Raw genomic sequence first — 68550 nt, forward strand, 5'->3', positions numbered from 1 at the left:
ACCGGGAAAAGCTCTGTAACTAATCAGAGCTCAGAATGTTGTAAGATATAAAGGGCAAGTCTGTTCCGCAAAACAGCAAACGATGAAACAAAACACCTCTCATGGCAGAGAGCTGATCTAACATCCATTGGACAGAGCTCTGAATTTGGGCTGAGCGTAGGACACTCATCCCCCCAAAAAAAGACCCCCTCCCCATCCTTCCAGCAGAAGCTGCAGGTGTGCGCCTGGGTTATAAAGGAACGTTTGAGTGTCATCAGTGACGCCATGTCTCTGTGGGGAAACTGATCACATGCTCCCCAGCAAATGGCGACGTCCAGAAGGGTAATGGAGGAGGCAGCGGTTAATTGTGTCTGTCACCCTGACAAGCCACAGGTGCCCAGATTGGACACGATTTCTGGGTGTGTCTGTGAGGCTGGTTCCAGCCGGACCAGCATTCGATTGGTGGGCTCTCTAAGAGGTTGGCCCTCCCCAGTGTAGTGGGCCTCATCCAATCAGTTGACGGCCTGAAGAGAACCAAAAGGTGGGGGATGAAGGAATTCGCCCCTTGTCCCTGCCTCACGGCTTCAACTGGGACATCACGTCTCTTCTTCTGCCCCCACACTGGGACTGACGCCCTCGGCTGCCCTGGTTCTAAGACCCTCAGACACAGATGGAACTGACCACCGGCTTTCCTGCCCCTAGCTCACAGACGGCAGACTGTGGGGCTTCTCAGGCTGCACGTCACAGGGGCCAGCTTCCCCAGGCAACGTCCTTCAGCTGTACGTCCCCTTGGCTGTTTCTCTGGAGAACCCTGACGAATACAAGGAGCTTGAAAACCTGATGCTGAAGTTCTGCTGGAAGAAGAAGATTGGCTGTGCCTGAGAGCTGCCCTGAGTCTTCTCACGCGTGAGCCCCCTGCCCATGCTGCCGGTCATGAGATCAGCTAGTGACCATGGGTGTAAAATGAGGTGCAGCTGATGGCCAAAAGCACCAAGTGAAGCCAGCAGTGTTGTCATTGTCACTATTACCAGGCATTGGAAGAAGAAGGGGAACTAGCCTCACCAGTATTTCAGTGTCTCATGAGATGGCCATGAACAAAGCCACACAGTATCACTGCAAGGATCCAAGAAAGGAGCAGTAGTACAGAACAGGCGTGGGACGCGTGGCCTCTTCTCAAGTCGCTTGCAAGAAAGTCAAGTTTGAGTCTCCCTCACACAAAACACCAACATGAAACCCAGATGGAAGTCACAGTTAAAAAGAAAAAGCACCAAAAAAGCATAAAAAGGAAGAGCCACCACTGGGATCAAAGGGACTTTCTGAGTCAAGAGACTCTGAAGGACACCGCTGGCTGAGAGCCAGGTTGTGTCTGTGGACCTGGAGACCTGGAGATGCCAAATGTCTCTACAGCCAAAAAGCCACCACCAGCAAAGTTGCAAGGCAAACGGCAGGAAAGGGGCTGGGACATATGTGGGGGGCCAAGGGCTGATACACGGGGTACATGCCAGCCTCCAGCACGTGGACAGGAGCACTGGGTGCGCACAGGGCGGGGCACAGGCCTAGGTGGTGATGCATGGGCCGAGCCCGTGAGGGTGGGGCCCCCCACAGGGGTGCCCAAGTTGCCCATCAGATTGCTGGGGACTGAACACCAGGATCCCAGTGTTGGCACTCGGTGGGCAGTGGGTGTCAGTGCACAGACGTCCCCACAGACAGCAGGAGCAGCACATCCCAGAATCAGCTCCGATGGCTGAGCGGGTATGGGTTGGGCAGCCAGAGCACAGCCACCCAGCTGTGGGAAATAGCAAGTTGAGATCTGGCTACAAAGAGAACATACCATACGATCCTATTTGGTTAACAAAACGTGTGTAAATGCGTGTACATGTAAAGTGCATATTTACATGTAGTGGGTAAGGCATGTAAAACATTTACACTCAAGTCCAGGGAAAAAGATGGAAAGATTAGAAATGATCTCAGTGTTAAGAAGTTATCTCTGTGGTTGGAATTTGGTTGACTTAGTTTCTGTTTTTCAATTACCTCTGTGTCTTATTTTCTCAGCAATGCATGTGTATAAATTGTGTAACAAAATAAAGGAAAATGACAGGCTCTCGGAGTCACGTTGCATTGCAGCCACCAGGCTACTCACCCATCTGGCTGGGGTTTGCCTCGTCCTGGAAAGACCAAGTGAACAAAGGGTCCCCCACCCCACCTGCGCCCTGCAACAAACTGAGGTGTCTTTGTAAGGATGCTGTCTCCCTAGAGTACCATCACTACCATCAAACAAAATTATGCAAATCTGTAAGAGTGCGCCAAAGTCCCGGGGGAGATGGTGAGAGGAGTAACACACAGAAGACGTAAGTACGTGGCTGCTTGTTCATTGTCACCAGTATCGGGAACCAGAGCATTTCACAGTCTCCTTGACATAGACTGACCGTGGGCCTGGGTCAGGAGAACACCCTGCATCTCAGTTTACTCAGGCTGGTGTCCACCTGGGTATTCTTAGTGCAGGTGAAGCTCAGACATGGCACCTTGGCACTGGGACCTGGAGCAGCCCTCTGCCCAGGAGTGGGTCCTGCAGGTAAAACCAGAGATGTCAACAGGGATGCAGGAATAGGTGTGTGCGACACTTCAAATAGCAAAGTGTAGGGAAAGGTAAGTCTCACGGCAGAGAAGCTGACAAATCAGACACGTGGAACACATTTGTCAGTAAAATGTCCCCAGCATGGGAATGTGCTTCCGTGTGTTACTGAAAGTCAGGGCATACGGCCCCAGGACAGTGGCCTGGGTCAGGAAGAATGCACGAGGAGGCGCCCCCACACTGACCAGCCTGTTCTGGGTCCTGAGAACAAGGGGCACCTTTGTGTTTCATTTAATACTTCTCTGTGTTTCTTACAATGGGAATAGTGTCACAATAAGCCAGTGCATGAGTTAGATGCTGGACGAAAGAGGAAAGCAGCAAGTCGCTGACACAGAAGCCCACAAGGGACGCTCACGGATAAGTCATAACAGCGGACACCAGTGCTGGCAGTACCAGCATTCAGCCTCGGCACTGGTCAAATGACCGTAGAAAAGGTTTCCTGTTTTCCTTATTTTTCTCATGTTTTACAATTAGCAAAAATGATTTTGGTAATCTGAAAGCAACATTACATCTTAAGTCAAAGAAGTAAAGTGGGGCTGATGGAGGTGCCCCAAATGCCGGCTTCGTGTGGGATCCAATGCAGTGGGAGGTGGGGGGAGGCACAGTTTGGAGCAAATAGCATTCTTCAAAGATTTGTGTCAGGTGCTGGACACAAAACAGGGAAGCCTGGTCGCAGGTACAAAGGCCGCAGGTGTCCTGGACACGCTGGGTGCTGGCCTGGCTGGTGCTGCAGGTGGGGAGGAAAGAAGTGGGTGAGAGCCGCGGGGCCAGCAGCCCAGGTGACCTGGGGACTGACTGGGTTTGGGGGAGGAGGAGGAGAGAGGAGTAAAAACCAGCTCAGATTCAGAGACTGCCCGTCCCCCAGGAAAAAGAAAATTCTGGACCAACATGCAGAACAGAACATAAAACAGACGCACACACCAAACAGGCGAGTGTGTCTGGGATTTGGAACTATGGGGGTGGGAAGACCTAGTTCAGTTTACAGTCGAGTCACACAGACACAACACATGGCCCAGGAAACTTCCAGACACTGCAAATGAGCGAGATTCCCCCTCACACGACATCGTCCACCTTACAAAATAAGAAGGAAAAAAAAGATAAAACCCCAAGTGAGCAGAAGGAAGGATTATAATAAAAATCAGAGTGGAAATCAATGAAATGGAAAACAAACACAATAAAGAAAATCAATAAACAAAATGTGGTCAGTAAAATTGATAAACCTCTAGGCCAATCAGGACAAAAAGAGACGGAAGACAAAAACGACAAATATCAGGGACACGGATGAGAAAGGGACAGAAGGAAACATTTAGGTTATTGTCTGGATGTGGTGATGGTTTCATGGGAGTAAATACTCATCAAATTTATCAAGTAACCCTTGGGTCCAAGAAGAAATTAAAAGGGGAACTTAACAAATCATGCATTTCAGTATGTGCAGTTAGGCCTCGATAAAGCAGTTAAAACAAAATCACGAAAGCATTATTGGGAGGAATTTTAAAAGACCTAAGTGAAAGGTGAAAGGGCAAAGCTAAACAGAGGTATCAGAATGTCACAAAAGTTGGGGTTCAAGACTTACCCAGAAGGGTCCCTGAGAACACCCCAGACTTTGGCTTGACCCTGAAGGGCAATGCCCTGGAAGCAGGAAGGCAGGGCCTCCCAAAGCCTGGCGGCATCCATGAGTGGGCCCAACCCCACTGGATGGACAGAAGAAAAAGAAATTCTGAACAACAGAACACCGCCAGAGCCTCCCCGTTTTCTTGACAGTGACCACCACATAGCCAAGATCCCCAGCTGTGCCAGGACACAGGATCACAGTAAACCCAGAATAAGCAATAGACACAAATCCACGCATCACCAGACATTGCCATTGTTAGAAGGAACCTTACAATGTGAGCAATGTGTTCAAGACATAAATGAAAAATAGAGAATTTCAGCAGAGAATTGAAACTAAAGAAAAAGAATCCTATGGAAATTCTAGAACCGAAATATAAAAATGACAGAAATGAACAACTGCATAGATGGCTTGAAAAGCAGATTGCACACGACAGAGAGAGGACTAGTGAAATGCAGAGCAGTGGATAGAAACCTCCCGATGGACGCGTGGAGAGGAGAGCAGTAGAAATACAGAGTATGAGGTGTTGGGGACGGAGTAAGAACCTGACACAGATGCAAGAGAAGCCCCAGAGAGAGGAGTGGGGGACAGAGTGCAGACACAATATGTGAATGATACTGGCTGAGAATTTTAAAACACTGACGAAAGACAAAAAGCCATAGATTCAGGAAGCTGTATGAATTGAATTAGCTTAAATAAAAGAAAATCAGGTAGGAACATCCTAGCAAAACTGCTGGAAGTAGAAATTTAAAAAGCATTCCATGGAAAAATGGTACATTTTCTTCAAAATACAACAAAAAGATATGAAGCACATTTTCAACAGAAATGCTGGAAGCAAGAAGACAGTGGAGTGAGGTCTTGAAAGTGCCCAAAACATAATGACCACCAACCTCCAATCCCATACCGGGTGCCCGGGTGCCCGCAGTGCAGGCCACTCCTGTTGGCCACCCCAGCTGCCCCCACTGGTGCCCCCACCCCTGAAGGCAGCACCCCACACACACTCCGGGACACCCGACAAGCTCCCCACGCCCTGTCACACTGTCCCCACCTGCGAGGAGGCCAACGTCCAGCCCTTGGGTCAGGCCCACACTGCTCAGGGGTGCTGGCCTGCCCTGCAGAAGCCAGAAGCTCACTGCTGCCACTCGGGGGCCTCAGCTGGCCAGGGGCCCGCTGCAACCGGGGACAGCCTCACCTCCTTTCTGTGTCCGGATGACAGGGAGCGGAGGGACATCCTAGCCGCCCACTGTATTCTCCCCTGGCAGCTGCCGTCTTGGGGTGGCCTGGTCTCTGTTCGCCCAGTCTGTGCTTGGACATTTCCTCCGCTGCGTGGTGAGGGACACTCTCAGGGTCCTCCATGCCCGAGTCTCTCTCCTCACGGTGGCTCCTCTCTCAGAAGCCTGCGGCGGCCCTCTGCCGTCTGAGCGCCCAGGGCCATGGATGGCTGTCCAGCACGTGTGCATTTGTCAGGCAGGGTAAGGTGTGTGAGTGTTCCCAAGTCCTCCTCCTTCCAGGGGTGGGTTCACTGCCCCCCGAGTGTGGGCTGGACTGACGCGGGCAGTTATCAAGCCTTGCAGGGCTGTCCCACCCGCTCTGGTCACCCTGGCTGAGGGGACGCCAGCTGCCATGCTGGGAGGACATGCAAACAGTCGCATGGAGAGGGCCCCTCAGGGAGGAGCTCAGGTCCCAGGAACAGCTACGTGCAGGAGCTTAGAAGTGGACCTCCCAGAGTCTTCAGAGGACCGAGGCCTCTGGGGACACCTCAAGCCAGAGCCACGGGCTAAGCCTGTCCCAGACCCTGACCCACAGAAGCTGTGACATGATGGTTTGTTGTTTTGAGCTGCTACATTTGGAGTAACTTGTTACACAGCAATTGATAATCAATATACCAAAAACAGTTATTCAAAATATGGAGCAATGTCAGACTATGGGACTATGGTAATTTCACACAACAATTTTGGACATCTATGAAGTAAGAAAGATGAACCAGATAGCAAACATGGGAAGCTGCTAAGCATTGGTGTGGCTGAGTGATTGTTCCTCAGCCTTTTACTATTTTCTCTTCAAAGTCTTAAAATATTTTTATTAAAAAATTAAAAAGAAAAGGGACTAGATTGGGCTTTTCTTTCTTTTAAATAGATATTTTCCCCCTTTCTTCTTCCTCCCCTCCTCTGGTTCAAGCCCAGGGTAGGCAGCCCAGCTCCAGGGAGAGCTGTTGTTCACAATCTTAGCTGTAGAGGGCGCAGCTCACTGGCCCATGTGGAACTCGAACCAGTAGACCTCAGTGTTAGGAGCACAGCACTCCAACCACCTGAGCTACTGGTTCAACCCTAGTTTGGGGTTTTCAAAGCAGAGGTCTTCAGCGTTGGCCTCTTGGGTGGCTGCATGCTGTCAGCTGCCTCAGGTGTGGCCTCCGCAGGTGTGGCCTCCTGAGCGTGATTCCAGTGGTCTTGCAGTTTTGTTTCCACTCTTAGCTCTAACATCACCTGGAATTCATTGTTAGGACAGTATGAGGTTGGGATGCAGTTTACCCTTTTCCTCCTCTAAATGGAAATCCCAGTATCACTGTTGAGCCTATCTTCCTCAGTGATTTGAGGTCCCTAAATTTCCATACACGTGGTTTTCGATTGGGCTTGTTTACGGACTCCTGGTTTTATTCCATTTGCCCGTTTGTCCCCGTACAAATACTACAGAGTTTTAATGGCTGTAATTTGGTATAATATACATCAGATAATGTTTCTCTCCCTGAGTTTTCTTTTTTCTTTTAGAATTTTCTTGACTATTCTTGTGGATTATCTCTTCCAAGTGACTTTAGGATCAGTTTATCAAGTTACTGTATTTAAAAATCTCAGTGACACGTGATTGGGATTAAATCGACTTTACAACCTGACTAGTGAAGAGTATGTGTATTTTACATCTTTGCTTCCAAGTCAGAATGGGGCGTTTTCTGAGTTAGTTTGAGCTCCCGTCACGTCCGACAGTTATGGTTTAGTTTTTCAAAAATGTAGTCATGCACATTTCCTTTTAGGGTTATTCCCAGGACCACCATGGGTGTTGGGGCGACTGTGAATGGCACCTGCAGATGCTTGAGGGCTCGCGTGGGTAACCAGAGGTGGCGGGAGTCCTAGGGGGACAGATAACAGGCGGAGGGGCGCTCATGGGATGTCCCGGCAGGTCAGGCACAGATCCCCGAGACAGGCGAGCTGTTGGGCACGATCTGCCAGCCCAGAGGGAGGGGCGGGCGGTCCCCGGGCCCGGTCTCCACCCTCGATCTGCGTCGCCCAGTCCCTGAGCTCCTCTTCTCAGACCCCGCCCGGGGCCCCGCTCGGGGCCCCGCCCACAGATCCAGGTCCGGTTCCAGGCCGAGTTCACCACCCAAGGCACCGCCCACCACCGTCGGACCCGCCCCTCAGGCCCCCGCCCACCAAACAGGGCCCCGCCCCTCCTCCGGAAGTTCTCGCGCTGCCGACGAGGCCTGCTGGTTTGTAGTTCCGAGGCTCGGTGGCCCTTCCGGGGCTCGGAGTCGCGGGTTCGAGCCGTCACTTCCCCGTCGCGGCCTGGGTGCCCGTCTCCGTCTCGCAGGCGCGGCCGTTGCGGGAGACGGAGCCCCGGCGCTCGCGGCGAATCTGCCGCTGCGAATCGGCGGGCGCGGCGGTGGCGGCGGCCTCGCGAGAGTCTGGGCGCGGACGCGGCGGCGCGCCGGCCGGCCGACGCGGGCGGAGCGGGCTGAGCGGGCTGAGCGGGCTGAGCGGGCCGGAGCGGCGGGGCCGAGCCCGCGAGCCGCCGGCATGACGGGCCGCGTGTGCCGCGGCTGCGGCGGTACGGACATCGAGCTAGACGCGGCGCGCGGCGACGCCGTGTGCACCGGCTGCGGCTCAGTGCTCGAGGACAACATCATCGTGTCCGAGGTGCAGTTCGTGGAGAACAGCGGCGGCGGCTCGTCGGCCGTGGGCCAGTTCGTGTCGCTGGACGGTGGGTCCGGGGGCGGGGCGAGCCGGGGGCCGCGAGCTCTGCGGGCCGGGGTTCGGAAGTCCCTCTGCAGCCGGGGGAGCGACGTGAGGCGGCTGCGGGCTGGGTCCGGGGACGCCGGTCGCTTTTGCTTACGTCCTGTGAACTGGTCCGCATTTCCACCCGGGGACCCGCCGCCAAGAGCCGCCTCCCCACGTCCCCGGCGGCCGCGGAGCTGCGCCCCGTCCCCACTTGTGCTGTTGAGTGTCCACTACGTGGAGCCAGGCCGTTTGCCACCTCGCGGGGCGGGCGGCTGTCCCTCGATCCCTGCCTCTGAGGTGCGCCCCGGCGGCGCGCTGTCGCTACTCAGTCGGCGCGAGCAGCCTTCCCTCCTGTGCGCGGACCCGACTTGACCGATCCGGATGGTGGCAGCTTGGGTGCTTATGCTAGAGCCTCCAGAAACGACGTGTGAAGCTTTGTATGTGGACGCACTCTTTCATTTCTCTAGGGTGGTTCCCAGGAGTCGGCCTGCTGAGTTTAACTTTCCCGCGGACTGTCAAACTGCTGTTAGTGTGGCTGTGCCATACCGCGCGCTCAGCAGTGCTCTCCATCCTCACCAGCACTGGGTGTTGTCAGGGTTTTCATTCTCAAGGTTCTCACCGGTGTGTTGTGGCGCCTCACGTGGTGCGAGTTTGCATCTCCCTAGTGCCTGTCGGAGATAAACAGCATCTCAAGTGCGTATTGGTCGTCCTTTGATCCTCTTTGCTGAAGTGCCTGTTCAAGTCTTTTGTTCCTTTTTTATTTAGGTTGTTAGTTTTCTTACTGTTGAGTTTTGAGCGTTCTTTAAATGTTTTAGTTGCAAGTCCTTGGTTGGATATGCAATTGGCAGAGCAGAAGTTAACATTTTGACTAAAAGTTTTAAATTTTGATGCAGTCCAGTTTATCGATTTTTTCTTTCGTAGATTGTACTTTTTGTGCATGTCCAAGAAATCTTCTGACTCTAGGTTGCCATATTTTTCTTCTAAAAGTTTTATTTTTTTGTTTTACCTTTAGATCTCTGACCATTTTGGGTTTAACTTTTATGTAAGCGTGACGTGTAGCGGAGGCTCATTATTTGCAGGTGGATGTCCAGTTGTTCCAGCACCATTTGTCGTGAGACTGCCTGTTTTCGAATTGCCTTTCCTCCTTTGGCAGAGGTCACTAGCCGGGTTTGTGGGTCTGTTTCTGGGCCCTCTCCTCTGTTCCCTTGGTCCCAGTGACATCCTTTGTCTACACCACACTGTCTAGTCTACTGTACATTTATTGTAAGTCTTGGAACCACGTGTTGTGTCAGTCCTCCACCTTTGCTCTTCGTTTTCAAAATTGTTTTACCTGTGGTAGTTCCCTTCCCTTTCCATTCAATTTTGGAATAAGTTTGTGTATATTTACCAAAAAATGTTGCTGGGGTTTTGATTGGAGTTGCATTAAATCTCTTGATAAATTTGGGGTGATTTGGCATTTTTACTATATCATGTCTTCCAGTCCGTGAACACAGTATATCTCTCCACACGTTTAGGTTTTCTTTGCTATCTTTCATCAGTGTTGTGTAGTTTTCAGCATAAAGCTCCTGTACAATTTTGTAGATGTATGCCCAAGATCCAAACAGAACTATTGTAAATGATAGTTTTTAAACATTTAGTTTTTGGTTGTTCATTTTTAATATATAGAAATATGGTTGATTTCTGTTGTTGGCCTGTTTCCTGTGACCTTCCTAAACTTATTAGTTCTAGGAGTTTTTAAAGTAGATTCCTTGGGATTTTCTACGTAGACACTCATGCTCTCGATAAATAGGGGCTGTTTTATTTTTTCCTTTTATTTCTCTTTCTTGCCTTAGAGCAGACATGCCTTCCTTCTTCTCAGTCAGGGGAAAGCATTCAGTCTCTTCCCAATCAATGTAATGTTAGCTCTAGGGTTTTGGTACCTATTGTTTATAAAGTTGAGGATGTTCCCTTTCTACTCCTAGTTTGTTGAGTTTTTATCACGAAGGGGTGTTGAATTTTGTTGTATGCTCTTTCTGTATCAACTGATAAATCATGTTTTTCTTCTTTAATATGCCAATATGACTGATTTTTTAATATTGAACATGCCTTGCATTTGGGGTAAAACTCACTTGGTCCTGGGTGTTATTCTGTGTATGGGTTGCTGGATTAGATTCACTAATGTTGAAGAGTTTTATGTTTATATTCACGTTAAACATTGGTCTGTAGTTTTCTCGTAATGTCATTGGTGTTTTTTTTTTCCTTTTTATTTATTTATTCATTTATTTATTTTTTAATTTATTGGGGTGACAATTGTTAGTAAAATTACATAGATTTCAGGTGTACAATTCTGTATCACATCATCTATGAATTACATTGTGTGTTCACCACCCAGAGTCAGTTCTCCTTCCATCACCATATATTTGATCCCCCTTACCCTCATCTCCCAACCCCCACCCCCCTGTCATCGTCTGGTTTTGATATCAAGGTCATGGGCCTCATGGAATGAGTTGGGTAATATTCCCTTCTCGTCTATTTTCTGGAAGAGATTGTATGGAACTTGTGTTACGTTCCTTGAATGTTTGGTAGAATTCTCCAGTGTAGCCATCTGGGGCTGGAGGTTTCTTGTTCAGACGATTTTTAACTACAGATTTCGTTTCTTTAATAGTTGTAGGTTATAGTTATAGTTTAGATTATCTCCTTCACCTTGTGGTTTTGAGGATTTGGTCTGTTTGATTGAGGTTGTTAAATTTTTGTACAGAGAGTTGTTGGTACTATTCTCTTATTCTTTTGATGCCTGCAGGGTCTGTAGTGATGTCCCTTTTTCCTTTCTAATATTGGTGTTCTGTGTGTTCTTATTGTTTCTCTTGCCAGAAGTTTATAAATTTTATTGCTCTTTTCAAAGAACTGGCTTTGGGTTTCATTGATTTTTCTCTCTCGTTCTTCCTCCCTGTCCTCTCTGAGCTCTACACACGTCTTTGTGTTCTTCCTGGGTGACTTCCCACGGGCTACTTCCTGAGACTGCTGGAGTAGGGCTCCCCGGCACTGTGTTTGGGGCTTTGTCACACATCATCAAACTTTTCCTCTAGAGTCATCCAAGACTTTGATGCCTGTTGGGGAGAGTAACAACCACAGTAAGAACAGGTAACTGGAGTGGCTGATACTTACACTGTGCTGAGCGCACCCCTGGACCTGATGATAGTGCCTGTCCTCTCTGGGCAGACAGGAAGCTGGGTGCAGAGGAGATGGACTCCCAGAGAGTCCTGGACGTGAGAGATGTGCTCCCGCGCATCAGGCGCACGGCCTTGTGAGCGCCGGGTAATGAGGGAGGGGTGTCTGCTGCTCCAGTTCTCCATCTGCCCAGTGGGGTTCTCCCAGATGCCTGGCCTCCCCTCCCTTCCAGCGGCCATGGCACTGAACCAACTCCCTGGCAAGGGGTGTGTGCCCAGTGGCCCTTCTGAGCTCTTCCTTAACGCCAATCCCATCTGAAAGCTGAGCTTCCCTCTGAGTTGCCCTTTTCTGGGTCCCAAGCCCACTGCTTTCCTAACTGGTCCTGCTTGTTCTTTGAGAACTGAGCGTGGACAGTTAGCTCAGTGGTTTACTCCAGAATATGCACATTAGTCATCAGGCCGTGTGGCCAGAGGCCTTGCTACCCAGGCTCCTGATGGGGCTCCTGGAAACCACCCCAGAGCTCCGTTGTCCAGGCCTTTGCGAGTGACCACCCGACTCCCCCACCCCCGCCCATTCCCTGGAAGATGTTCCCTGACCAGCAGAGTGTGAGTCCAGGACTGGACACACAAACAACTCCTCACTGAGCGGTGGTGACAGGCGGTGCGGGGAAATCCAGGCCAGATTCCTCAGCTAGTGAGGGGTTGGCATGAGCAAGGGAGAGACCACCAGCCCAGAAGGATGGGTGCGTGAGGATACAGGCGCCCAGCGAGGCCAGATTGGCAAGGCGGGGCGGGGCGGAGCGTGGGGCCTCAGCAGGTCCTGAGGAAGCTCCTGCCGCTCCTGGGGACGGCTCACCTGTGTGTGCCCGGGCCTGCAGGGGCAGAGCAGGGCTTCCCAGCAGGGCGCGCAGGGTGGGCTCTGCGTGCCGCAGCGTCCAGTCACACACACGGAGGGCCTCAGGACAGCATCCTTCCCCTGGGTGTCTGTCCCCTGTGCGGGTGATGATGCAGCCTGGAGGCTGAGAGCTCCCTCAGCGAGCGACGGGGCTCCTCCTGGGCAGCGCCTCCCGGGGTTTCCACAGTGACAGCACCTCCTAGTGCGAGCGGTCCCAGTGGGAAGTGCTGTAGGCACGTTGGTGATGGATGCCCACCCCCCGTAATTCAGTGACAAAGGTTTGCTGCCTGCAGCCTGCTCCTGCTTGCTGGGGAGGTCCCCCTGCCCTGAAGAAGGCATGCAGCCCACCCATGGGTGCTGTCCGGCCACAGCCCGCCTAGCAGCTGGGCATCTGAGCAGGGGCCTGGTGTCCCGGAGTTGGAAGGTTGTGCATCTCTCTTTCTACCTGGTGGCCTCTCAGAGCCCCTGGCTGGTCTGTCCTGGAGGCTCTTGGGTGAGAGAGGACTGTTTGTAAGATGTCATTTGCTGCTTTTTTCACCCACCAGGCGCCTTGCTGCGTGGTTTTCATCAAGGGAATGTTAACCCTGCAAAGCAGGCTCTGGTGGCTGCCTCTGCTTAGCTGTTCATTCATCAGTGACAAGGGGGGCATGTCTGGCCCGTCCTTAGTGCCTGCGACTCACCTGGCCTCTCGAGTTTCTTTGGATGCGTTGGTCCACGTGTGAGCTCAGGCTGCTGGACACTGAATTCCTCTTCCATGCTGGGACCTTGTGTGGGTGTCTCCCCTTAAAAGGAGTTTCACTGCAACAGAAACGCTGCGCTTTATTGAAATAGTACAAAATGACTGAAGGTTTTGCTTACCCATGTTGGAGGAACCCGTGAATGAAATGGAGTGTGGCATCGTGCGAGGCTCTTCTTTCTGGGGTGCTGGGGCCCCTCAGCCCTGCCTGGTCCCTGCCTTCTCTTTTGGTCTGGGGTCCTGGTGCTGCTGGCGTTGTCCAAGACGCTCAGAGTGGCTGAGGGCACGACAGGCCCCTCCAGTCGTGAGCGTCAGGCCTTTGCACCTTCTTGCTCTGGGAGCCACAGCCGGTGGGGCCTGGCTGGGATCCCAGGGGAGTTGCGGGACCTTCCCCTGCTGCCCACCAGGGGGCGGCCTTGGCCTGGCCGTATGGAACGCTGCCTTCTGCCTGTGAGTTCCAGCTGATGTTTTTTGTTACAGGATCTTGTTATAGAAAATAGCAAATGTTTTCGGAAGTAGAGAGACTGGTCTGAAGGGCATCTGAAGGGCAAGAACACCATATGCTGGCGGTGTTGGTCAGACGTAATGCTCAAGCCCATTTGCTGAATAAGCACTTTCGTACCATCCGGCCTGCCTTCCAGGTTTTATCTGTTGTGACCAAACCCCAGTGGGTGGCGCTTGTCAAGTAAACACAGATCAGTTCTGCAAGCAGGTTTTGACTCCTCATCCCCACGCACCCCACCCCCAGCTGGCAGGACGCAGTGAGGCACTGTCCTTGCCACAGAGAACTTAGTCTGCGGAAGGGACAGGCAAGGAGATCCTGGTTTCTCCTGGAAGCACGTGATGCACTGAGGCTACGCACAGGGAGCTCGCGGGCCGTGGGACAGGTGTGTGCATGCGAGTGTGCCTGTGCATACATGTGAGTGTGCACGTATGTGCACAGGTGAAACTGTGCATGTACACGTGTGCATGTGTGTGAGTGTGCAGGGGGGAGCGGGCCTCAGCAGAAGGCTCCCAGAGCGGATGGAGCTGGAGCAGCTCCACGAAGGGCGACCTGGCGGTGGGGAGAGACTGGGAAGGACGCACAGAAAAAGGAAGTAGAGGTCCTGGGAGTCGGGGGAGCGGGGGAGCAGGAGGGCAGAGGGGCGCCACCTCTCTGGGTTTTGCGGCTTGTGGGGGTGGAGGAGCGAGGAGATCGCAGTGAACCCTCAGTCTCCACTTGAGTCAGTGGAGCCTCTTCGCGCACCCGCCCGCCCGTCAGCGTCTGCGCAGGGAGACGAGGCTGCAGGAGGCCACCCGTGTCTTAGTTCCTGGAAGCTTTATGCCACTTCATTGTCTTCTAACACGGTATCGTTCTACTGTGTTCAAAACATCTCTATTTAATTAGAACAATGGGGCTATTTCTTTTCTAAAATTAGACTTGGGGTGCTGGAAACAAACAGGCCTGGTGGCTGACCTGCTCAGGTGACTGAGTGACTGTGGCTTTTGTCTAAAAGATTTCGAATCCAAAAATCCTGAAGTTTAAAAAAGCCAGCACCACCAGACGTGTGGGAGATGCCTCCCAGGGTCAGCCCGGCAGAGCGCACAGCTGGGCGTGTCGCCTGGCCCGCCCCAGCCTGGCAGGCGAGGGCACACTGCCGGGCTCTGCTCCTTCTCACCCTCCATGGCTAGCTTCTTGAAGACACTGAGTCTGTGGTGACCTGTTAGGGCAGCAACACCTCGTGTGACAACAGAGCCATCTCCAGGCACTGTCCCCTGTCCCCGCACCGTGCTCTGCTGGAGAGGGCCGCAGGCTCTGTGCCAGTCCCCACCAGGAGACGGCGCTCATTCCCAAGAGTCAGGCTGGCCCTGTGGCCGCCTGCATGGGAGGCGGCCCAGGAGAGTCCCAGCTCCGGGCCTCGGCTGTTTCTTGCCCCAGTCGCACCTGATGTACCAGAGTGCTCCGCCATGTGTGGCTAATCGGTCTGATTTGTGTTTCTAGGTGCTGGCAAAACCCCATCCCTGGGCGGCGGCTTCCACGTGAACCTGGGAAAAGAGTCGAGAGCACAGACCCTGCAGAACGGTACTTCCCATCTCGGTGCTGCTGGGCGAGGGCGGGTGCCAGGCTCCCGTCCTTGCCATCCTCCAAGCCCAGTGCAGGCCACACTTCTGGGAGGAATTGTACCTGGACTCACTCCCCTCTCCCCGGTCTCAGGACCCCTCTGGGCCTCCTGCAGAGACTATGCCAGGGTCGCTCAGGGAGGTCGGGTCCTGTTTGTCTCTGGGCTCAGTTAAGATGGCACAGAAACTACAAGTTGGTACAGTGTGACGTGGCATGACGTCACCGTTGTATTTTATAACAGATCGCAGAAATGTCTATTCAGATCCCAGGCCTGTGTTTAATCGGGTTTCTCCTCAGTGTTGAATTGTAAAAGTGCATTTTAGATACAAGTCTCGCATGCATCACGTGAGTAAGGACACGTTCGCCCATCTGTGGGGTGTCTTCACGTTTTGATGCTGTACTTTGAGGCACAAACGTGTTCTTTTTGGTGCTGTCCAGTGTACCTATTCCTTTGTGCTTTTCATGTCATAACTAAGGAATATGGCCAGTCCAATCCAAATCACAAAGATTATGCTTACGTTTTCTTCCGACTTTTATGGTTTTAGACCTTGGATTTAGGTTGTGACCCCCTTTGAGTGAGCTTTTGCCCATGGTGTGAGGAAGGACCCACCTTCTCTCTGGCATGGGAGTGCCCAGTGTTCCCAGCACCATTTGTCGGGAGCCTGCATTGATGGCCCAGCCGGCCACGGGTGTGGGGTTTGTTTCCATTCACCTCTGCTCCAGACTCTGTGTTGTCCTCTGCTGCTACCACTGGAGCTTCGCAGCAGGTTTGGAATCAGAAATGTGAATCCTCCAGCTTTGTTCGTTTTTAAACATTATTTTGTTGATTATTCTGAGTCCCTTGAATTTCCACATGAATTTTAGGATCAGCTTAGTTTCTGCCAAGAGCCAGCGGGGGTTGGATAGGGGTTGCGTTGAGTCTATAAATCAATTTGGGGTGTCACCATCTTCACATCCCTGAACAAGGAGTGTCTTTCCGTTGATTTGGGTCTTATTAATTTGTTTCAACAATTTTTGTGGTTTTTAGAGTATAAGTTTTACATTTCTCTTATTACATTTATTCCTAAGTGTTTTATTCATTTTGATGCTGTTGTAAGTGGAATTGCTTTCTTAGTTTCATTTTTCAGTTGTTTGTTGCCAATGAATAGATGGTAGTTGTCTGTGTGTTGATCTTGTATCCTGTAACCCTTGCAGAACTCATTGATTATGATAGTTCCTAGTGGATTCCTGAGGATTTTTTCTGTATACAAGGTCATGACCTCTGCAGATAGAGCTTCACTTGACTTCCCAATTGAGATGCGTTTTGTTTAATTTTCTTGCCTGACGGCCCTGGCTAGACCCTCCAGCACCATGTTCAGTAGGAGTGTCTTGTTCCTGATTTCAGGGAAAACATCCAGTTTGTCACCACTAGCGTGATTTCAGCTGTGGTCAGCTCAGGCAGGGCCCTTTCTGCCGAGACCGCAGACATTTCCGTGAGGATGCTCTCAGGAACGTTACGGCATGTCAGAGCGCCTCCCAAATCGGTGTGTCCCCACGCTCCACATCTGTACCTGCCTGCTGGTCACCTTGGCTCTCAAGGACCTGCGTCCCCTCCCCGCTGCTGCTGTGGACGGGGCAGCCGGCAGGGGACACCCACATGGGTCGACTGACATGAGAGCAAACGCATCAAAACGTGTTTCTAAGTTTGCACTGTGCTCTTTTCTTTGATCCCATGGGTTTGATTGGTGTAGTTTGCGCTGTTCTTCTTCCCTGCCTGATTCCTCTGGTCTGTAGGAGCGCAGTCTTTTGAGATGACTCGACACTTGCTCTGCCTATCACAGACGGCGTGTTAAACCTCCGTGGGGACGGTGGATTTGTCCGTGGCCACCGTAGTTTGGTCGGTGTTTGTTCTGCCTGTTCCAGGCTGTTGTTGGCGCCTGCAGACGAGTCCGTCCTGGTGGGAGCCCGCCCCGCCACCCTTGCTCGTCAGATGGGGCTGTCACACACGGTCCTGTTCTGGCCGGCTGACTTGAAGGTCTTCTGCAGATGAGGGACTTTATTCCCAGGAGAGGGTGTGTGTGTTCCCAAACCTTGTGGTGCATTGTGTGTCAGACCCCAATAAATTGTAAAGAGCATGGCAGCAAAACTGGAAACTAGCAATAAAGAGAGAAAACCCATCTGAATAAAACAAATTTTAAATAACCCTGGATTTAAGCAGAAAATCGCAGCAGACCTCATAGACTCTTAGAACAGGGTATCTATCAGGTCTGAGGCCGAGGTGGGGCCCAACAGCGGTTTGGGGAAGCCCACACTTTGTGGGGTCTTCCTCTGCAGCCCTTTCATGGGTCTCCCTCCTGGGGGTCAGCGGCTCGGCACCTGCGAGGGGCTGGCTCTCCCTCCTCTGCCCTGAGGTGCCCTCCTGCCTTTGGCCGCCTTCCTGGGTGTCAGCATCCAGTGTCTGCCAGGTGGGGGCTGTGGGGCCCAGTCCCAGACTGTAGAGCCGTCGGTTTCCCGCCCAGGGCCACACTCTGTTGACCTTCTGTCTGCAGTGGTTCCCTTTTCTTCTTTGCCCTGGTGAGTTTTTGCCACTTGATATCCTGTCATTATCTGTAGCTTTCAGGGGCGGGGGTGGGGGGATAACGGAGGGCAGGTCCTGGCACAGTTTCCAGACGTTCTCTAAGAGACGGAATCTGCATTTCCGATGTGTTGGGGGCTCTTCCTGCCTCGTGTTTTATGTTTTATATTTATCTGTAAGTAACCTCACTGCTCCTTGCTGATTTAACCGCAGCTTGTGTTTGTTTCCTTCGTGCGCCGTGTTCTTCACCTCGCCTGCCTGCCCAGGGGTTTGGGTTTTCCGAGTATCACAGTAAAGACGTGACGGTCAGCAGTCACCTCCAGCTTTGCCTCCAGAGCCTGGACTTGGTCTGTCATCCTCCCGTGCCTGTGCCCGTCCCACCCCCACCCCCAGCCTGTAGTGTTTGCTTGAGATCCGTGAATTTAGCTTCAGCTGTTATTGTTTTGTTAAATGTTGGTTGTCTATCTTAGAAAACAAGGGGCTGGAAAATGAGCAGATGGACAGCTCGCCCGGCCCCCCGCCGTGCCCGTGTCATGAGAGGGTTTGCCGCCGCTGGCCTCGCTTGCTCGCTCCCTCGGTTCTTGTGCCCACACCTGTCCCTTTCATGTTTTCGCCCCTGGTTTTGTTGGGAACATACTCCTGCTGTGGTTAAAGGGCGGGTCCATGAGGGAGGAACTCCGGACGCCTTGCGTGTTAGAACTTGACTTTGTCCTCCTTCGGGAATGCTGGATGGGGCTTTGGGGCAGGTGTCCACCGTGCCCTGAGCAGGAGCGGTCACGCCCAGTCTGAGTTCTGGTCTTTTTTTATTACTTGCAGGTGTACAGAACAACATACTGATTAGACTACACCCCTCACAGCCTGATCACCCCCCCGTCTACTACCCCTGACACCCTACATAGCTATTCTAATACCATTGACTGTATTCCCTATGCTGTACTTCACATCCCGTGACTGTGTATCTATATTTAACTATAGTTGACATGCAGTATTATTTTATGTCCGTTTCAGGTGTACAGCGCAGTGGTCAGGCGTTTATCTAATCTATGAAGCGATTCCCCCCGTAAGTGCAGTACCCGTCTGACACCCTACGTAGTCTTTACAACATTATTGATTATATTCCCCATACTGTACTTCACGCCCCGTGACTATTTTGTGACCACCAAGGTGTACTTCCTAGTCCCTTCACCTTTCTCACCCCCCCCCCCAACCCCACTCCCCTCTGGCAACCATCAGTTTGTTCTCTGTGTCTATGAGTCTGTTTCTGTTCTGTTTGTTCATTTATTCTGTTCTTTAGATTCCACATATAAGTGAGATCATACGGTATTTGTCTTTGTCTGTCTGACTTCCTTCGCTTAGCATAATATCCTCTAGATCCATCCATGCTGTTGCAGATGGTATGACTTAATTCTTTTCTATGGCAGAGTAATACTCCGTTGTATAAATGTACCACTTATTCTTTATCCAGTCATCTATTGATGGGCATTTTGATTGTTTCCATGTCTTGGCTATTGTGAATAGTGCTACAGTGAACATAGGAGTATGTCTGTCTTTTCGAATTAGTGTTTTCGATTTCTTTGGATAAATACCCAGAAGTGGAATTGCCGGGTCATAAGGTAGTTCTAGTTTTAAGTTTCTGAGGACCCTCCATACTGTTTTCCATGGTGGCTGCACCAGTCTGCAATCCCACCAGCAGAGCACAAGGGTTCCCCCTTTTCTCCACGTCCTCGCCAGCACTTGTTGTTTGTTGACTTATTGATGATGCCATTCTGACAGGTGTGAGGTGACATCTCATCGTGGTTTTGATCTGCATTTCTCTGAATGGTCTCTTTTTCTTTCTTCACTGGGCCCTGGTGGGGTTTTCCCTTTCTCCCTAGAGCTCTGAAACGCCATGAGCCCTTTCATTTGGGAGGCATCGCTCGGGGAGCTTTGTTTCGGTTCCCCTTGTGTGTGTGTCTGTCGTGGTCCCATGGTCTGCAGCCTGGGCATGCAGTGCACTGGCCGTGTGTGCCCCGTGGGCTCGGCGTCGTGAGTTGTGGTGTCCGGTCGTGGCGGAGCGCCCCCTGTCGTCGACCGCCGGGCTCGTTTTGGTTTTCCCTGCAGACAACCAGAATGGCCCACAAAGAACTGCCTTCTTTGCTGGGTGTTGCTGTGTGGGGCGTCATGGTGTGAATACAGCCCCTCTGATTTAGCTCTTTGTCCTGTAGATGGCGTGTGGCTCCTGCGTGTTGTCCTGGGGACACTTCTCCCGGGAATGTGCCTGAGTGGGATTTCTGGGCACCACGTGTGCACGCTCACCTTCAGTAGCCCTGGCACGTTCCCCTCCCACCAGCAAATGACCTGAGAAGCCAGGAGCTGCTGCCCGGGCACCTAGCTCACCAGCATGTGGGCACTCAGGCCCGTGATTGGCTTTCCCTGGTGAGCGTGACCATCTTCACCTAAGCTTTGGGGCCGATCCGAGGTCCTGTTTCTTACAGTCTCTTGCACAAGTCCTTCAATGGCCTTGACCTTTCACCACTGATGCGTCTATGCCCCTGCCACACGTACGCTGGGTCCGACTCCTTTGTCGCATGTACGTATTTGATGCCTCCCCTAGACAATGGCTTCTCTTTTCACTTTTTCTTCCTTTTTTTTTTTTTATATATATATAAGATTTTATTTGAGCCAATCTTATGATAGATGCCGGGGAACAGGATCTCAATGTTCCCTCTTTTTATTTTCTTAAGGTTGTCTTTTGATTTCTTAACTTGAATGAAGTCCCAGCATACTAGTCTTTTACGTTGAGGGTTTTTTATGACTTGATTAAGAGATTCTTGTCTATGCCATGGTCAGAAGGTCATCTCCTGCGTTCTCATCGAGAAGCATTATTATTTTATGTTTTGTATCTAGATTTGTGATCCACCTGAAACAAGTTTATACAGACGTGTGAGGTATGGTTGAGGTTTACATTTTTAATATAGACACACAGTTCCAGCACCAATTCTCAACAGACCACATTGCCCCAAAGAATTGTTTTGTCCACTGTCCCCCCCCCCGAGCGTTGCATCTGTCCACTGTCCCCCCCCAGAGCATTGCGTCTGTCCACTGTCCCCCCCCAGAGCATTGCGTCTGTCCACTGTCCCCCCCCAGAGCATTGCGTCTGTCCACTGTCCCCCCCCCAGAGCATTGCGTCTGTCCGATGTCCCCCCAGAGCATTGCGTCTGTCCGATGTCCCCCCGAGCGTTGCATCTGTCCAGTGTCCCCCCCCCGAGTGTTGCATCTGTCCACTGTCCCCCCCCAGAGCATTGCGTCTGTCCGATGTCCCCCCCGAGCGTTGCATCTGTCCACTGTCCCCCCGAGCGTTGTGTCTGTCCACTGTCATTCCCCCTCTGATCGCTCTGGCGCACCATCTTTGGCACTGCCCACAGGTGCCCACCTTTGGCCAGTAGTCATTGTCAGGTCATTGTGAGCAGCATGAGCAGGGTGGGTGGACCCTGCCATTAAACAGACGTGACCAGGGACACCGTGCAGACCTTGCATCCCCAGCCACAGCCCTTGTCAGAGGTGAACGCGCGCTCAGCTCTTTGTGGATGGAGCGGAGGTCCTGCTTTTTTTCCTGGCCCCTGCGGTCTGCAGTGTGGAGGACGCTGGGGGCCTGGGGTCTGTGATGGGATCTGCCCGTGCAGTGTGGCAACTCGGCAATTAGTGGCAGCGATGGAGACGACTCTCTACAGTCTCACTGGTGTTCCCACTGTGGCCTCTCGGCCTCGGTTCTGCTCTCTGGGCCCTCTGGCCGTGGTTACTCTCATGTGCGGGCAGCACTCTGCTGTCACCGCTGTCTTTGGCCCGTAGCTCTGGGACGCATGTGGCCGGGAAGAGGTGTGTGCAGCCTTCAGTTCCTTGGAGCTGCCTGGTGCTGTGTGCCTGGCCGGGTGGCACAGAGGAGGCTGGGCAGAGCCTGGGAGGGGTGTCTGTGTAGTCCCATGGCAGGGTGTTGTGTCGTGTGGGGCTCGTGGGGAGTAGCACCAGGCTGGCGGCCTAAACGCAGCCCCCCAGACACCCGAGCTCAGGGACTCGAGAAAGGCACACGCAGCATGCTGCCGCATCTGCCCAGGCCCAGAGCGAATGCCGTTTAAAGGTGGAGAGGAGAGGTCGTGGTACGTGAGTTGTAGGAAATTTGCGTCATGGCCACACCTGAAGTTTTACTGGGACACACAAAACGCGACCTAAAGATGTAGAAGGGAAGGGACAGACCTGTGTTCTGACTGTTAAGTTGCCAGGCGGCCACGTGAGTGGGCAGTGGGCTCGGCGGTGACCTCTCGCTTTGTGTCCTAGGCCGGCGGCACATCCATCACCTGGGGAACCAGCTGCAGCTGAACCAGCACTGCCTGGACACGGCCTTCAACTTCTTCAAGATGGCCGTGAGCAAGCACCTGACCCGCGGCCGCAAGATGGCCCATGTGATCGCAGCCTGCCTCTACCTTGTGTGCCGGACAGAGGGCACGCCGCGTATCCTTTGTTTCGGGGGCTCTCACTGGGCTGGGCCCCGGCGTGGCTTTTGGTTGGCGTCCTGTTCGGTATTGGGGCTCCGTGGTGACAATGGCGTGGTGCTGGCATGTGACGCCTTACCTGTCCTGTTGTGTTACCTGTGTGGATGAGTGCCGGCCATCCTGGGCGCCCGTCCTCCCTTGGCCCTGGGGGAGAGCAGAGCGCATGCTGTGCCGCCACTCTGCAGTGTCTTCCCTCAGTTGGCTGGTTGTAGGCAGGTCTCGTCCCAGGCCTGGTCACTGTGCCCCTCCTGTGTGTGCCCAGCGCTGTTCCTTGCCTGGGTGACTCACGGGCTCTCGGTTCCGCTGCTGCACCCTCTGCCTCCTGCTTCCACGTGCTGTTTCCCACCGCTCTGGGGCTCCCCTGCCTGTGCACCCACCTGTGCACATCTGAGACGGCCTTTCTTCTGTCCACGCCCTGGGGCAGTGTGGCAGCAGTCCAGGGTGCGGATGGGTTGCCCCAGCATTTGGGTGGCAGTGCCGGGGCCTTTCTGCCTCCACGTTCCTGCTGAGCGGTGTGGTGCCCCAGTCTTGAGCCCCGTTTGTGTCGGGCATGTGGCATCTGAAGGCCTAAAGCGTCCGTGTTCTCAGGCTCAGGGTTCCTGGCGCAGCCGAGTGACTCAGGGGTTCCTCTGTGCCAGTGTGCCTGCCTTCCTGTCGTGTCCTCCTTTCCTCCCATTTACCTTCGGCTCTGGGGGATGTTGATCTTTCCCAGGAACATGCTGCGGGGGGAGGAAGCCGGGTGCAGAGGCCACATGTGGGTGATTTGCTGTCTGCTAGACGTCCAACACGGGAACCCACAGGCAGAACACAGAGCAGGGGCTGCGGGGCAGGGGAGGCGGTGCGAGCCGAGGGCAGGGTTTCTTAGGAGGTGATAAAAATGTGCCAGAATTAGATGATGGTGTCGGTCGCACAGCTCTGTACATTGGCTGTGAACTACTGAACTGTGCACCTTGAACAGGTGAATGTGTGCCGGTAACTTTGGCCTTGTAAACCTGTTAAAGACAAGATAGCAGGGAGAGGGGAGCCCGCCAAACAGCCTCACCCCCACTGGCCTGGTGTGGGGGGGAAGTGCAGGTGTGACAGGGTCTCATCTGTCGCTTCTGGTTGCCGGCACCACCACCCTTGTGCCCCAGGCAGGGTCCCCAGACTTGTCCCGAACGCCCCTCTCCTTCTGCCCCTTCTCCCGTTCCGCCACGCTGCCCAGCTGTGCAGTCCCCGTTCTGGCACTGCCTCGCCTCCTGGCACGTGAGTTCCAAAGCCTTTGAGTGTGTGTGGAGGCCCCCGTAGCCCTGCTGCCTCCGGTGGTGCCGGCCTCCTCGACTCATAGGGCTCTGGGGGGCCACTGGGGGCCGGCTGGGAAGAGACCAGCTCTCTAGACCCGTTCTGGGCCAGGGCTGGTGTGATTGGCAGAAGCTCTAGGGCTGTAACTGGACACACACACACCACCAACCTCACGTGTGTGCCAGACAGGTGAGCAGGCCAGGGTGTTTCCCACAGAACTGGAGGTGCAGGTTGGTTACTGCAGCTCTCTGTGAAATGCACTCAGTGCTACATGTGCTTTGGACACAGCTGCCTTTTAAGTCTGATATTTACTGGTGTCCAGCCGAGCTGCTAGAAGGCCTATGGGTCTAAGTTAAGCCAGGGAGCCGTGTCTGGAGGTTTCTGTCAGCTGTGACCTGTCATGCCTGTGCAAGTCCTGGGCAGGAGGGCTAGGTCTGCGCAGAGCACTCGCACAGCCGCTGGCTGCTCCAGGCTGCAGCTGCCTTCAGACGCTGTCTCCCAGGCGTCAGACCACTCACGCAGCATCACGCCTGGGGCTTAACAGCGGTTCTGGTTTGCAGGGCACGGCGGCTTTCTAGAGTCTGAGCTTCTTTCGCCCACAACCATGTGCCCCTGTCCCCGGCTTCAGCCGAGGATGTTGTTCTTACTTACTCGCCTTCCCACAGCAGCGAGGTGCCCTGTGTGGTGTGGGGGTGAACAGGACTGCTGCTTGAAATGTTTGGGGCAATTCAGAGCGAAGCCATGTGGGCTACTAGCTTCTTTGTAGAAAGGTCGTATGTATGGGTTCAGTTTCTACCGCAGATGCAGAACTATCCAGACTTTCTGTTTCTTGTTTCAGTTTCGGTAAGTTGTATTTTCAAAACACTTGTTCCTATCACTTCTGACACCGAACGTAGTGGGTTCTATTAATGTTTCCCATGATCCTTTTGGTGTCTGTGACAGGTGTGGTAACTTTCCCTCTTCCATGTCTTATGTCAGTAATTTTGGCTGTTTGTTTTGATCCATCTTGCAAGGAGGTTGCCAGTTTTATTAGTCTTTTTCTCAGTAAGCTTTATTGAGATGTAATTCACATGCCGTTCTGTTCACCCACTGAAGTGTGCGATTCACTGGTTTGTAGGTATATTCACAGAGCTGTGCTGCCGTCACCACAGTCAATGTGACGACATTTTCATCACCTGAGAAAGAGCCCCATCCCCCTAAGCCCCCAGCCCTAAGCCACCAGCAGTCCGCTTTCTGTCTGCCTGTTGTGGACACGTCATATAAATGGCATCGTGTCATGTGCCACTGTAACTGTGCTTCTTAGCTTGTGGGGCCAGCACCGGACTTCAGCCACCAGCCGCATGTGTGCCTCACCAGCAGGATGGGAGGCCGCAGCATCCCCACCTGCGCCAGCACTTTTAGTTCGTTGGTATCTTTCTACTATTTCTTTCCTTCTGTTTTCTTTTGGTTTAATTTACTATTTTTCCATCTTCTGGAGACACGTGTTAAGGTTTGCTTTTACTCCTTCTGTTTCCCTAAAGTATGCATTTAAGGCTATATTTTCTAAGTGGGTTTTAGTTACATCATACAGTTTTGATGTGTTGTATTTTAATTCTCATTCAGTTCAAAATATTTCCTGATTTCTGTTGTTACTTCTTCGTAAACCCTGAGACATGTAGAAGCGTATGGCTTATTTGGAAAGGTTTCCTTGTCCGAGCAGCTTCCGTGTAATTCCGTGAGGCCCGAGGACAATTAGTGACCCTGCTTGCCCGTGTTGGTGACCGTGCTGTGTGCACTCCACGCGTGCGCCTGCAGGTGTGGGCGCAGCTGCTCTGTAAGTGGTCAGTCACCTTCAGATCGCCCTCGTGGTCTTCTGTCACATCTTCTGAGCGGTGAGGACCCCATCCCACCAGAGCCCGTGTGGCCGCTGCCTGCTTTCCTGCATCTCCTCGGTCTTCCATGATGTTCTGACGCTGTGTGATCAGGACGTAAATTCCCGATTGCTCATCGTCCTGGTGGAAAGGACTCTTCCAACATCATGAAATACCTGTCACTAAACGTTTCCCTCTTGAAATTGTGCTGTGTTTGATGTTGGGTGTTTGCGTGGTCTGTCTTTTTCCAACGTTCCAAATCCAGTCCTCCCTGATAACAGTCGAGGTGTCTCTTGTAAGCAGTTTGTCTGATTTGTGTCTTTTTGTCTGATTTGTAAATCCAGTCTGAAAATGTTTTCATTGGAGAATTTTGTGCCTTGCAGTTTAATGTGCGTGTTGACGTGAGTTTACTTCTGCCATTTTACGTTCGGTTTGTTCCGTCTGTTCTTGGTTCTCTCCCTTTCCTACCACCTCGTAGAGAAATCAAGTATTTGGCTGTTCTGTCTTCCTTTAAGTACATTTCCCTGTTACTACTGTGGCACGTCCGAGAGGTTACATCTCTGTGCTCCTGAGAACACTCCCCAGCCTGTTGTCGCGGGTGCTCCTGCTCTGCTGACTTTCATTCACGCCGTGCCGTCACGTTGGCCCTCTCCATTCCTACTGAGGAGGGGGATTGGCCAGTTGCACTGTCTGCAGGCCGCCCCCCACCACCTCCACCATGTGCTGAGGAGAGGGTACCCAGACTGGCCCCTCAGGGCAGGTAGGGGCCGGGCTACGTGGGTCCTCAGGTGTGGTCTCTGTCTGACCTGTCATGGTGCTGAGGCCCAAGCCGGGGGTGAGAGAACCACCCCAGGTTGTAGCCAAGCTCCTGTACCCTGTGCGGCAGGGGCTCAGTGCCCACGGGAGCAGGCGCTGGGGCCCTGTGGGGTACTTCTCACTCTGCCGGGCACAGCAGCTGGCTGGGTGGGCTGGGGTGGGGCTGTGGACGGTGCACAGGTGGTGCTGGGCAGGTTGACCTGCTGGGCCAGGTGGTGTCCACTCCTCAGGGGACTCGCCCTCTCTGGTCCCACCAGAAGCTGGGAATGGAGGTGTCTGCTCCCGTCTTGCGCCCTGCGGTCCCACCGTGTATCGGCTGAAGGTCCAGTGTGGTGCAGCCTCTCAGCCCTCCTGTTGGCCTGGGCGTGGTTCTCTCCCCTCACCCACCTGCAAAAACTCCATGCGAGGCTGCGTGGGGAGCTTGTGTTTTCTGACTTTTAGTTCTGCCTTGTTTAAATCTCCGTTCACTTTTCCACTTACCAAAGTGAGTTTGAGTTTAAATCACGTTCCATCTGTGATTGTTCTCCCAGAAGCAAGGTGGTGCAGGTGGCCCTGTCCCGTGTTGCTTCACAGTGGCGCCAGTCCCGGACGCCTGGGCAGTGGTGGCAGGGCCTGGTCATCTGCACACTTCCCTGGAAACCGGCTGAGCTCTGCCGGGGACCCCGTGCTGTGGTCTGTTGGACTCTCAGGAGTTTTTCAGAATCCGAACGTGTTTCGTTGCCGTCATTCTCTGTGTATGTGCATCTCTTCTAGGTGGGCACTCGGTGCCACCGACTAGAACGTGGCAGGGACCGGGCTGTGGGAACCGAGGTGCTCATGCCTGAGCGCTCTGCTCAGCTCGTCGGGGCTTCAGAAGACCCAGTCCCTGCTGGCTTTTACGTGTCCCACCAAGGTTGGCGGTGTGGTGTCCCTGAGCCAAGAAGGTTGAGAGAGGCTGCTGGAAGGACACTGGCCTACCAGCCAGGCTGACAGAAGACTTTCTGAAGCCACCAGAAACCCCCCAAGTCCTCATTAGGTGGGGAACCCACGTGGGTCAGGCCCCAAGGGCATTAACGGGCCCTGGCCCGGGATGGGCCAGTGAGGAGGTACACGGCTCCGATTGTGCTGCTCAGAGAAGAGCTCCGGTTGTCTGGACCCTCCCGCGAATGGTTCCTACCAGGCAGTGGACATCAGGGGCAGGTCCCTGCGCCATCATGGCAAGGAGACAGTCATTTTAACTTGGTGACGTTGAATTCCAACCTCCTTTTAAAATATGCATGCTTTCTGCTGCCAGTTTATCATAAAAGCCTCAAACACCTGGCTCGGGCGAGAACTGCGCAGGGGCTTCCCAGTCTGCCGGTCGCTCCTGGGCCCTCGCTCCCCACTGCGCGTACCTCTCTCACATTTCCAAGTGAGTTGCCGGCATGTGCCCATTCCCATGCCTTCTGCAGGCAGGTCACCACCTGACTTCATCGCAGTATTTGTTTGTGGTCTTTTTTCCTTTTGAGGTAAAACTGGCATAAAAGGCAGTTCATAGGTCTTAGCTGTGTCCTTGGGTGAGCTGTGACAAACGTGTGCATCTGTGCAGCCAGGTGCCCCCAGGGACTCATGGTCCAGTCAGGCCGCCCACTGAGTGTAGGTACCGGCTGCTCTGCGATAGTCCACTGTGCATGTGTGACAGGTCCTGGCTGTCCTGTGGACGCACATGGAGCTGGTCCCCTCTGGCGACTGTCCGGGAGGCTGCGGTGAATGTTCTTTGTCTTCCTGTGGATTTGTGCTTCCTGCTGGCCAGAGGGGAGGTGCACGCTCAGTGGTGTAGGCACCTCGCGGCCTTTACCAGAGCAGCTGTGCCACTGCGCACTGTCCCAGAACCCCCAGCACTGGGTGCTCTGGGGGTGGGTGTCTCTCTAACTCGCATTTCTGTGATAACCAAGGGGAGGGGTCTTTCTCATGTGCTTATTGGCTCTTTACTTCTCTTCCTGAAGCACCTGTTCAAAACCGTTGTCCATTTTTGGGCCTTTGTTTTAATATCTCTCAGAGGTCACGTTTTGGAAACTTCCATAGGCGCCTCCCCACACCGTTTCCTGTTGACACCTGTATTAGCATGTGTGTGACAGCTGATGGACATGCGTCACACGTCATTATCGCCCAGAATCCAGTTTACATATGCCCCCTCTTGGTGTTGTGCCATCCACGGGCTTGACAAATGCAGGTGCCACTGTGGTACCAGACACGCGGTTTCACCGCCCTGAAAATCCTGTGCTCCGCCCACTCCTTTCCCCCAACCCTGGTGACCACTGATCCTGGTACTGTCCCCACAGCTTTGCGTTTTCCAGGGCGTCGCACAGTTGGGGTCTTGCAGTGTGTGGTCTTTCGGCCTCGTTACCTTGTGTTTCACTTCAGTGTCACTGCATGCACGGGGGCAGCCTTCCATGGCCCTTCTCCTTCCTCAGCCTTCTCACTAGATGGTGGTGTGCACCGTGGCATTACCTGCTTCGTGTGGGGGTCCCCCGATGAAGAATGCGCCAGCAGGCAGAACTTAGCAGACGGGACCTCAGAGTTGGTGTTCAGCGCCCACCCCTGCCAGGCTGTGGTGTCAGGGACACCCTCCCTCCGATGGGCTCGGGCCCACGCTTTCCCTCCGGATACCTGGTCTGGGTTCTGATTCAGCCTCCTGATCATGTCTTTCTAGTTACTTCTGAAAGCCACAGCAGGCCCTGAATGACATTCATTTTCACTTCATTTGACGAGTTCCTTCCTCAGAGGCTTGTGCTTTGTATTCGTGTGTGTCCAGCTGAGTTTTGAATTGCTTAGGACATATTCTGGTTACTATTTAATCAGCGACTGAGAGCAAGGACAGGGCCCATGCCAGAGTCCCACAGTTGTCCCGTTGAGCACCAGCACTGTGGCTGTGCCTGCCGGCCACCAAGGGTGGCCCAGTGTCCATGTGTCTGTCCCCAGGAGCGTGCAGCAGGCGCTCAGCGAATGCTTGTGGAAGGGAGTAAATATAGTTGTGCATGGGTGGGCTGTGCCAGCCGGGGGACGCCTGACTGGGCAGGGACCTTGTGGGTGCTGTGATGCAGCATGCAGCCCGAGGACCACCCTGAAGCCCCCCCCCATCCTGGTCATGGTTCACTGGAGTCGCTAGAAGGTTCTGGTCAGCACTGCTGCCGCCTCTGTCTCCCTGCCCGGGGGCTGCTGAGCAGATTTCTAAGGGCCCTTGGGCCTGGGTGACACGCTCCTTGACGACCCCGCAGACATGCTCCTGGACCTCAGCGACCTGCTCCAGGTAAGCCATCTCCTTCTGGAGGCCCTTTCCTGCAGGGGCTGTGCTCGGGGCGTGCGCTGGCTGGGCGGGAGAGTCTGCAGGTGAAGGGCACAGGGTGGCATGGCCTCTTGTGGGAGGGAGTGGACATGGGGTCACAGTGGTGTCCTAAGCTGGCGGACTAAAGTCAGTGGAGAGACCCAGAGGCCTCTGTCCTAGGCTTGGTAGATTCTTTAAAAAAACAAAAATGGACTCGCTTGCATATGTTTTAAATGATACAAAAACCTGTATTTATGGTCTATTTAGAGAAATTTGCTTTCTGGGTTCCAGGAATTCATTTTCTGTACAATCTCTCATTTCCAAGGGACAGAACGTGATGGAAAGGCCCAGTGAGAGGGACACCCATGTGGATGGGACACTTGGGGGCGGGGGCAGTGCCACGCAGGGTCATCAAGGCCCTGCAGGTGTCCCTGATGATGCCCTGGGGCTGGGCCCTCAGTGATCTCTCCCCTGAGGACTTGGAGAGAGAAATGATGTCATTGAAACAGGCGTGTCTACAGTGTGAGGGTTCATGCAGGAGCCACATGAATTCCACCCCGTGGGGAAGCTTTGTCCAGATCTGGGCGCCACCCTACCCCCAGGGGCAGCCAACAGGTAGACTTTTACTTAAATCTGATGTTGCCTGTTTTTGTCCTCTCAGCTGTCTTTATAAATGGCATCTCGCTTAAGTCCTGCTGGAATATTCCATGGTCAGGCTAAAAATAGCCCATTGGAATTGTGGGAATTCAACACTGCATGTGCCCAGCTCGGTTCAGGGCAAGGCTACGTGGCCTCGTTTCTATCCGGTGACTTCCCAGGAAGGACAGGAGTGAGGCCCGGCAGGACAGCCACTGAGGAAGTGCTCGGGCCCTGCCTGGAGGGAGGGGGGTCTGGTAGTTTTTCACTTCACAGCTTTGGAAGTGGGAAACCATTCAGGTGTCCAGACGGAAGAGGGTGACGGAAGAGGGGTGGCTGTCCCCCGCTCACCGGGGCTGAGCCAGCGAGAGCCCACAAGCTCAGGCTGGGCACACACACCAGTTGCTTCGCCTTTGGAAAGCCCGAGGTGGAGGGGCGTGGCAACTGGGACCGGTGCGCGTGCGTCCCTTCCCTCCAGCGTAGTGTCCTGGAGTGGGCTGGCCCGGCTTTCCAGGGCAGTGGTCTGTGGATGTGGAGCCGTGTAGGTGAGGGCCTCACCCAGGGGGCTTGCACTGCCAAGGGCTGACCGTTTAGCAGAAATGAACAAAGGACTTAAAATTGGAAAAGAGCACCCAGGTTCAGGGTCAAGTTTCGTACTTAATTCACACACCCGAGGTTCAGCACTCCTGGCTGAGTGCACGGGGAACGCCCTCCAGCAGGGTGACCAGGCTGTGGGCAGGAAGCCCCTTCCTCCATATGCCAAGGCCGACAGGGGTGCTCACTTGCCAGGGACACAGGCCCTCAGAGGTGGAGACAGGAGCCCCCATACGCGCACTTGACCTGCCACTGGGAGAGGAGTGGGAAGGGCTGGCCATCCATACCCAGCCATGACCAGACGAGCCAGGACAGAGTGACCCTTAAACGAAGTGTCATGATTTCTGATAAGTACTAACGAAGGACAGCATCTCTGGCCATATCTGTGTTTCACGTACTTCGCCCTTTTAACATGAAACTTCCCATTGAAAAGCCATCAGCCCTTCTCCACAGCATCCAGGTCTTCGTCTGCCTGGGACACGGGTCAGGGACGTGGAGGTGCTGTGGGCAGCGAGGGCCAGGGACGCACCGCGTGACGGAGGGGAGACCATGTGGGGGGCAGGTCAGGTCTGAACAGACGGGGCCTGCTGGGAGGCCCCCAGGGCTGCGGTGCTCCTAGGGACGCGTGTGCACACGCACACGCACGCACTGCATGCACAGGCTGGGCGGGCCGTGAGCTCCGTGAGCCATCCGCCCTCGTCATGGGCTTCTCCTCGAGACTTCAGGAGTGCCCAGCGGGGGTGCAGCGTGCCCCGCAGGGACCCTCGTCACATCATTCCTGAGCTCCCTGGGCTAGACGCAGCACACACCAAGGTCTCAACTTCCTCAGTGTCTTTTCTGGTGGCCTCTTGGGCACTGGGCAGAGGGGCCCTGGTTCAGGGGCCCACAGACCAGGCTGGATCAGGCCAGCTGTCTGAGAAGCCAGAGCCAGAGGGCGCATCTGCCCTCTGGGAGGCCTGAGTCCTGGGGCAGGCAGGGCCTGGCAGGACAGGACGCCAGCTCTGCGCTTTGTCCAGACTGCTGTACGGCCGGCCCGCAGGGGGCAGCTTGGCCAAGGTGTGGCCTGTGCCTGGGGGGGGCGGGGCTCTGACGTGGAGCGGTTCAACTGTGAACATGCGATGTTAAGGAGAAGAGGTGACGTTTCCTAAGTACAAGTGCACCATCGTGTGCTTCTTCCTGACAGGTGAACGTGTATGTGCTGGGCAAGACGTTCCTCCTCCTGGCGCGAGAGCTGTGCATCAACGCACCGGCAATAGGTACGGCCGGGACGCTGGGCGCAGCAGCAGTGCCAGCGCTTGGGATGGGGCGGGGGGCTGTGTGCAAGTGTGAGGACGCACGGGGGTAAGAAACGTGTCCTGCGAAGCTGCCAGGAGCCCAGTGCGTGGCGGTTATTTCTGATTTAAAACCAGAATGCTGAGGTCAGTCCCCAGCTGGTGTGGACAAGGGTGTGGACCAAGGGAACTGCGTGATGCTCTGCGTGGGGACCCGTGTGTCCACCGCTTGAGGAATACACCTGGCAGCCAGCTGCCTCGGGGAAGGCAGGAGCTGGGCGCAGATGGAACGGCCGGGCCTGTGTTAGAGCTTTCCTGGGAGGATGGTTTTCAGTCTGCCTGGGGAGGCTGCCCCTTCCTGTGCCTGTCAGCGTCCAGAAATGCATTTCCTCGTAGTGAGGAGGCAGCAGGCAGGGGCTGTGCTCCTGGGCCACCCCCATGATGGTGCCCTGGGGCTGGGAAGCCCAGTCCAGCAGGGAGGATCACAGACAAGCTCCCAGCCACGCCCTCTCCTCCCAAGAGGCCACATCCCTGTGCTGACTGAAGCTGTCCCTTCCTCTGGGGGTCAGGCCAAAGTTTTCCAGAAACAAAGCAACTGCCCAGGGAGTGTGCAGTAGGGAGGAGAGCCTGCTTTACCCTGCAGCGCCCCCACCCCCACCCGCTCCCCTCGAATCCGCATCCCAGACATACAGTAGGGCTTTTTCTCAGCAGCTAGCACTCTTTACCAAGCATTCTAGCCGCAGCCCTGGGAAGCGAGCCTGCCCCGATGGTGGAGGTCTGGCCTGCCGGTACAGGGCAGACGGGGACACGGGTTTCCTGGGCCATGGCTTGCTTCTGACCTGGGCAGCCTTGTTCAGGATGGAGGTTTTCTGCGCTGCTGGGGAGACACTAGGCCCAGTGGGTGAGAACTCGGGTGTCCTGCAGGCACTTATCTACACTTAGTTCTCCCTTTATTACAACTTTATTATGAAAATCCACTTAAAGAGGTAAACTAATTTTAAGTGACTTTCCCGATTTTGGATCTGAAGGGAAGGTCTTAGGTTAAGCTCAGAACCCCTTAGAATGGAATCCAGGAGTCTGGGAGGAACGGTCCAGCCCCTAAAGCAGGCGGTGTGGGCACCCCTGGCAGGGTCTCGGCCTGCTGTGTGCCCCCAGATCAGCCCTTCACCTGAAACGTGCACTCCAGCGTGCAGGAGACACCTGTGAGGCCCAGCCACCAGGGTTCAGAAACCGAGGCTCTGGCCGTATAGAAACGGTCGATTTCCCAGCTCTGCTAGCTGACTGTGTACACAGTGTGCGAAGCCCATCAGCTGCGGCCCCCCCCACACCCCTCAGGCGTAGAAGATGAGCTCGGGGATCTGCCCACCCTGGACGCCGGTCCCGTTGGTGCTATCTGAGGAGCACTGGAACTGGAAGGTCACCTTCCCACACTGCACCTCTGTCATGCCCTCCTGCCCGAAGTAGCTGAGCTCACTGCCATCCAGGACGGCGCTGGCCGTGTAGAAGGTGTCCTGCTCCACCTGCACGGGCTGTTCAAACCACACCGAGAAGGTGCTGCTGGAGCCGTCCGAGACGAACCTGGTCAGGTTTTGGGCCAGGACCACCCCCAGCCGCTTGAGTTCAATCTTCACGCTGTACTCGGCTTTTCCAGAGCTGGACCCGTACAGGCCCAGCCCCGCCACAAACACCCGTCTGTCCACAGCAAACTGGATGCTGTCGCAGCGCCCACGGTAGCGCCACTGGTTGCTGCGATAGGCGGAAGACTGGAAGCGGTGGCACCTCTGCGGGGCGAGGCCCTTCCTCTTGGTCAGCGGGAAGGCCAGCAGGGGCTTGTTGGCCGCCGTGTACCACAGGAAGATGTTGTGCGTCTCCTCCAGCGTCAGGATGTCCGACTGGGCGGCGCCATTGGCAAACTCCTCCAGGGTCATGGTTGGGATGCGGACCAGATAGAGCGCTGGCCCCAAAACATGCCTCTTGTTGCGCGGGGTGAGCGGCAGGCCTTGCCTCCTGCACTCCGCCTCGGCCCAGTTCAGGACGGCCTCAAACACCACTGCCTCCTTGGTGTTCAGGGCCTCCCGCGTCACGATGATTTCCAGTGTCTGCCAGTCAATCTCACAGAAGCCCTCGGACCTGAGGGCCATCTCAGCCTGCGCGTCGATGACCTCCCAGCAGCGCTGGGTCAGCTCGGGCTCCTCAAACAGCCGGCTCTGGGACAGCAGGACACAGGCGTTTTTGGCTTCCAGACTTGTCTCCAGAAAGTTGACACAGGCTTTTGCTAACGCGGGGACAATGTACTTCTTGGCAGCGTAGAGCGTGGCCAGCACTGTGTCGGCTTCCAGGTCAATCTCATCACTGTACATGTACCTAGGCAGGGCGGGGACATGTCACAGGCCGTGTGGGGCACGCCGGGCACCCAGGGCCTGGGGCTGGAGCCCTGCAGTCCCTGTGGACTTCCGCTCCAGGATGCTGGCGGGGGGCAACCAGGCAGAGAGGACCCACCCCATCCTTGCAGCTAGTGGAGCCGACTTACTTTAGCAAGATGAGGAAAGCCGCAGGCTCCACGTCGGGGATGTGGATTTCCGACTTAACTTCTGCCAGATCTCCATAAAACATGGCATAAAAGACTGAGCTGCCGACAGCCAGGACGTACTGTGGGTGAAAGAGCTGCCCTGAGCCTTGGGCCCTCCCTACCCCCAGCAGCTGCCACACCCAGGGAAGAGACAGTGCGCACTCAGGAGGTGGCCTGCCGCCTTTGAGAGCTGCAAGGGCCAAGCCTCTACCAACCTTGTGGGCAGGCACTCTCCGGGCCCCGCCTGGGGGGCCCACAATGAAGTGCACGTCGGCCATGAGCTCGTTGTTGAACATCAGCGCGTTCCTGTAAAGGGGAAAGGCACACAGCTGGGGCTGGGCTGGCGCGGGCAGGGCCACGGCGGGGGGCGCGGTCACGGTCGGGCGCGGCCCGGGCTCACCTCTCGCGCAGGGTCGGGTGGAAGGACTGCCAGTTGGGGCTCTCCAAGTTGTTGTTGTCGGGCGCAGGCGGCGGGGGCGGGGGCGGCAGCGGGGGGGGCGGCGGGACGCTGGGCGGGCCCTTCCTGCCCGCCGCGGAGGCGGAGGCGGCGGCGGCGTTGCTGTTGGCGATGTCCGTGGCGGTGGCGGCCGCGGCCCCGGCAGGCGCGTACAGCTCCGCGGCCATCTTCGCGGGCAGGGCGGCCTCCGCGCGCGGGGGCGGCGCGCCGTGCGCCCTCGCGCAGCGCCGGGGCCTCGGGGGCGGCTCCGCGAGCACGAGGAGCGCGGTCAGGCACTGCGCCACCCGGCCGTGCAGGCAGGCCAGGGGCAGCAGCATGGGGCCGCGGCGGGCGGGCGCTGCTCCCTCGCCCGGCCGCCTGCTGCCGGGCCGCAGGGGGCGCCGTCCCGCCTGCGCGTCAGGCCGCGTCACGGCGCCCGGGCCCGCCCCCGCATGACGTGTGTGCCCGTGGGCCCGCCCCTGCGGGCGGTGCGGGCGATGAGGGCGTGCGGGGCGCTGGGCGGAGCCGGGCTGCGGTGTGGCGGGCGGGGCGGGCTTGGGCCGGTGGCTGTGTTTGCCCAGTTACTCGGCCCCGCCACGTCCCACGCGGTGTCCCGCAGGGGCTGAGAGCTGTGGGCTGAGAGCAGGGCCCAGGGTGTCGTGCGCGGCCCGTTTCCTGGGGCCGCCCTGACCTCACCCACCAGCGGGCGAGCTGTGTCATGGTGGGGTGATCTGCATTTCCACCGTGGTCAGGGACTTCCAGCACCTCGTCACGTGCCGGTTGGCTTTCTCTGTGTCTTTGGAGAAACGACTATTCAAGTCCTTTGCCCACTTTCTAATTGGGTTTTTGTCGTTAGCGAGTTATAGAAAACGTTAAGCCCTTATTAGACACGTGATTTGAAAATACCCAGGGTGCCAAAAAAAGGTATACACACGACTTGTATTCATCATTTGTTGCTGGTATACATTGAGTTCTACAATTTTAATACAGTTTTTTCCTTTCTTAAAATGTGTCTACATTTTTTTGGCACCTTCTGTATATTCTCCCATTAATAAATGTGCCTTTTCACTCTTGTTTCCTTTGCTACAGCTAAGTTTTTACGGTTGGTGTATCCCATTTGTCTATTTTTGCTTTTGTTGCCTGTGATTTGGTGTCACATCCAGAAACCATTGCCCACACCAATGCTAGGCAGCTTTCCCCTAAGATTTCTTCTGGGAGTTTTATAGTTTCATGTCTTACAGTTACCTCTTTACTCCATTTTGAGTTAGTTTCTGTATATGATACAAGGTAAGAGTCCGTCTTCAGTCTCTTGCTTGTGACTGTCCAGTTTTCCAGTCCCATTTGTTGAAGATGTGCCCTTCCCCCTTCTGCCGTCTGGCGGGAGGCACTGACGGTGTGTGACAGTTTGTTCCCGGACCCTCTCCTGTCCCCCGGGTCTCTATCTGTCCTTATACCAGTACCCCACTGTCTTGCTTTTTGTCTTTCAGAACTTTTTTCCTGGTGGTGGTAATTTATTTTTCATTACTCTCTTTTGTCTACTTTAAATACTTTAACTTTTAATTTTCTGCTTAATGTTTAGTTTACTATTTTCTCTTTAACAAACCATTTAAGTCTACAAAGTTTCCTAAAAGCAGGTCTTTAGTTTCCTAATAGTTTGCTCGGAGGTGAGGGGATTGTGTTTATCTTTTTTTTGGCTACGTTTTTAGTGTTCTTGTACTTGAGGTCAAAGGGCATGCACGTCCTGTGAGAGTTCTGTTCTCTGGGCCGGTCTGCTCCTGGTGAGGGCTTCTTTGTGCTCTAACATGGTCAGCGTCTGTAACTGTCCCTCAGACTCCGGAGAGACACGATCGCTGTTTACCGGGTATTGAGCTTAAAACTACATTTGTTAGGTCCAGCCTGTGGGGACGAGGCCCAGCTCCTGCACGCAGTCTTTCTTCCTCTAATCACTTTGTTAATTTGAGAGAACTGTGTCCACGGCTCACATTAGAGTGCTTAGAAATCTGTTTCCAGCACTTTTGCTGTGCTTAGTTCTTGCTGTATTTCCTTGTGTCTGTGTTACCTTCTTTAAGGTGGTTGTTCCCTTAAAATGTTCCCCTTGGCCCCTTTCACTGTTCTCTTGCCTTGAATCTCAAGGCTGCTATGGCTTCGCTGCTGTCTTCTGCCCTGGGTGACCCTGTTTGTCCCCGCAGAGCTTTTTCTCCTTTGCATTTTTGCCTCTGTGTGTGTGTGTGTGTGTGTGTGTGTCTTGTAAATAGTGGCATATCCTGGATTTAGCCTTTTTATCCAAGCTGATGAAAGACTCTCACTTAGGTCACGTGATCTGAATTTGTGGGTTGTTGCTTTCTCCCTTAGCTTTCTTCTTCCCTTCCCCCATTGAAATGCCCCAGTCCCTCCAACCATCACCCTAGTCTCCTGGTGTATTTCTCTTGAAACTTTTACCTGTATTTTTATTATTTATTTATTTTAAAAAATTTTTATTGGGGAGCAGTGTGTTTTTCCAGGACCCATCAGTCGTTGTCCTTCAATCTAGTTGTGGAGGGCGCAGCTCAGCTCCAAGTCCAGTCGTGGTTTTCAGTCTTAGCTGCAGGGGGCGCAGCCACCATCCCTTGCAGGAATTGGACTGGCAACTTGTTGAGAGCTCGCGCTCTAACCACCTGAGCCATCCGGCCGCCCCCAGTATTTTTAAACTTACATTTTTCTGTTTTAAGAACTAATCAGTGTCAAAGTTCCAGCTCAACCAGGGTGAGCTCTTTTAATGTGCTTTTAATCCCTAGTTCTGATGGTTTATGATTAATAAGAAATAGAAATCTTAAGAAATATATAATTTTTAAAACATATCTGTTTTCTCCCAATAACATCTTTTTTAGCAACCAAATCACCAAAAAGGACTCCAAACCAGTGCAAAAACAAAACTCTCAGGGTGGTAGTGGGCTGTAGCTCCAGATTGCCCAGGCTCAAACCTGAGCCTGCCCCGTGGTGGCCACGTGGCCGTGGGCACCGTGTGGTCTCTGTGCTGTCTGCTCATCTGGAAAGGGGATAAGAGGTAGCAGCTGCCCGTGTTGGGGGCTGGGCTGGACGGATGTTCGGCTCTTGATGGTGTATCAGCCGAGAGGCACTGCTTGCTGGTCAGTGCAGGGGAGTGCCACCTGGGTGCATGCGGTCCCTTGAGGACCCATGCTGCTTCAGTGGCTGGTGCCAATCTCTGTGGCCTCAGAAACCTTCCCTGGTCCCTTTATGTGAGCCACGGCTGTCGGATCTCCCAGGGCGTCCGGGGCCAGAGCTCAGTCCCATAAGCCCTATAGATGCTGGGAGGCAGGGAGAAGCGGTCAGGTCGTGGCGCAGAGGCAGGGTGCCTGGCGCTGGCACATAGCGGGCGTCCCGTCACCTGCTCCTGTTGGGGGTTTAATGAGCTCACTGGTCCCCTGCTGTGCCTGCCAGGGTCTCCCAGTCTGCCTCCGCCACTCCGCCATCTGCCAGTGCATGTGGCTCCCCCCAGTGCCCCCCCACAGGGCTCAGCCCCAGCGGCCCCTCTTGAGCGAGGCTTTGCTAGAGGATCCTATCCAAAGGTCTCGCCCCGATGTTCTCCGTCATAGAGCCTGCCACAGAGCCTGCATGGCTCCTGCGTGGCGCTTGTGGCAGTGCCAGGAATCAGCTGAGTTCCATGAGTGACTCAGTAGCGCTGGCGGCCCCAGAGGCTGGGAGCTCCATAAAGCCTCCTAGGCCAGAGCCTGGGGGGCACGCAGGGGTCCTTCCTGGGCAGGCTGGCTTTCCCTTAGGAAGCAGTAGGCACTTACTCGTATGTAAAGAGATGAGGCATGTGCCCATAGACAAAAGGGCAGAAGACGGAAGCTGATATTTCAAACAAGAGTAAATGCAGCAAATAAATCTGTGAAAAGTACGCTCGACCTCACTTCTCACCCACGAAATGCCAAATGAAGCAGCAAAGTATTGTGTGTGGGTCTGCATGCCCAACCCGCGCGCGGAACTCGCACTGCCCAGAGCCCCACGTTGCCTGCAGCAGCCGCCCCGCCGGGGTGTGCACTGAGGGCTGCCAGCTGAGGGTCAGGGAGGCTGCGAGTCTCGGGCAGGAGGACCCCCGGGAGCCTGTGCAGTGGAATGACGCCCTGTGGGCGGCTGTGCTGGCCGACGGTGAGGCTGCTCCTGCCCAGGGCCCGCACTGAGGCGCGTGTCACCACAGACCCCTGCCTGTACATCCCACGCTTCGCCCACCTGCTGGAGTTCGGCGACAGGAACCACGAGGTGTCCATGACGGCCCTGAGGCTCCTGCAGAGGATGAAGAGGGACTGGATGCATACGGGCCGGCGTCCCTCAGGCCTCTGTGGGGCAGGTAGGGGTCTTGGCGTCGGGTGGCCTTGCTGCTGGGGTGGGGGTGGGTGGGGGTTCCAGAGCCACCTCCCTCCTCCACCTGCTCCCCCACAGCACTAGCGGAGGGGCAGGACCCTTAGATACTGAGGGGACCCTGGGCTTGACTGCTGGGGCATGGTCATGTGGCCAGCCCTCCCCCACACTGAGTCATTACTGCAGAGGGCGCCCTGGCCCCCACGGACAGCTGTGTGGTGTCCCCTCTGGTGGCAGCTGTCCGAACACAGGCTGCTGTGTTCCCAGCACTATCGCTCTGATGGATCCCCTAGACCTGGAACCCTCTCCCAGGAGGCCCTCAGGCTGGCACAGCCCTTGCTCTTCCTCTCGTCCCCTCACCCAGGGCCCTTCTCTCCCGGAACGTGAAGGGCCCGTGTCCCCACTCAGCCACCAGCAGGGTCATCACTGCCCTGGGTCCATCTTCCATCTCAAGGCTTACATCGAGATCTGGTCGCCATGTGCAGTCCACAGGGCCCGCTCCCTTTTCTCCCCGTCCCTGGGATATGTCCTCAGTCATCAGCCAGCCAGCGTTTCCCACACAAGTCACCGCAGAGTGAACTCATCTATTTTGAGGGCTTATGTGAAGTTCTCAGAAAACAACTTTTATTTAACCGCAGAGCATGTGACCAACACTTTTAACATTTTGTAAGGCTGGGCACCGTCACACGCAGAGCAGTGCGTGGGTCTCAGTGTTCTGACGACCACACATACTGGTGCAGCCTCGCCCACAGGGCGGAGAACCCAGCTTCGTCCAGGCAGGGGTCTGGCTGCCCACGGTCCTCAGCCCTCTGAGTGCAGGGTCGGCCTTTGCGTCTCGTGTCCTGCTTCATAACCCCCTGTTGGGTTCCTTTCTAGCACTTCTGGTTGCAGCCAGGATGCACGACTTCCGGAGAACAGTCAAAGAGGTCATCAGCGTGGTCAAGGTGTGCGAGTCCACGTTGCGGAAGAGGTCGGTGGCTGTTGCCTGCGGCCTGAGGGCGGGGCTCCTCCTCCATTGGGCTGGGCCAGGCCTGCGGGTCGGGGCCACCTCCTCGGGTCCTGGCAGGGGCCCTCCCAGGGTCCTTCTGTCTGGGCAGGGCCCTGCACAGCCCCCTGCAGAGGGTCCCAGTCATCCCTCTTGGGGCTGCACTGCCATGTCTGTGATGGTGGCCCCTTTCTTCTACACCTTGTTCCTCTAAGTTGAGGTGGACAGTGGTTTGTAAGGTTGCCCAGGCTCAATGGTCAGGAAGTGGGCACTGAGGGCGGCCTCACCAGCCTTCTGCTCGCTGTGGCCTAAGTGACCTGGGGGAAGCTGAGCTCAGGGAGCCACATGTCCGTGTAACCACGTGACCTGTCAAGGTCCTGCTTTGGGGCACGGAGTGGACGGGTTGCTACAGCTCAGCTCCAGCTGCACCTGCATTGGGAGGGTGACCGGAGGGGCACGGCGCCGCTGGCCGACCCATCGTCCTCCCGAGTTCACCATCAGTCTGCAGCGCTTGGCTGGTTTTCAGCCGACGTCTGTCCTATGGCAGTTTCCAAAGGCAGTTGGAAAATTATGTTTATTCGACTTCTAACGCTCTTGTGAAATTCTTTCATTACACATTTTGAAGATCATACGAAGTCCAGGAAGTTGAGTGAGTTGAGGAAGGTTAGCCTCCAGTCAGGCAGAGCAGGGCACGGCCGCCTGGGCTGCGGGCTCCGCCCCTCCTTCCTGGGCCTGTTCTGAGTCTGTCTGGGGGAGCCATGGGGCTGTGCCCCCAGCTGCGTGTGATTAGGGCACTGGGCCCCTGAGGCTGCTTCGTGCACAGGGTGCTGGTTTAAGGGGCTCTTTCCAGGGGCATAGGCTCTTCCATGTCTGTCTTAGGCTCACGGAATTTGAAGACACGCCCACCAGTCAGCTGACCGTGGACGAGTTTATGAAGATTGACCTGGAGGAGGAGTGTGACCCCCCCTCGTACACAGCCGGGCAGAGGAAGCTGCGTGTGAAGCAGGCGAGCCGCCCCCCCTCCCCTCCCTTTGCCACCAGCAGCTCCTGGGCTCCTGGCAGCCGTTGGCCTGACACTCCACGTTCTTGTTCCAGAACTGGCAGCTTAGTCACAGGGGCTCAAGGGGGTGTGGCGATGGGGCACTGCACAACAGCCTTCTCCCCGGGCTCCCCCTCCGCGGCCTCTACGGTGCCGTGCGCAGGGGGAGTACGCTTCTCTCCAGGGCCCAGCTGCTAATGTTCACCTGGAGAGCCGCGCACGTGTCCCTCTCTGCCAGGGCAGGGGCCCGGCCCACAGCTCAGTCTCCCCCTCCCGGCACCCCAAGGCTGCTGCCTTCACCCCTCATCAGCAGTGAAACAAGTTCGCAGCGAGGCCAACGTCAGCCCCCACTGCGTCAGGGACAGGCCTGCAGGGGCCCTGCATCTGGTCCTGTCACTCAGTGTCCCCATCCTCTTCGTTTTCAGCTTGAACAAGTCCTGTCAAAAAAACTGGAGGAAGTTGAAGGTAACCAGCCATCCTGCCACGCAGATGCCCGGGGTCCTTAGGAAAAGGGATTTTGTGCTTACTTTCTGTTCCTAATTTATTACTGCAGGTGAAATATCCAGCTACCAAGACGCAATTGAGATTGAACTAGAGAACAGCCGGCCCAAGGCCAAGGGAGCCCTGGCCAGCCTGGCGAGAGATGGTGCGCCCGCCACATCCCCAGCCCCGAGCTTGGCTCACCTGTGTGCCCCTCCCACACCCCTTCCACGGCCAAGTGCCCTGCTCACCCCAGCCACCAGTCAGTCGCCTGCTGGCCCCCGTGCCCTGTGCTGTGTCCAGGGGCTCCTAGGACCCGTGTCCCCAAGGCTCCAGCCCTGTCCTGAGCAGCTCCTAGGCGCGCGACCCTTCCTGACTGGTCCTCTGTCCCTTTGCCCTGGGCGGAAGTCACAACCCCTCTGGTTCTTGTTCTCCGATGCAGGCCGGCCCGCCTGCTGCCCGTGGGTGGGGGCTTGGCCCTGGAGACGCGCCCAGGTGTCCCACTGCGGGTCAGGGCGCTGAGGGCTTGAGCGATCCGGGACAGAGCCTTTTGTGCACGTGTGGTCTCCATGTCTCTCTGGGGCTGGCCATGGTTGGGGTGTGCCTCCGCCGTGCACTCTGGCTTGTCAGGACCAGGAGTGCGTGACGCGCGTGTGCCCCTCGAGCTCCTCTGGCAGCTCCTTGTTTCCACGTGATCTCGAGGGTCGTCCTGTGCACCCACCCGGCCCTTGGTCCCTCCGTGGCTTGAGGAAGGGGGCGCCATCCCCCATCCACCCAGGTTGCACTGGCTGTCCTTCCTGTCCCCGTCAGCCGCTGCTGTTGGGGTGACACTGACCTCCACATACGTCAGGAAGCCCATTGCCGCTCTCAGGTGCCTTCAGTTTATCCTGGGGTTTTCCGAGAATGGCAGCCCCACTCAGGCTGCTCGAACCACGTCGCTCAACTTCACAGGGTGCAAAAACGCCACGTGTTCAGTAGAAACCATACTTGGAAGTTTATGTGTGGATGGATTGTGGGGCTAGCCACACACGTGCAGTGCTGTCAGGACACAGGCACAGGTGATGACCCACCCCCTGCAGTGCATGGTGTGCCATGCTCGTGGACGTCACTTCCCACCACGGCCACAAAACCCCTGTCTACATCTTCTGAGTCTGGTGAGAACAGGGCACTTGCCCTTGAGATGGAGTCCAGTCGCCCGCAGTGAGCCGCTGTGTGTTCCCAGCACAGTTAAGGCGGCTCGGCCGCCACCTTCTTAGGTTAGGTGTGTTTGGTGTGTTTCTAACTACAGCATTTTGTTGGGATGCGACCCCATTGTCCATTGAGCTTCTGTGATTGTGTCTTCAATGGGACCATTGCTGCTCCTTACGATTTTTTGGCCCCTAATTTCCGTCCCCAAGTAGTCCATCGCTCGGCCCTTTGGCACCAGGCTATATGGCCTGGCTGCCCCACAAGGTCTCCGGGCTATCCCAGGACACGTGTGGGCTTAGGGCTGAGAGGACACTTTTTCTTGTAAAGTGTTTACTGAGTCATCCTGTCTTGGCACTCGGTGACATCCTGTCTGTAGGGTCTGGAGAGGATGTGGGGCTGTGTTGGGTGGGTGGGTGCGATCCCTCGTCTCCAGGGCACCCTGCCTTGAGCCCGCCTTGGTTCCGGGAGGCCTGTCAGATCTCACACTCCTGTGTCTGTCCTATCCAGCCAGCCACACTTCTTGCACAGAATTGAACCAACTTGTATCTTATGATACTTTCGATTTTATTGTTTCCGTGGGTTTTTTTGTTTCTTATCCTTTCATTTCATGATAGTCCTGTTTCCTGGGCTTTTTTCCTTGGGAGGTTATTGATTTGCGGTTCGTCCAGCTTTGCACTGATTTATAAGTTCTGTTGACTTCCTGTGTGTGGTCCTCCTTCCAGCTTGTCTGCCTGCAGCCCTGCTGGGCGGGCGCTGCTTGCCCGCTGTCAGTCTGGCTCTCTGGGCAGCACACTGGGGCAGGGCAGGGCGCCCCCTGATTGTCGTTTATCTGCAACCCCCTGTTGTGGTGGCAGGTGCTTCCTGTCACTCATTCATCTCAGGTTATGTTCGTGCTTGGGGCTCAGCTGAGTGAGGGATTCAGGCTTCGGGGTGAGGGCCGTTTGTTGTTCGATTGTGCGTTTGTCATCTCGTGACTAGGAGTGTTGCTGGCACAATCCCTCTTTGTCGTCTACCGCACGTCTGGCCTGGTTGTGGGTATAGATACCTGTGGGGCTTGGGGAGGGGCCCCCCGATCTAGTACAGCCCGGGCTCCCTCATCCATGGGGTCATCCTGCTGCCTAACATGTCAGGTTTTCTGACCCTCACTCTGCCCAGTGATGTCTTGTGGACACGGATGGCTGATGTCCGCTGCCCCCCTGTGGCTCCCACGGCTGGCATGTTTTGGGTGCCTGGCGCCCTGGCGGGTCTGAGTGCTGTTCTGATCTGCCTGCCGTCCCCACACGGCAGAGGGTTGGGCTCTGCATTCTGGTCCAGCCTGCAAGCCTTCTCTTCCTGCAATTGAATCCCATTTGTGCGAGGCCTTCTCTGGACCCATCTGGTGTTGTGTTTCGTCTGCCGGTTTTCTGGTGTCATTGCTTTAGTTTTCTGTTTCCGGGCAGCACCTGTGTGCAGCTGCTCGGCATGACAAAAGGTCATGTTTCTCCCACCCCTGCTCACCGGTGCTGTCCCACACTTGTCTCCTCCCATGAGGCCGAGGGGACGTGGCCCCCTTGCACACAGCCTCCAGTTTGGTTGTGCAGACCACATCTACATTGTCAGGGTGACAGGCACTTCGTCCCACCTACCTGGGATGAAGCAGGACTCCCCGTGGGTCGTGGAGTCTCTCCTCAGATGGCCTCCCGAGCCATGGCTCCCACGTTCCCTGTCCTCTGTTCTGCCTCATGAAGCTCTGCGAGGAGGGTAGCTGGGCTGGTGCAGGAAGCAGATGCCCCCAGAGGTGCTGGGGTGTAGGGGACGTGGCCATGGCAGTGGGGAGGAGCCCTCCCGCAGGAGAGGATGTTGCGTGTGTCCAGGATACTGGGCCCTGGCACCCCACAGGCACAGCAGACGGAGACCGCAGCCCTCCTGCTGCTGTGCCCTCCTGTGGGGCTGTCTGGCGACACCCATGATAACGAAGCGGGCTCCACAGTGTGCTTGATGGCACAGAGGGGAAGGGTCATGCACCGATGGGCAGTGTCCCGGCCGGCCTGGGTGAGCACAGCGGGACCTCTGTGGGCTGAGGCGTCCTGGGGCGTGCTGTGCGGCCGGGCAGGACTATGGTTTCATGTGGGGTCCAGCGGGTCGCGGAAGGGCCCAAGCCAAGGAGAGATGTCCAGCTGCGGGTCGGATTACGGGGAGTGGAGGGTCGGGCGAGAGCCGGCTGGGCTTCGGGTGCTGCCGCGCTCGGCCAGCAGGACGGGACTGTGGCTGCGTGTCCAGTGCCTGGGCCCTGGCAGAGAGCCCCTGATGTGTCCAGGGGATTGCCAGCCACACGCGTGTTCTGCTCTCAGAAATCTAATGGGCTTTCCCAGGGAAACATTTGTCAGAGGTGAGCCCGTCACGTGGCATGCAGTGCTAACCGTGACTATTTAAATAATTTTTAAAATGCAGTATAGCATTGGATGGCATTTTATTGACTTTATTGAGGTATCATCGACATGCGACAGTGGTCAAGTTTGAAAGGCAGCACTGGGTGAGCTGTGACACACGTTCACTGTGAAACCCTCACACGATGAGGACGGGGGACACACGTATTGCCCCCAAGTGTCCTCAGGCCTCTGTCATCCGACCCCCCCAGCCCCAGCAACTACTGCGCTGCCTTCTGTCACTAGGAGCTGTTGTGTTTTCTGGAATTCTGCACAGAGGGTCATGTACGTGCACTCTGCTCCCTCCGTCTCCCTGTCACTGCGCCGTCAGCGCCCCGTCCCTTTCTGCACCCACCCCGGTCGGCTGCCCTGCCCTGGGTATAGACGTTTGGGTTGTTCGCAGTTGGGACCGTTGCACACGAACGCTGTGAGCGTTGTCGTCTGAGACTCCACGTGGGCGTTGCCTCCCGTTTCTCTTGGGTGACTGCTGATGTGGCTGCGGGGCTGAGGGAAGGCGTGCGTTTCCGTCTTTAAGAACCATCTGGCCGCTTCCCACGTGGCCGCACCACGTCCACTCCTGCCAGGGTCGGAGAGTCCGTCCTCCCGTGGTGGGGGTGGAGGGGGCTGTCACGGTGGCTTTCCCGGCATCTCCATAGGGGTCTGCTGATGTACGTACTTACCACCCAGACCTCTCTGCTGCAGTCCGTTCACGTCCCTGGCCCCTTTTCTCCTGGCTTCTGTTTCCTCGTTACGGAGTTCTGAGGGTTCTTTGTAGCTTCTGAATACAAGTTCCTCATCAGACTGTGATTTGCAGTAAGTCTGTGCGTTGTCTCAATTTTGATGACATCTGACTTATCAGTGAATTACGGATTCTGCTTTTAATGTTACATCTGAGAAGTTTTGGCCTAACCCAGTCAGAAGCCTTTCCTCCATTGTTTTCTGAAGTTTGTCCTCTGAGCTGTTCGGTTTAGGGCTGTGCCGCATGCTGAGGTGGGCGGAGGCACCCTTTGGCACACGCACACCTCCCGGTGATGTTGGTGGTGCTCTCCGTCCCACTTGTTCGCATAAGTGGGGTGACTGCCTTTTGCAGCTGGGTGGCAGTGTTTCTCTACACAGAAGTGGGCTCTCCCTGGCTAACTGCCTGGCTGATGGGCAGTGTGTGGAATTGTGTCCCCAGGCTCCGTCGAGGACACCACAGCCAGCTTGTTTGGTGAAGAGGACGCCGAGGACGAGGAGCTGGAGGCCGCTGCTAGCCACCTAAACAAGGACTTCTACCGGGAGCTGCTTGGTGGCAGCAGCCTGGAGGCGGCAGGCAGCCCCGACGGGGGCAGCAGGCCCCCTGCCCTAGAGTCCCTGCTCGGCCCCCTACCCACGGCAGCCAGCCTGGGCATCTCAGACTCCATCCGAGAGTGCATCTCCTCCCAGAGCCGGGACCCCAGTGAGTGCCCAGGGCGGGTCAGGCTGGGGCCAGGGGACGGTCCAGCTGTGGGTCGTCCTTCCCTGTCTGGAGGTGGAGGCACTGTTGTCGGGGTGCAGCTTCTAGAAGGTGGGCGACGGCCCTGCCAGCTCCGCTGCAGGGCTGTGTGAGCAGTCAGTGACTAGTGCGTGCTGGCTGACCCCCACGTGCCAGCTGGGCGTCACCATCTCTGGGGCCCTCGTCCACTGGCCCTCTGACTCTGGTCCTGGCCAGAACCCTCCATTTGGTTGGGTTGTTGCCACGTGCCACTTTCTGACCCCCATGTGGCCCAGGACGCATCTGCACAACGGTGTCCTGCAAATCTTAGCTGAGAAGTCATGGCCACTTGTCACCTGTCCCGTGGGGACAGAGACTAGCATCCCCGCCCATCCTTCTGCGTTTGTCTAACCTGGTGCAGAAACCTTGGCTGAGGGCATGGTCCCTGTGGTCAGACATACATCGCTTGCTGAGCTCCAGCGATGACAGCCTCTGAGCAGGGGAACAGCTGCTCCTACCCCACTGGGCAGGGCCTGGGATGCTGGCCGCTCCAGCACCAAGGCGGGTTGTGTTCCATCACATCACTCTGGACAGTAGGCCCTGGACCTCTGCCAGGACCGTCCCCGCCAAGGCCCCTCAGGCTCCACCCCCACTGCAGAACATGGGCCCCATTGCCTCTCCAGGCGCTGAGGGTTTGACCTCTATGTGGAGGGGGTCCCTGTGAGGGGACACCGCTCCAAGAAGCTGTTTAGCTGCCTAGATGTTTGCCACGTGTCCTGTGGGCCAGACACGGCAGTGGGCAGCCGTGTGTCTGTCCTGAGAGTGGTGGTGGTCTAGTGGAGTGAGGGATGGTGACACAGACATAGTCATCAGTTAAGTACGTCAGGTTGTACCAAGAAGGAACCCCGGGTGGGTCCTGCAAAGCGCAGGACAGAGGGCATGTGCAAAGGCTCTGAGGCAGCGGGGACACTGTGACCCTGGAGTAGAAAGAAGCCATTCTGGCTGCAGCTGAGAGATAGAGGCGGGCCCCAGAGAGGCGTGAGGGGTGCGTTGGAGCGCCAGGGGGGCCCTCACGAGGCCTCAGCTGCAGGGTGAGGACGCGGCCAGAGAGCATCCCAGACAGCTGTCTGTGTGTGGGCTGCTACCTCTGGGACTCGGCCGGGGACATCAGGTAATGAAGGGCAGACAGGAGGGGCCACCCTGATTTCCGGGCCGTGCAGATGGTGCTGTTGAGCCAGCTGTGGCAGGAGGAGGGGAGCGGTAGGTTTTGGGCACGCCCTGAGCACAGTCACTGAGGGCTCCCTGAGGCCCCTTCTCCTGGGTTGCTGAGCAGAGAACTGGCTGATCCCCTCCCAATCCAGAAAGCTGCTCTGTGCAGGACACACAGGACTGCCATGGTTTGCTGTGCAGCCCCGTTTAGTGTCCTGCTTCCCCGATGGAGGCCAGGACATCAGCTCATCCCCCGTGCACATGTGGAGAGCAGTGCCAGCCCACCAGGGGCAAGGGGGACACAGGGCTCTGGAAGGCTTTGGCCAGAACCCCGACTCGTGAGCCCAGGTGGTGTCTGCGCATTAACGGAGCTGTGCTTCCCTCTAGAAGACGCTTCCGGGGACGGCGAGCTAGACCTCAGCGGCATCGATGACCTGGAGATCGACAGGGTGAGCACCAAGGCTCTGCGACCTCCTGGGGCTGGCGGGGCGTCGGCTGCCTGGCCTGCACCCGATGGGGTGCCCTGCCATGCACACACCAGTGCCACCTGCCTCGGTCTGGGGTGCGTCTCCAGTCACGGGCCCACTGACCCAGGTGCCCACACACCTCCCGGTCCCTGATCCCAGGGCCATTTGGAGGGGCTCTGAGTGGTTTCTGCAGCGCGCTTGTCTAGCAGTGGGAGGTCTTCCCCTGACTTTCTCGCTCACGGCACCTAAGCCCAACCGTTCGGCCTGCGCTAGCCTCTCACCCTCACCTCACTCTGTTCTCGGGCCTCTGTCCTCTGTCCTCGGGCTGGCCCAGCCCCTGAGCACCGTGGAAATGCAGAGGAGGCAGGCATCCCTTTGGGTCGGAGGTGCACCCCTGACCAGCTCCAGGGGTGGAAAGTGTGTTTGGCCGAGACCCAAGTGTGTCCTCTGGACGTGACTCTGTGCTCTGCCCTAGTACATCCTGAACGAGGCAGAAGCCCGTGTGAAGGCGGAGCTGTGGATGCGAGAGAACGCCGAATACCTGCGGGAGCAGAAGGGTAAGTGCCCAGCCACCGGCCAGGCTCCCTGGCGCACGGGGCCCTCGCTGATCCTGCGCTTGTTGGCCTTGCAGAGAAGGAAGCCAGAATCGCAAAGGAGAAGGAGCTGGGCATCTACAAGGAGCACAAGGTGGGTGCGTTCCGGTGCAGGGGGACCAGCTTTTCCCTCCCCGCGGCGTGAGGGCTCCCGGCGGGGCCACAGCAGGCAGTGGGGCGGTGCCCTGCAGCCTCAGACCCGCGTCCCTGGCCGCCCCTCGGATGGGCGCAGCCTTCAGCTTTGGGGGAGCCCCAGGGTCTGTGCTGAGGGCCCACCCCACCTCTGTGCCCCAGCAAAGCCTGCTTGTCACGCGGCCTCGGTTTTGTTGGCGGCTTAGCTGCTTGGTGTGGCTGGGTGGGGGAACAGCCAGGCCTCTAACTGAGTGAGGGATGGCAACCTGGCATGCAGCAGTTCAAAGCCTGTGCTCCAGAACCTTCCTGGGATTGAGAGGGAAGGAGGCCGGGAGGAGGGGCCGTGGGGCTTGGGCTCAGGGCTTGGCACCCCCCAAACCACGGTGGGGGCTGCTCCTGCAGGTGGTCTGCAGCACCCAACGCCCAGCACAGCACCCCTACCTTCCTGCTGGGTGACATCTCCAGAACACAGGGAGCACCCTGCTCTGTCCCTCCACGTGGCCACAGGCCCAGGATGGTTGGCATTGGCCTGGCGTGCTGCGGGCAGTGTGCAGCCATTGCTGCTCGGTGCCCCCTCTGGCACTGGGCTGGGCTCCCGGCTGGCGGGGGAGGGTGTATGTGGGCGGGGGGCAGGGGAGGGGTCCTTGGCTTCCGTGGCCCGGCTCCCACAGCCTGCTCAGCACCTCGCAGGCCCACAGCGCCGCCTGCAGACACACAGGACGCGTGACTCTTACCTCCTTGCAGCCCAGGAAGTCGTGTAAGCGCCGGGAGCCGATCCAAGCCCGCACGGCCGGGGAGGCCATCGAGAAGATGCTAGAGCACAAACGCATCTCCAGCAAGATAAACTACAGCGTGCTCCGGGGCCTGGACAGCACGGGCACCAGCCGCCCGCAGAGGGAGGGCGCGCCACCCAAGGACAGTGCCGGCCCCAGGAGGCTGCCACGCAGGAAGGTGCTGGCTGGCAGGAGCAGGGGGGACCCCGTGGCCAGCCTGGGGAAAAGGTACCGTGCCGTTGGGTGGGCTGCCGTGGAGGGCCTGGGCCCCGCAGGATCCCCCGTCGGAGTCTGCTCTGCCTCAGAGCCGGTGGGTGGCCATTCTGCAGCCCAGGTCCCCTCTCCGGGGATAGGCAGCCGAGAGCAAACCGCCAACAGGAGCCCCTGGGAGTGGGTGGGGAAGGTGAGAGCAGCGGCCACGTGTGCCACTCCCTACTGAGCTGGTGACAGCCACCACCCTGCGCAGACCGGCCCAGGCAGCTCTCCGAGGGCCCCTACCGTGCCTGAGGCTGGTCGCAGTGCCCCTGGCCATAGGGACGGGGCTGGGCGGCTCAGCTCTGTCATCCACCCAGCCCTGGGCGCTGGGAGCCGCGGGAACTTGCAGTCACCTGGACGGCCACCCACCCCATCCCGTCGTCTGTTGCTACGTATCATTTTTCAGTCGTGATTCACCTGACTAGTGAAGTTCTGATTTGCATTTCTTTCCTCTTAAGTGGGAGTAAACATTTTTCATGGTTTTGTGACACCTTTTCTATAACTTGGCTGCTCTGCTCTGTCATTCCTCGAGTCCCCAAGTCCCTGAGTACCCAGCACAACCTGTCACCATCCAGTTCCAGGGGCCCAGCTGGCCTACCCATTTCTGTTCCCGTGTTCCCCTGATGACAGGCACAGAAACGGGCACTGCGGGTGGTGTGCTCCCCTGGCTCCTGGGACCTGGGAAGTTGTCCTTGTGGAACCCTGGCCTACGGGAGGCCTGCACCCATAACGGGGTATCCGTCCTGCTCAGGCCAGTCAGCCTGCCCTCTGGTGAGGCTGCATGTGGCCCCCACACCGGGGCCTGTGGTATCATGTCTGCAGCGTCCCCACTCTGCTCACCCAGCACACGGGCTGCCCTCCCAGGGCCCCGGGTTCTCTGCCTGTGTAGTGGGGTGGAAAGCGCTGTGGGCGAGCTCCCACCTCGGGAGCCTCTCGGCCATGCAGTTAGCCACCGAGGCTGAGCACTTTGGCAGCGCCCCCTGGTTGGCCACACATCGTCCAGGCCACTGGCTGGCTGGGACCCCACCGGTGGGCTGGGGCTGTGGGTTGAGGGGAGGAGCGTGTCTGCTGAGTGCTCTCAGAGCCCCCCCCCCGAGGCCCAGCTAGCGTGCCCAGTGAGAGATCAGAGATCCTTGTAAGATACGAGGAGACCCTGAGCCCCAGCCCCCGCCATGCCTACTGCCCTCGTCCCACAGCCCCTGACCGGCTGGGCTGGTCCTCACTGGGGAGCTCTGGCTGCATGGGCAGGGCGGGCCGGCATCCCGCCTCTTGGGTTCTGGTGGGTGCACTACCTCCTGGGGCCCTGTAGGAATGGCTCCCTCAGAGTTTGGCCTGCAAACTACAGGCACCAACCGTGGGCTTGCCTGTCTCCCCATCCCTGGGCCACTGGCCGAGACGGTGTGGAAGGTGAGGCCCCGTGACAGCTCTGCCGCCTGCCGCTCAGATCTGTCAGCCAGCATCCGCTGTGACGCCACTGTGTTGGAGGCTGTTACAGCGTCTACTCCCGGTGTCCCCAGGGCTCACTGGCATGCCGCAGCGGGGCCAGGCCTCGGAAGGCCCAGGGCAGCAGGCTGTGCGGGCTGGGTGCACGTGAGTGCAGCTCCCATGGGCAGAGTGTGGCCCCAGCACCTGCCCCCAGCCTGGGGTGGAGGGGTTTCTGGGCCTGGACAGCTCCCACGGGCAGGGTATGGGATCAGAACCTGCCTCCTCTGAGGTGGGGTCCCACCGTCCCCCTGGGGCTGGCCAGCCTTGTCGAGGACATTTGGTGTGGTCTTCTCTTCGTCCCTTGCAAGTGACAGTGTGAAAGTGTACCCTGGCTTTGTGTTTGGAGGGTCTGGGGAGGGAAAGCAGGCCCAGTGGAAGGGGTGCTGTCCACAGAAGTCAGGGTACCCCGTGCTGTGGGACTAGGGGATGGGTGGGTGGACAGACGACCATGGCGCTCAGGCTGGAAGGAGAAGGGTCGACTTGGTCCCTAGGGCGCTAACCCCCCTCTACCCTCCTGTGTTTCCTTGCAGGTTGAGGCCAATGGTGTCCATGCAGCCAGCTAAGAAGGCAGCTGTGGGAGAGGTGCGTTGTGTGGACACAGCCAGAGGCAGGGGCCTCGGGAAGCAGCAGGCTCCAGATAGGGTGTCTGAGGGAAGAGAGGCCGTGACAGGGTGGGGCACCAGCTGCACTGGACCCCCCCGCGTGGAGCGGTGCTTCCTCCAGCCCTGCCCCCAGCCCACCTCCCTGGGCCATCTGGAGAGCCTCTGGGAAGTGAGGCCCCATCCCCTGTCCAGCCCGGTCCCTCCTTGGAAGGTGGCCTTGTCTTGGGGCCGGGCCATCCCTGGCTAAGGCCTGGGGTTTCCCCTCCTTGTCAGGGTCCTCGTGGGTCCCAGGAGACAGGATAGAGAAGCAGGGCCACCTCAGGGTGGCTGCAGGTACAGGCTCGGGGTCACTTCCCGCAGCCTGTCCCAGAGCCTGTCCCCCTCGCTCACTCTCAGTCCCTGCTCCCGAGCCCTCCCACCTTGGGAGCTGAGCCTGCGAGGCCTGTGGCTGTTGTGGTGGAGAGCGGGCCTGTGTTGTACCATGCCGCCGAGGAGGACGGCGAGGACGAGGAGCCCGACGAGGAGGATGGCGAGCCCTGCGTCAGCGCCCTGCAGATGATGGGTGGCGATGGTGAGGGGCTCCCACACGCTCGGGGCTGGCAGAGGCGCCAGGCCCGGCCCAGAGAGCCTGAAGGAGGCCTGTGGCTGCAGCCGGCCTGCTGCACCCTGGAGAGGAGTCTGGCGGACATTCAGCGTCCTGCATGGAGCTGACCCGGCCCTGCCCACTAGGGAGGCCATGGGCGTTGGGCTGGTCAGGAGGGTGGCCGGGCGAGTAGGGCTCCCGCCCACTGTGCAGCGCAGCTCCCACGTCCTGGGTGGGAGCCAGGCCCCCGCTGCCCACATGCCAGCCCCTACAGTCCCCATTGACAATGGTGGGGCCCACGGAGCTGGGGGCACGGGAGGGCCCCTTGGACTCCTTGACCACAGAACGCTCCTCAGCGTCCATGACTGTCCTTGTGCTTTGCAGATTACGGCTGTGATGGTGACGATGACGATGGTTACTGAGGTGTGGCCTCGTAGAGTCATGTCCTGCTGGTGTCCCGCTGGTGTCTTATTGGGGAGCAGACGGGGCCTCTGGGCCCGGAGCCCCAGGCGTGAGCACCGAGACTCTTGGTGACGAGAGGGTGCTGCCCTGCGCTCTCCACAGCCCTCGTCCCACGGCCATGTGTGGCGTCTGTGGCATTTGCTGTGGGGACCACGTTTTGAGCAATGTAAGGCGTGTTTCTCCCCAGCACAGGAGACTGGACCGACGTCTGCATGTGACTGGTCAGACAGGGTCTCGTGGCCCGCGCACCTTCACAGGTGGGACTGCCGTGTCCCTTGTGAGCACAGAGGCGCAGCGCAGTGGGGGGGCAGTCGGGCCCCGCTCTCGGCCCCTCCCCTACTCGCTGTCACAGAAGCACTTATGTCCAGCCCCTCCCTCTGCTGGTCCAGCAGTCCTGTGCCTCCAGCGGCAGTCCCCAGCCAGACCCAGGCCTCCTTGCTGTGGCCTGGGATCACGCGGACCAGAGCCCAGGAGCCCTGGGGCTACCTGAGCCAGGACAGCTGTCATGCTTTGCGTCTGAGCGAACATCCATCCGGTCAGCACCCCAGGGGAAGGCAGGCAGGGTCTCCGAGCCCACCACTTGCTCTGGATGGTCCCTACCCCCTGGACCACCCTGTGGGCCAGGCCTGGTCATCGGAGGCCCAGAGACCACTGTCAGGGCATCGTGGCTCTGGACATGGCCAGGGAGGGCGGGCAGGGGCTTCTGCCCCTCAAGGCCCTGGTCTTGGCTCCACCCCATGCCCCTGAAATGGATGACCATGGTGGCAGAGCCCCCGCACACACTTTTGCAGGGCCCTGCACTCTGTCTCTTGGGACAGGCCGGGCCCCCTCACAGAGTGCAACCGTCTGCAGGTCAGGACTTGGAGGGCATGTGCCTGCACCTGTTGGCCTGCCTCGGCCTTCTGGGAGGCATGTGGGGATGGGTTTTGTGGACCAGAAGGTCCATTACTTGAGCAGAAAGCTTCAGGCTGTGGCCCATGATCCCACATATGGCTCTGTAGTCCAAGGGGGGCTGGGAGACCCCATGTTGGAGGAGGGCCACAGTGGGTGGCTGTGGTCAGGCCCGTCTGGCTGAAGCAGGAGTGAAACCCCAGGACGGGGGGCAGGGAGGAGGGGCCGGTGGGGAGTGGCTGTCCCGTTGAGAGGGTGAGGTGGGGAGCATTCAGCACAGGGTCCTGGGGCAGTGGGGACCTGCACCATGGATGTGGGTGACAGCTGGTGCTGGTGCCACACACACATTAATGAGGGAGCAGGGCCAAAGGTGAGCAGCCAGCAGCTGGCACGGTGGCTCGGCTGTGGTCACCTCTGCAGGCCCCGCATGCACCTCCATCCATGTCTGCTCACTGCCTCCCATCTCGGAGGATGGCCTGTTCCTTAGGCCCAGGGAATTGGGGGTGGCCCCCAGCGCTCATGTGCTGTCTGGACGTCTGCCCTAAAACCGGTCTCTCAGCTGCTGGCCCAGGAGTGGCCCTGGCGGCCAGTCCGGGACACCTCCCCATCTGCAGCTCTGCTGGGTGGGCGGCAGGAGGAGGCAGGGCCCTGGGGTCCCCCGCCCCTTGGTGAGCCGAGCCCTCTGCCTCCACACTGACGTCTCAGGGTCAGGGTCACTGAGGTGCTCTGCTGCGGGGTGGGGGTCAGGCCAGGTGTGGGGGAGTCAGCACCACCAGGGTACACCTGGCAGTGGGCTGTTCGGTACTCTGTCGGGGCAGCTCCATGCTCTGCCGTCCAGTACCCCCGAGCCTGAGGCCTTCCCCAGTCTGAGCAAGCGCCAGTCATCAGGGTTAAGTCACGGGCTCCCCCATGGCTCCTGGCAGGTCTCAGGTGACGCCAGAGGCACAGGAGCTTGAGTGAGCGCTGAAGGCCACCCAGCTGGGAGGTGGCCTCCTTGGTACCTATCCTGACAGCTGCCCTCCTCCTGAGGGTCCAGCTGTACCTGTGCTTGGCAGGAACAGGGCCCTCCTGGACCCAGCAGGGACAGCAGGCTTCCTGGTGAGAGCACACAGCTGTCCCGCCCACTTGTATGTGTCCTCCCATCTGAACACAGTGTGTCCTGACCCACTCCTGGATGCACATGTCCTGTGGGGTGCAGGCACAGGGGCTCCGACAGGACTGGGGCCACACCCCCGGGACAGCCGAGCCCATGCCCGGGGCCTTTGGTTGCTCTAGATGGTCTAGTAGGGCACTGACAGGGCCGGCCCCTTACCCACTCCCCCCAGAAGACGGGGAGGGGACTGGCCCAGGCCCCCTGCTCCAAGCCAGAACTAGGACTACAGGTCACCTTCCTGGCTGGAATGAGCAAAAGGGGGCAGTGCCCACTCACTGCCCCAGGCCCCTCCAGGGCCAAGGGCAGGTCTGAGGCCCCCACCCACTCAGGTGCCCACGCGAGGCTGGACCACATCCTGAGCCTGCCGTGGCAGCCCAGCCCTGGCGTCCTGAGCTAGCAGTGGGAATGGGGGCAGGGGACAGTGGCAGGAGCACCCTTCTGTGTCCACCTCCCAAGAGCTGTGCTCTCTGGATCATGTCTGTATAGTCACTCAGAAAGGTCAGCCTCAGCCCTGCTCGCCCATCCGCTGCCACCAGTCACCAGTGACTGGTGGGTCACACCTGCCTGCTGGGCTTCAGGCATTGCATGTCCTGGGGCCTGGGCCACACCTGGTCAGGCCTCCAGGCAGGCAGTAGGACTGATGGCCACCACTATTCCAAGACCACCGAGGCCTCTGAGAAAGGAATACGTGCCTGTGCCTGGGAGCTCCACCTGAGGCCCTGCCCTGCCCTGCCAGGGTAGGCACTACCCCCACCGGCAAAACCACCACCTGCTGTCACTCCCAGACCACCCCGCCCCTCCGTCTCGCCCTTCTCAGGACCAGGCCAGGGCAACAGTGACACGTGTGCTCCCCTCCCTCCTGCGTCCGCCTTTTGCCCCGTCCTCTCCCAGGTGCCCCAGCCGGCCACCTCTGCTGGAAGAAGCACTGACTGCAGGCTGCATTGTCCTCCAGGCCCTCAGCTGCTCCCTAGTGATGTCCGCTGTGGTAGGCTGGGCTGCTGGCCGTTCTGACCCAGGGCCTTGGCCTGGAGTGAGGGCTGCCCACTCTGCTTTGTTGAGGAACTTGGGCCCTGGCAAGGGTGTGGAGCTCCCCCCTGCCCTGCACCCCCGAGGCTGGAGGCTGCCTTGCAGTGGCTCTGGGGTCACAGCAGGACAAACTCGGATTCACACTTTGGGTTGTGCGTGTACCTGTGGGGGTTGGGTGAGGTACCCAGTGCTGGTCACCTGTGGTGACTGACCATAGCCATGTCAGGAGACACCCAATGGGTCTCCTGCTCTGTCCTGCCCCATGGCCAATTGCCTGCCCACTGGGGCCCAGCCTGGAGGTAGAGGAGCAGACGCTGACCTTCCAGAGGCCCAGACTGGTCCCCACCAGTCTTCCTGTCCAGGCCCCAACCGGGGTCCCTCGCATCCCAGGGACACCCCATTCCATGAATAATAAAAGCCAGGACCCGCAAAGCCGCAGGCATGTGGAGGTCTTCGGCTGGGTCTGGCAATTTTGTTCTTACCACATCAGTCTCTAATGTGTCTTCCTGTCACTAGGGTGTGCACGGCGCTGCCCAGGGCTGCTCCGCCAGCAGGACCTCACCCCCAATGGGATCACCAGCTCGTACTCTGCACGCCCACCTGGTGCCCTTCCCAGGTCTCAGGATCCCCTTGCCTGGCAACACAGTGAAGGCCAGTTTGGGGGGACCTCTGGGGTCCACGTCCTGGGTGCATGGATGGGCCCCTCGGACCTATCCAGTCGCCACTCCAGGGCTGGCCCCAGTTACTGCAGCTGTACCCTTGGGCAGTAGGGCACACCCGAGATGAGCTGGGTTTGGGCAGGGTGCTCAGCCCCTCTCCCATCTGTCCCCCAGTCCTGCACAAGCACTGACGGCGCTTGCAGCCTTGGGTCTTGGGCCCCTCCCTGCAGCCTAGGTATATGTGACGGGGGGGGGGGGGCTGACACGGGCCCAGCCACTTCAGCAGGGCACTTGACCACTTTGTATCTGCACCCTGGCCGATTAGGGGACACCAAGAGGATCCAGTTGGTTTTCTTGGGGAGGGGCCCCTGAGCCAAGGCCCCCAGCCGTGTTGCCCAGCTCTGGTGCTGTGTGTGGGGCCATGCCTATGTGTGGCCCATAGTTGCCCTGCCTGGTCAGCGCCTACGTGCCTGCAGGGTTGGCCAGTCCTTGGGAAGGCCTGGGTCCCAGCCAGGCTGGCAAGGGTGGGGCTGAGGGATAGGCTCCAGGGCTGCAGGCCTCAGGCACTGACTGCCCAGGGCCTTCAAAGTGCAGAGTGGAGGCTCTGTGGCTTTCCTGCTGGAGAGGAACCTGGCTCAGGAAGCCATTGTCCCCACACAATAGGCCCGTGGGGACCTGCGAGGGCAGTGGCCCCAGACTGGTGGGACTAGCCCTGACCCTGACCTCGCCCCGGACCCTGGCGCTCATCACAACCTTGACTTTGATCACTGACACTCCACTCCGTTTTCTGCCACCCCGGCTGACTGGCCAAGCCAGTGGACGGCTGCTCCTGAGAGCTGGGTACCAGGGAGGGGCCCCACAGGTCATGATGGGTGGGGCGCTCTGTGGCCCAGGCAGGTCCGTGGGCTGGGAGGGTCGTCATCTGTGACTGGGAGTAAGCTGCTGAGGTCCTAGCTGGACTGAGCCGGAAGCTGTGCCCCACTTTGCCAGACAGCATTGGACTCATTTCCTTGGCGGTGAAAGGCCTTTGCATGGGCCTGAGTCATCACTTCCCGCATTCGAGGTGTCAGGGAGTAAGGACATTGTCTACCAGGTGCCCACCTTGGTGGGGCCTGTGAAAATGACCGTCTAGCATATTGTAGGGACACTGTGGCCCGTACCTCAGCAGTAAGGTGGGGCTAAGCTAGCAGCTGAGGAGACATATCTTGGGCGGGAGGTCATGGGTCAGCAAGGATCAGACTTGGGCTGGGCCTACAATGTCAGGGCAGGGCCTGGCAGAGGGAGGTGGGCACCGGGGCCCAGAGGTCGACTGGGACTAGCATGTGGGCATATGGCTTCACCAGCCCACATGCATGCATACACACGGGGTCACAGAAGCCCCCACTGAGGCACAGAGACACTGCATGTCCTGTCAGCGACGGAAAAACCAGAAGCTGTTACAGCTTATGTCTGCCCATCCCCAAGGACTCCACCCCCTTGGGGTCCCTACCCCACCAAAGCCCTTTACTGAACGTTCCTCCAACCCCACAGAAGACTGGAAAGTGCACTGGCTCCTGGGGTTAAGACGCAAGTGTTGGCAAAGCGCTTACTCTGAGGTTGTGTGGGGCCCCTGGCAGGAGGAAAACGCAGCAGGCCACGTGGGGAGCAGTGAGCAGCAGAGGGCAGGTGGGTGGGAAGCCGGGCAGGGTCCGAGCAGGTGGGCCTGTGGCTGTTAGCGGATGGGGAGCGGTGGGTGCTCAGGGCAGCAGGTGGAAGAGTCTGGGCTGAGGACAGACCATGGGCTGGAAATCGGGAGCTCACCAGCCTGTGGATGGCATTCCAGACCTCCTCACACACCGGCCTGGCAGGCCCTGGGCAGATTCTCCAAACCACCGTCACTGGCCAGGCCTGGGACTCTGAATGTTGGGGAGGGGCGTGGTGGTCAGATGGCCCAGGAGCGCCCATGCACACTGGTGCACAGACACACCAAGCACCCGCTCCACAGCCCTGGGGCTCCGCATGCGGGGGAGGGACCTCTCGTCCCGGCCAGCAGGTGGCGCGGTAGGACGGCCAGGAGGCCGGCAGCCTCAGGTGGCAAGTGTACGATGAGGGAGGACCCTTCTGCAGGTTGCGTGTGCGCTTGCGGGGAACAGTGCTGAGAGCAGCGCCAGAGAGCAGCGCCAGAGAGCAGCGCCGCAACGGGGAGGGGGTGGCACTACCTTAGAAGTTCCCAGACGGATGGTTCCTCTGCCCTTTATATCTGCCCCCAGGGTGGTCCCCTGATGGAGACAGGGGCCCTGTATGATAAGACGGAGGTAAATCAGCGGGGCCTCCCTGCCACCTCCCCAAATTCAGTTCCATCCTTACCTAGGGCGACCCCAGGTGCAGTGGGGCGAGGGTGGAGGTGGGTTCTGCCAGTGGCCAGTTCTGTGGACTGGTGGCATCCCTTGGGGTGGGGGCGGGGGCAGCGGGGCAGCATGGGAAGGATGAGGGATAGACCCGGAAGGCTTCCCAGAGGAGGAGGGGGTCAGGCTGCATTGGGGTGCAGAAGAGGCAGATGAGCCGCCTACCTGGGGGCGGAGTCCCCAGGGGCTGGGGTGTTGTGTTGGTTGTAGTGTGGGGGACAGCCAAGCCCACCGGTGTGGAGCAAATGTGTGGCAGAAGTGGAGGTGAGTGGCCTGGCTCCATCCTGCTGGCTGCGGTCACTTGGGATTGGGGCAGGGGGACAAACAGGTGGGGATAGGGAGAGGGCAGGCCAGGGTTCCTGGGAAAAGGGGCTCAGAGCAGCCCACAGGTGAGGGCAGGAGGGCCCAGGCAGGCGGTGTGGGCCAGGGCAGCCCCAGGCAAGGCTGTCTTGGTGGTGAGTCACCACTGACCTGGAGTCCCTGGCACCACAGGGGCTGAGACCACACTGGCCACAGGAAACAGTGAGGGCTGATGAAGGCCAAAGTCAGAAGTTGCCAGCCTCCCACTTCCTTCGTCCTGAGCAGTTGGGCTCAGCACTGGGCAGGGGCCTGGTTGGCCACATCTGCTGATGCGAGACCCCAAGTCCCAGGCCCATCCTGGATCCACAAAACAATGCAAATGTGACCCATGACCATCTGGCTGCACTGAGGACGACACAGTGGGAGACATCACAGTGGGCGCAGCAGTCCCAGGAGACCACTGGCAGGAAGGACAGCTGCAGTGTTGAGGCAGAGTGGAGAAGGCAGTCAGGGCCGGGACAGTGGAGTGGAGTGGGGCAGGCAGGCCAAGGTGGGCATGTTGCTATCTGAGGGTCCAGGCTGAGGACTGGTCACGGCTGCCCAGGAAATGGGGTGCTCACGGCTCGTGGCAGGGGAAGGAGGGCAGTTAGCAGGGGTATCTGGCTCCATGGAGGGCATGACCCCAGGCCCCTGAGCAGCCCTGAGTCTGGGCAGCCCGGAGCCTCATTCTCAGTAACTGCGGCCCTTCCACACCCCAGCACTCTGCCATGTCCACGGCCACAACCGCCAGTCCACCCGAGAGCCACCACTGCCACCCAGGCTGGTCTTGCACCATGAGGGCCACACCTCAGCACCCTCTACACAGCCCAATGCCTGGGACACTGGCAAAGAGTCACCAGGTATGCCCTCTCCCTGCCAGGGCTGGCCTCCAACGGCTACCTTCTCAATGGCCACTGCCACCGTCACGACAGAGTAGAGTGGTCAAGACAGGCGTGAGGGGCAGCTGGTGTCGGGGCAATGCCACCTGTCCTGGCAGTGCCTGCCTATGGCCCAGGCACACCTTCCAGGCCCCCAGCTGTTGCAAGCGTGCCTCTGTCCTGACTTTGCCCACCCTGAATCTCTACCCTGGGGAGTTGCTCCCACCAGGCCAGGGGCTTGTTCAGGGCAGGACCTGCTAGCTGGTGGAGGCTGTGCCAAGAAATGCTGGTAGAGGTCTGGCCTGGACAGATGGAAACAGGAGGCTGCTACGAGCCTGGGTTCCAGTGCTTTCCTCTCCTGCCTGGGCCTGCTAGGACCAAAAGTGGGCCTGGGCCACCTCACCCTGCCCTGGAAGAGAGATCCTGCCTCAGTTTCCCTGAACTGCTAGGTCTTCCCCCTCTCAGTCCCTCCTCTCCTGTGGCTTTCTACTCTGGAGGGTGGGGGGACAGGTGCTGGGCTGCTAGAAGATGCTGGGTCCCACCCCCACACAAACATCCTGCTGCTTGCCCTGGTTACAGCTCTGCGCCTGCCTCACAAAGCCTTCAGGTTAGGGGTGGGGACCAGGGTGCACCTGGACCCTGAGCCAGCACAGAACTGACTGCTGACCTCAGCTCCATGGCTCAAGTCTGGGCAGGGACCCCCACTGCTCCCTTGCAACTGGCTCTCTGGCCTGTCCTCTGCACACTGCGCTGCCCAAGTTCACTGCTGTGCCCAGACACCTCAGGAATTCCCAAGGTGGAAAGGCCCCGGGCAAATACAGCCCTAGGTAGTAGCATCCCGGGCACCGTTCCAAGGCTATGGGGACAGGCCTACAGAAATTCCAGAGGGAGCTGGGATGGCACCTCTCCCTTCCTGATGGCCCTAACAGCCCATACCCTCCCCCACCACAGGTGTGAAGACCAGGCTTCTCCCCCACCCCCCGGCACAGCGAACAGCCCTCCAACCCTCACAGAAAACCAGGGGGTGCGGGGCCGATAGGGCAGTCCTCCAGGGACTCCCAAATGAGGTGAAGGAGGTGCTGCGAGGCGCCGTCATGTCCCAGCAGCAGGACTTCTGATGCTTTTAGGGGGAAATATCAAACATTGCGCTCTCTCCGAAGCGTGGCTTCATTCGTCGCGCAGGGGCCAGACGGGCAGCCAGGGATCGGACTCCAACACCGCGAAGACCGCGTGCGCGCGAGGCCGGCCCAGGGACCAGGGGAGTGGCCGGGGCGGAGGTGGGGCCGCCCGGTGAGCTCTCGGATTGGCCCCCGAGCGGCCGGCGCGCCGGCTCCCCATTGGCCATCAGCCTGCGGGGTGGGGCCACCTCCAGCTCAGCGCTCCAGCAGCGGGTCCCGAGCCAGCGGAGCCCGCGGAGTCCCAGCCTCGAGAAGGGCCAGGCCGAGTCGGGTGTCCGCCCCCGCGCCGGGTGCCGCGGAGCTGGGTCTTATCAGCGCGGGCAGCTGGTGGCCTGTCCGTGCGCGAGCGCCCCGGCCCAATTCAATGGCCATTGTCCGCCGGCCCCTTTGTTCAGGAGGCGGCCACTTCCTGCGGGGCCCGGCTGGGGCAGGCGGGCGGAAACTCTCCGAGCCGAGGCCCAGACGACGAGGCCGCCCCAGCCTGGGGTCAGAGGCGATGGCCACCCCCCTGGGGCGCTCTGGGGTTGGGGCTCAGAGCCAGAGGAGGGAGTGAAGCTGGGCTCAGCTCAGCCCTCTCCTCTGGGCGTCAGCCGTCTGCAGAGGGGGCGGGTGAGCAGTGTGTTCCCTCCTGGGGAAGCCATGGTGGAGATCCTGTAGAGCTGGGGAGGGCAGCAGGAGGAGGAGGAAGGTCCTCAAGCCGAGGGGTGCCTCTCCCAGTCTGCCCTCTGCCCCTGAACCCTAACGGGGTGACAGGCTCCAAGAGGTTAGTCACAGCATCAGTCAGGACTCAAGTTCCAGGGGCTGGAAATCCACCTCCCACTGCCCCCTACAGCAGGAGGAGCCCACTCTGGACTCCAGGCTGAGGCAGGAGGGAGGGGAACAGAGCCCCAGGTGCTTCCCCACCTGAGCCAGAACTCCTGTCCCTCCTTCCCTGGGCTGGACACTGCTGTGCAGTCCTGCCCTGTATGGATAGGCCATCTTCTTGGGGCCCTCACCAGGCCTCCCTGTCCGTCATCCCCTCTGCTCCAAGATTGCGGGCTCGCCAGGCCCCATGGGTCAGCTCAGTGCAGCACTGATTGGCGGGGCCTGCGCCACGTGCTCACCCATAGCTGGGAGGGGTGGGAGGTGGGAGCCTGCCTGCAGCATGGCTCAGCAGTCCTTACCTAGGCGGTTGAGGCACAGACCGCTCTCCCGCCCATGCGAGGGGTGGTCCTCCCTTGGCCAGACCTCAGCCCGCCCTCTGCCCAGTGCCTTAGAATCTCTAGCCGTTTCTTCCTCTGAAGCCCCCACATACCTGGCCTGCAAAGCCCTCCCCTAAACCAATACAACTCAATCAAAAAAACCACCACGGGTATTTCAAATGGGATTTAATATGAGGAGTTGGTAAGAAGGGCTGGGGAGGGCTGGGGGAGCACCAAGAGGACAGTTGAGCACCCTGGAAATTCAGTGCTGCAGGAGGCCGCCACCGAGGCCAGAGGAGCAAGGGGAGTGTTGTTACCCAGGCCCCACAGTGGCTGTGTCCCCACAGGCTGGGCTGCTAGCCATGGGCAATTGTCCCCTTTCGTGCTCCTTAGTTCTAACATGGGGAATTGTGCAGATGGCATGAGGTGTCAGACGGAGAGCGCCCAGCACAGCACTGGAACTTAGTAGGCGCTTTCCGAGGGCAGTGAGTGTTTATGAAGGGCCTGGGCACCCACCAGGGAAATGGGGAGTTCTGCCACCTGGTGCCTTGGCCTGAGGAGCTGGAGGTCAGAAGATTCAGCAGAGGTGTTGGGGGCCTCAATTTGAACCCATCTAAGAGGCCAAGTGATGACATGATGTGGAAGAGATTTGAGTGGAAATGCCTATGAAAAACAAGTGGGCAGCCCCAGACCCCACGCAACTGCCTACCCTGGGGGAGGCAGGGGAGAGGCAAGAGGCTGATGGGGAGGCCCACCTCACACCCCTGCCACCCCATCGCTCCATGGTGGGAGAGCCACAGCCAGGCACTGAGGCCTCAGCAGGATGCCATGTGGTCCACAGGGCAGCAGCAAGCTGCCTCAGCTGGGCTCCGGCAGCAGGGTGTCCCAGCATGGTGTAGTGACATGGCCACATGGGCCAGCCCCACACTGGTGTCAGGGACACCCAAGGAGAGGGGTCACATGTGTCCACAAAGCAGGGAGGTTGATCCCACCATCTCCATGCTGTGTGGCCAAAAGGGGAAGGACGGGGGGTGGAAGGAAGGTGTCCAGGGGTGGGACTCCAGAGCTCCAGGGGAGAGACGGTCTGGCCATAGTGCAGTTTTGGTGTGGGGGTGACAGAAGCCTCAGGAATAGGCAGGAGAGTGCTCAACGGGACCCTCACCCAGAAAAATCCCAAAGGCGAGTGGTCACCAGGAGGGACCGTGGGCTGGGGTGGTAGCAGCTGCTCGTGGGTCACATGAGCTCCCCTGCTCCAGGGACTACTGAAGGGCTGAAGCGACTACTGGAGCATACATCAGACCTGCGGGTCTTGGTCACAGGCTCTCAGGAAAGCACCAGGTGAAGAGCCAGCAGGGCGCAGGTAGGGGCAGGTCAGCCCCTTTACTGCATTTCCGAAGGAGGACTGATTGTGAGCCTGGGCCCCACGTCTGCCCCTCCATGAGGTTCCCCCCAACCCACGTGGCTTCCTCTCCCATGCCCCACAGTGGGAGGTAGGGGTCAGATGTCCTCCCCGAGGCCCTGCCCTCACACCTCTTCTCCAGAAGGAAAAGACCCCAGGGGGTGCCCTCAGGATCCTGCTGCTATCACCAGGGCCTCTCCCCACCCCCTGAGCAGGGCAGTGTTCCCAGGACTCTGGGTCTGACCACCTGGGCCATTCAGAACATATGCCACTCAGGACCCCCTGGTGGGTGCCTGGCACCTTCTGACTGGGCCCCTGCATGGTGGCCCTCGTCGGCATCACTGCTCAGCCTCCCCATTCCCAAGGATCTCCTAGGCCCCCCCACCCAGAGTGTGGACGGAGGCTCAGACATTGCATCTCTACCTTCCCTCGAACCTGCTCCCCTCTGCATAGCTCCCTGGATGTTCAAAACACGATATGCCTTCCCTGACCTCTTGGGAGCAGAGAGCTGCTGACCTCTGTGCCCCTAGAGAAGCTCTCCTCACACCGCACACCGTGCTGGCTCCTGCACAGCTGTCAGCACTCGACAGGGGCCCCTCCTCCAGGAAGCCCCCAGACTCGCTCTCAGCCCTGTTGCTGTCTGTCCAGCTCAGGTCCTTTGCACGTATTCAAGCTGCTGGGGTCGAGCTGAAGTGCAGGAGGAGGGCAGGGGCTCAGAGGATGGCTGGTGGACCCTCAACTGGCCCTGGGGGCGTGGAGCTGTGGGGGCCCCAGCCGTGGCAGACTTGGCTAGAAGCTCCTCTATGTGGGAGGTCTCCGTGTGAATCAGTGCTCGGGCACAGGCACAAATGCAGGAAATCGCCATTCTATTAAACTCTATTTTCTCCCACTGAGGGGAAAGTCTGTCACACGAAGGTCATTGTTCCCCGGGCTCCCGCTTTCCGGGCGGGCTGGGTCTGTGATGGGGCTTGCGCGTTCCTGGGGCTCCTGGCTGAGCTGTTTCCCTTCAAGACCCAAGGGCGCCTAGAGGTTGGGAATGGGGGCCTCCGTCCAGCCACCAGTCCGAGGGCAACATCGACAGGCCTGCCCACAAGGCATAGCACGTCCCAGGAGCCTGGGTCTGTTCTGCGTTGGGCCCCAGTGAGGTCACAGCCCTCTGCCTGCCTCTGCACCACAGAGGAGTCTGTCCCACTCCCCACTTCACCCTTTTCTCTCTTCCCTAGCAGGGCCCCCCAACCCATCCTGCACCCCCTCCAGTCTTCCAGACCTGGCCAGTGGGCCTGGTGCTGCCCTGCTGCCCCCAGTCAGCTTGGCTCTGGCCTGCATGGGCCCCTTTGTCCTGGGGAAACCCTGCCATGAATGGGGGACGAGGCTGGGCTGGGCAGGAAGTCCAGCCCATGCCAGGCCCTGGGGGCAGTGGAGAGGTAGGCAGCCCGAACCAGTACTATAGTGTCAAAATACACACTTCAGACAATAGGACACACACGCTTGAAAATAAAAGCTGGAGAATTTTTAACCAAAGGAAAGCTGGGGTAGTCATTTTAATCAGAAAATAGATTTTAAAGTAGTGGCATCACGAAGGACAAAAAGGGATATCAATACTTTTATTTTTTTTTTTTTAAGGAGGGTGCAGCTCACAGTGGCCCATGTGAGAATCGAACCAGCAACCTTGGTGCTATCAGCACTGCACTCTAACCAACTGAGCTAACCAGCCACCTCGGGATATCAATACTTTTGAGATGAATAGCAGATAAAAATATAACATATATACAACTAAAAACATAGCCTCAGAAGATACACGGCAATAGACGACAGCTGAGCCAAAACTGGAGCTGGAGATGGAAACACTCCAACTCCTCTCTCAGACACAGACAGCTCAAGTGTCTACAAGCAAAGACGTGGACAATTTGGATAATCCAATAAATAGAAGATGCATACTCTTTTCTAGTGCAAATGGAACGTCAACATGTGGTAGGTCCCCAAAGAGGCCTCATAATGGAAGCAGCCACCCTGGAGGAGAGCAGACAATGAAGCAATGCCTACAAAGTGCTGGAAGAAAGTGATTTCCAACCGAGAATCTATACCCAGCCCAGCTATCATTCAAGTAGTGAGGGGGTAATAAGGACGTTCTCAGACAGGCAAGGTGTTAAAATGTATCTTCCACACACTCTACTACTGCAGAATGTGCTCCATTAAAATGAGAGTGTAAGCCAAGAAAGAGAGGGCTGGCATTTGAACTCCCAGTTTCTAACACAGGAGCCAGGGGAAGTGAGTCCCTGGGGGGTTGTGAAGAGTGATGTCTGTGGGACAGCCATCCAGATTAGACAGTATGACAGAGGTGGCACCTTGGGGCAGCTGAGGATGTGGGCTCCCGCAGGAGTGTCTGCTTTGACCCGCTCCTGACCTCCACCTGAGGACTGGGAGAGGGTCCTGTGGGTTTAGAAGCAGAAACGCAGAGCAGCTCAACCCCCAGACCTGCCAGATGCCCAGACTGTGGGGGGCTTCAGTGTCCATAGGTCATGACCCTGCCCACTGATGGCCCCGGAACGGCTCCTAGGAACTCTCAGGGAGGCAGAGGCCACACCCAACCTGGACTCTGCTCAGGGGGCCTCTCTTCTCCTGGGGCCTTCAGCCGAGCAGTTTGTCCAAACACAAGAGAATCCAGCTTGGGGACACCCACTGAATGTGAAAAAGGCTCAGATGACCCAAGGGATGGTTCACAGCATCTGGAAGAAGAGACTTTGGTGGGACCAGGGCCCTGGAAGTTTCCAGAGTACAAAAAAGGTGCTATTTTGTGCTTTGGCTCCTGCGCGTCTCCTTTATGTCATTCTTCAAACTGTACGTTATACAAATACATGTTGTATATTCTGCATGTACGACACTTTGCACATCTAAGCGTTTAAAATTCAGTGGCGCTCTTTCACCCCGGCAACAATCAGCAGGAGCCTGACGGAAAGTAGGATGGCAGCACAGCAACGCGGGGCACTGCTGACCTACACAGGGCTCAGGCTCCCAGGGACAGGACCACGGCGTCGGTAAAGGGGAGGGGTGTCTCTTTGCAAATGAGGAGGAAAGCCTTGCTCAGAAGCCCCCATTGTTAGGGCCAACCACCATCCGCTCAAGGTCAGAGCCAGGCAGGGGGGCACATCACCTTCTTCGAGCACACACCATGGAGGTGACCGCCCCCAACCCTGGCCAGGCCTGTGAGGAGGGGAGGTGGGCGCCGAGGGAGTGTAGGAGAGGTGCCACGACCTCAGACTCACAGCCGTGGAGGATTCAGCTTTTCTCCACACGTGTATGCACACACTGCATATATATATATACACACAGGTGCACAGATGCATGCACACACGCATACACGCATGATATACACGTGCATATACACAAAGGTGCGCACACATGCATGCACATAAACACACACAATGCATGATATACATATGCCCACACATGCCCATATGCAATGCACGTACACAGATGCACACGCACATGCACACATGTGTCTACACACACGAATGCAGACACACATGCGCACACATATATGCACACGTGCATGCACACATACATGCATACATTTCTCTCTTGCAGTGTGTCCACCTCGGAACTTCTAGCTACATCAGCACGGGTGTTCCCCGGATGAGCACGCACACTTAGGAGCTCGTTAAGATGTACTTTCTTGCCGTGAGCCGCTGAGGACTGCCGCGGGTTACCGTGTGCCGCTGTGAGCGGCCGGCAGCCAGCATGAGTGGCTGGCAGCCAGCATGAGCTGCCATGGGCTGCCGTACGCTATTGTGGGCTGCTGTGGGCTACCGTGTGCTACCTTGAGTGGCTGGTGGCCAGCGTGAGTGGTCGGCAGCCATTGTGAGTGGCTGGCAGCTGGCGAGAGCTGCCATGAGCTGCTGTGAGTGGCCGACTGACAACCGGTCACCGACTGCTTGAGCCGGGGGGAGCGCAAGGCTCGTAACACCAGCACGGGCCAGGGGGCTGTGTCCTACTCAACTAGACTGAGAAACAACAGCTTGAACTGGAGTTGGGGGTGGGGAGGCGGAAGAAGGGGAAAAAAAGATGTTCTTTTTGCTCACATTTCCTTCCACG

General features: G+C 57.6%; 2 protein-coding genes across 4 annotated transcripts; one reads left to right on the plus strand and one right to left on the minus strand.

The window, feature by feature from the left end:
- Window positions 1-7928: 7928 nt before the first annotated feature.
- On the plus strand, window positions 7929-56019 carry BRF1 (BRF1 RNA polymerase III transcription initiation factor subunit). Of its 3 annotated transcripts, none has more exons than XM_033107201.1 (18): window positions 7929-8189; window positions 14965-15045; window positions 21950-22123; window positions 29348-29379; window positions 31808-31880; window positions 39099-39248; window positions 40136-40229; window positions 41124-41250; window positions 41709-41748; window positions 41837-41929; window positions 46534-46794; window positions 48406-48467; window positions 48961-49042; window positions 49117-49172; window positions 49955-50211; window positions 52254-52305; window positions 52722-52896; window positions 53293-56019. In XM_033107201.1, exons 1-18 carry the CDS (start codon window positions 8006-8008, stop codon window positions 53328-53330), a joined length of 2031 nt encoding a protein of 676 aa, XP_032963092.1. In that variant the 5' UTR covers window positions 7929-8005; the 3' UTR covers window positions 53331-56019. The 3 variants fall into 3 exon arrangements, with proteins under 3 accessions (XP_032963092.1, XP_032963093.1, XP_032963094.1); XM_033107202.1 differs by having other exon boundaries at window positions 48409-48467; XM_033107203.1 differs by lacking the exons at window positions 21950-22123; window positions 29348-29379; window positions 31808-31880.
- BTBD6 (BTB domain containing 6) lies at window positions 31906-35103 on the minus strand. Its single transcript, XM_033107204.1, has 4 exons — window positions 34865-35103; window positions 34680-34770; window positions 34426-34544; window positions 31906-34259 (listed from the first exon to the last, which is right to left on the minus strand). The coding sequence occupies exons 1-4, from the start codon at window positions 35086-35088 to the stop codon at window positions 33227-33229; spliced, it is 1467 nt and encodes a 488-aa protein (XP_032963095.1). The 5' UTR covers window positions 35089-35103; the 3' UTR covers window positions 31906-33226.
- Window positions 56020-68550: the final 12531 nt, after the last annotated feature.

Source organism: Rhinolophus ferrumequinum, chromosome 6, assembly GCF_004115265.2.
Source record: "Rhinolophus ferrumequinum isolate MPI-CBG mRhiFer1 chromosome 6, mRhiFer1_v1.p, whole genome shotgun sequence".
Taxonomy (NCBI): domain Eukaryota; kingdom Metazoa; phylum Chordata; class Mammalia; order Chiroptera; family Rhinolophidae; genus Rhinolophus; species Rhinolophus ferrumequinum.

Excerpts from the sequence above, each read along its gene's own strand:
- BRF1 (XM_033107201.1), top strand. The coding sequence starts at position 8,006 with ATGACGGGCCGCGTGTGCCGCGGCTGCGGCGGTACGGACATCGAGCTA. Across the intron at positions 15,046-21,949 it reads AGCACAGACCCTGCAGAACG|GCCGGCGGCACATCCATCAC; the intron begins GTACTTCCCATC and ends TTTGTGTCCTAG. Across the intron at positions 50,212-52,253 it reads GTGGCCAGCCTGGGGAAAAG|GTTGAGGCCAATGGTGTCCA; the intron begins GTACCGTGCCGT and ends GTTTCCTTGCAG.
- BTBD6 (XM_033107204.1), bottom strand. The coding sequence starts at position 35,088 with ATGGCCGCGGAGCTGTACGCGCCTGCCGGGGCCGCGGCCGCCACCGCC. Across the intron at positions 34,771-34,864 it reads CACCCGACCCTGCGCGAGAG|GAACGCGCTGATGTTCAACA; the intron begins GTGAGCCCGGGC and ends TCCCCTTTACAG. Across the intron at positions 34,260-34,425 it reads GCTTTCCTCATCTTGCTAAA|GTACATGTACAGTGATGAGA; the intron begins GTAAGTCGGCTC and ends CGCCCTGCCTAG.